Source organism: Chiloscyllium plagiosum, unplaced genomic scaffold, assembly GCF_037043375.1.
Source record: "Chiloscyllium plagiosum isolate Xiang-an unplaced genomic scaffold, Cpla_swu_hap1 HiC_scaffold_52, whole genome shotgun sequence".
NCBI lineage: Eukaryota > Metazoa > Chordata > Chondrichthyes > Orectolobiformes > Hemiscylliidae > Chiloscyllium > Chiloscyllium plagiosum.
The window spans coordinates 23,938,198-24,010,286 of NW_028270190.1; the positions used below are offsets into that span (position 1 = coordinate 23,938,198).

The 72,089-nt window shown below is 42.8% G+C and overlaps 1 protein-coding gene across 2 annotated transcripts; it reads left to right on the top strand.

Moving 5' to 3' along the window:
• The first annotated feature begins 21,058 nt into the window (after positions 1-21,058).
• On the top strand, positions 21,059-50,958 carry LOC148134885 (procathepsin L-like). 2 transcript variants are annotated; one of them, XM_087985414.1, is made up of 7 exons: positions 21,059-21,255; positions 22,146-22,268; positions 26,176-26,355; positions 31,119-31,337; positions 45,673-45,838; positions 48,015-48,117; positions 50,561-50,958. In XM_087985414.1, the coding sequence occupies exons 1-7, from the start codon at positions 21,124-21,126 to the stop codon at positions 50,658-50,660; spliced, it is 1,023 nt and encodes a 340-aa protein (XP_087841540.1). In that variant the 5' UTR covers positions 21,059-21,123; the 3' UTR covers positions 50,661-50,958. The 2 variants fall into 2 exon arrangements, 1 of the variants encoding a protein (XP_087841540.1); XR_015755665.1 differs by having other exon boundaries at positions 21,060-21,255; positions 48,015-48,228; positions 50,561-50,578.
• The last annotated feature ends 21,131 nt before the right edge of the window (positions 50,959-72,089 follow it).

Sequence of the window (72,089 nt, forward strand, 5' to 3'; positions counted from 1 at the left end):
ATCCACACCTCCCCCCTTAGCTCTGACAAAGGCCCCAAAGGATCTTTCCACATCTGGCAGAGATATTTCTGTGCATCCGAACAACTCATCTATTGTGTCCGTTGCACCCGAAGTGGTCTCTTCTACATTTGGAGACAGGACACCGTCTTGCGGATTGTTTCAGGAAACATCTCTGTCACACCAAACAAACCCGACTACCCTGTGGCTGAACACTTCAACTCCCACTCTGACAGTCCCAAGGGCATGCAAGGGCTGGGACGCCACCACTACCAAATCCAAGCCACACAATGCCTGGAGGAGGAACGCCTCATCTTCCAACTTAGGACCCTCCGACCACGCGAAATTAACATCGACTTGACCAGTTTCCTCATCTCTCCCATCCGCACTTCACCCCAGAACAAAACCTCCAACTCAGCAACGGCCACTTGACGTGTCCTAACTGTCCATCTTCCTTCCCAACAATCCGCTCTACACTCCCCTCCGACCTATCACCCTCTCCCCACCTGCATTTACCCATCACCTTCCCAGCTACCTTACCCAGCCCCACCACCAACCCCCCCTGCCCCCCCCAGTTTATCTTTCAGCTCCCTTCCCCCCGCCCCACATTCCTGATGACGGACTGTTGGCCGAAATGCTGAGTTTCCTGCTTCTCGGATGTTGCCTGACCTGCTGTGCTTTTCCAGCGCCACACTTTTCCACTCTGATTGCCAGCATCCACAGCCCTCACTTGCTCCTTCACTGTCTTTTAGCTGAGGCATTTGTGGGGGCCTTCCTTTATCTTACCCCTGTTGCAGACTGCTGCCCCTGAGCTTGCATATTGCCTCGTCTGTCTCAGCCAGAGAGCTCAGTGACTCTTAGTTTAAATGTGAATTCCCCATTTCATGTCCCAATTTCAGAGGGTTTTAGTCCAGGGTGTCTAATGGAATGTTTAATCCACCTTACACCTACCTAACCGCCCTGTATTCCACCTTACTTCTGTACTCTGATTATCTAATTTTTGACGGCTTCCCATTTTTTAGCTGTTCCTTTACCTGCGAGTATCTGCTGCCAATCAGCTATTAAATGTTCTTGGCAAGTACCATCAAAATGTGCCTTCCTCCAATTTAGTACAACTTGCAAAACAATCTCATGGCCAAACGAACCACAGCACATTCACCCATCTCTTAGGTCAACAGGGGTAAATGCAAAGTGCAAATACAATTTGATTCCATTTGCATGTTCTTTGCTTCGCACCCATTTGATGACTACATTCTCGTGGCTGGTTCCAGACGCTCCTCTTGGCGAGATATTTATTCAGCATCCAACAATTCACTGTGCGTATGTTTAATTAAATAAACTTTGCTCTTTTTTTAAATGAGGTAAACAGGGTTTTGTGTCTAATGCTACTGTCAGAAGCGAGTACTTCATCTGAAGAAATACTTTTATGTTGATCTCTCCACTGGAAGCATATCATTCCCTCATAAGATCAGCGATAATGTGCACTTTACTCAAAGACACAACCCAGCTGACATTGTTCCCAGCCCAGCACTACAGCAGCAGCTGGCCCGGGAAAATAATTCCTTTCTCCTGTGTGAAGCTGTTTCAGTGTCAACTGTTGCTGCAGATACCAAATAATCTCTCTCTGTCTATCTCTCTCTCTCTACACACACATGTACATCAATCTGTCTGTCCCTCTCTCTCCCACCCCCACCCCGGCACACGCCCCCACCACAGACAATCTCTACCAGACAGAGAGAGCTGCTCTCTCTCTCGACAGAGAGAGAAATAACATGAGAATTAATTTGACATATTCTTCTGCAGATTTATTCTCCATGAGGGGTTTACTGTCTCCACCCCAGAGTGTCAGACACATTGCAATGTCTCTCAATCCCCTCCCAGGGAGCTGCCTGTCCTGTTGAGATGTTAATGTCAGGATTTAACTTCGTTGAATCTCCGTGAACATTGTCATGTTAACTCTAGCACAAGAAAGCTTGATCATTCCTTCTTTCCTTTTAAACATTTAAACATTTTTATGCTTTCTAATGGTTAGCTGTGCAGTTTGAAAACAGTAAACAATGACACCTCCGTAGCCTCGAAGAACTGGTCAGACCGTGGGGATATTTTCTGAGGTTCCCTCTTGGGGTTTTCCTGATGTCAGTGTGACTGGCAACTATAACTCTCTCTCTCTACCCCTCTCTCTCTCTGTCTTTATCCTGTCTCGTCCATCCTGCCCACACACCACACATTACTCTGACATTATAACAAGTTTTTAAGGAGAGTTTCACATTCAGGGTTTTAATTTCCTCTTTTTGGAATTCTGTGTGTCAGATACTTAACATGCTTGTGTAAAATCCCAAGCCCCTTGTTATTTTAACCACAGGATTCAAACTTGCATTCAAATGACAGAGCCACAATCAATCTCAGTTAACCAGAGACCTTTAAAAATCGAGGGCATCCCAGAGGAAATCAAACCTCAGGCTAACAAATAGACACAACTTACACGGACCCCATGGGGTGCGGCCTGTCGAATAGGCCCCAGGCTGATGTCCGACATTCCCCTCTGGAGGAAGCTTCTATCCAAGGGAAGGATTTCTAGTCCTGTCATAGTTTCAAAATAGGAATTCCTGCAAGGGGTGGGTGGAGAGAGTGGGAGAGAAAAAGGTTATTGGAACTGGAAAGGCGGCTTGATTTTCAAACAAATTACACAGCAAGAGGTTATTCCTTCACACAAAACATTCCTCAGCAAACCCAAGCACGATCAAATTGGGAAAAAAGTTCAGAGATTTCAATTACAGACCCACCGGGCAGCATTAAAGCTATTGGTTTATTGAAACGCTCGTTGCTTCGATGGCATTGCCGCAGGCTGTCAGAGCACAGCAAGATCTCACAGGCAGAAATCTGTCAGCAGCAAGATCAGCTCGATATTTCTGATGCGGGCTGCTTAAATGTTCAATATTTGTTGCAACTACAGGCACTGACAAAACTGCTACTTCACAATCTCAAATGTCTCTCCCTCACACCCACCCTGTCTGTCTTTCTCCTGCCTCTCTCCCATTTACAAGTCTCTCTCTCACTCTCAATGTGAAGATTCACACATTATTACTCTGACATTATAACAAGTCTTTAAGAGACAGTTTGACATTTAGGATTTTACTTTCCTCTTTGGGAAGTTCTGTCAGTCAGACACTCGCTGTGGGTGGGGACGTGGGGGTTAAAAGCTTTGTGTCAAATCTGAAGACCTTGGTTACTTTAACCCCAGGCTTCAAACCTGTTTTAAAATGACAGGCCCATAATCTGACAGGACCCGGTTAACCAGAGGACTGTTAAAAAAACTAGGGTCCAACAGTTGAAACCAGTCTTTGAGAAAATAAAGGGACACAACTGAAGTGGGGCCCCACGGAGTGCGGCCTGTGGAATAGGCCTCAGGATTGTGTTCTCCTCTTGGAGGATGCTCTTTTCAAATTTCACCTTGCCCAAACTCTCTCTCTCTTTGGATTTCCCAAGCAAATAATAATTCCCTGGGATAAAAGAAACGGGATCAATTAAAAGACAGGGATTTCTTTTTTAGAGATGGCACAGCAAGATCCCAGGGATTGTCTCTCTCTCACCAACATCAAACATTAAACATGTCAGCCGGAAGTTGATTTTCAGGCCAGACGTTTTTGAAACCTTTCCAAAACGAGGAGTTGGCTGATGAGAAATCTCACTGCGTGCAAAGATGGCATGATGACAATTGATGTACAGCAAGATCCCATATTGAGCAATGTAGCAGTAGCTAAATCATGATTCCTTTCCACTCTGCAATGCTGGTCAAGTGTTGATTATTTGCTCTAATGCCAGAAACTAAAATTACTGCTGTTTCACAATCTCAAATAGCTCTCATGGAGCTGCAGCTTGCTCAGGTCTTAGATCGTAGAACGCAGAGAAGAAAAGAACTAAGAACAACGCAGCACAGCGACAGGCCCTTCGGCCCTCCAAGCCTGTGACAAGTCATTTTGTACTTACTTTCTACAACTGTCTTCACTTACAGGATTCCTGCTCCTCTCTTCCCTTCCGAGTCATGTATTCGTCCAGGTGTTGCTTGAAAGCTGCTGTCGTGTCTGATTCCACCACATCCTCTGGCAGCACATTGCAGGCACTCAGCAGCCTTTCTGTGAAAAACTTGTCACTCACATCTCTTTTAAACTTCTCCCTTCCTCCCTCTCTCGCACCTTGAACCTGTGGCCTCTGTACCCCTTCAACCCTGGGAAAAAGCGTCATATTGTCCACTCCGTCCACGCCAGTAACAATCTTATAAACCTCGATTAGCTCCCTCAACCTCCTGCATTCTATTGAGAACAGCCCCAGTCTATCCAACCTTTCTTCACAGCTAAACTTCCCAATACAAGACAACATCCGGGTAAACATTTTCTGTACCCTCTCCAAAGCATCCCCATCCTTCTGGTGACCAGAACTGCACACAGTATCACAAGTGTGGCCTTGTTAAAGTTCTATGATGCTCCAGCGTAACTCATCTATCCATATCCTCAATGCCCCTTCCAGTGAAGGCAAGCATGCCATAGGCCTTTTTCACTCCCTTAAAAGCCTGAGCTGCCACCTTCAATGATCTGTAAACCTGCACACCCACAGCGCTCTGCATGTTAATACTCCTAAGGGTTCTACCATTAACTATTAAATCTACACTTGACCTTTGAAAATGGATCAACTCCCTTTTGTTGGGCGGCACGATGGCACATGGTTAGCACTGCTGCCTCACAGCGCCAGAGACCTGGGTTCAATTCTCGCCTCAGACGACTGACTGTGTGGAGTTTGCACATTCTCCCCGTGCTAAATTGCCCGTAGTGTTAGCTAAGGGGTAAATGTAGGGGTATTGGTGGGTCGCGCTTCGGCGTGGCGGTGTGGACTTGTTGGGCCAAATGGCCTGTTTCCACACTGTAAGTAATCTCAACTCCAACTGCTGTATCCTCTGACAATCTTCCTCACTATCTGCAATTCCACCAATATTTGTATAATATGCAAACCTATTAAATAACCAACCACGTTTTCCTCCAAATCGACCATAAACAGCAGAGCTCCCAGCACTGATCCCTGCAGAACACCAATAATCACAAGTCTCCATTCCTTAAACCATTCATTCACTGCCCCCTCTGTCTTCCTACTACTCCAGTTCTGTATACATCTTGCCATCCCATCACTGATAACAAGCTTTTGTTCCAGTCTGTCATGAGGAGGACTGAAGTCAATATCGTCCACTTTTGTCTCACTAACCATCTTTGTCATGTCCTCAATAAACTAATTCATTAGCCTGGGCCAGGAGAAGGCTTTTGACAGAATATCACACACACCTCCATGTGGGACCTACTCTCCAAAATTGGCTTTGGGGAGGGAGTCTGCAATTGGATCCGACTGCACCACAACAACATCGTTCGCGCAGTCTCAATCAACAGGTGGGATCTGGAAGCTTCCCCGTCAGATCCAGAGTTAGGCAGGGCTGCCCACTTTCACCGGCCTTGTTTGTGTGTTGTATAGAGCCCTTTGCTGAGTCCATCAGGATGGATGTGACCCTGACAAGGGAGACTATTCCAGGCAGTATAGGCCTGCAGGTCAACGCCTCCCTGTACACGGATTTTGACGCCGTTTTCTGCTGGGACCCGCTGTCAGTGCACAGACTCATGAGCATCTGGGATCAGTTCCAACTGGCTTTGGGAACCAAGGGAAATTGAGGCAAGAGTGAGGCCATGTTCTGTGGGAACTAGGCTGACTGATCCTTCATTCCCTAAACTGTCAGGACAGATTACCTGAAGGTGCTGGCAAAATAGCTCAGAGGGGTTGGGGTGTGCATAAAATCTAGGCAGGAGTGCACGGCCAAAGTGAAGCAGACACTGGTCTTTTAGGAGTACCACTACCGCCCCATTTATGAGTAAAAACCTGGTTACCAGGTGTGATGCACTCTCTGTTCTTGGACATGGCGCTGATCTGGCCCATCCCCAAAACTGCACGGTTTCAGTCACCCGAGGCAACTTCCACTTCATCCGGCAGCTTAAGATAGACTGTGTCTGCAGGGAGTCCAAGTACAAAACCGTAGGTAAGGGGGGATGTACATATCTAACACCGCCCTCACCCTGATGGCCCGCCTTTGTGTGCGGCTGCATCAAGCTGTGTGCACACAAACACCAAGTGTCACTCCGTAGTGATGGTTCTTCCTGTCCCCGATTCTGGGAAGGATGGGATTGGCCTCGTAGCCTTGCAACGCTCCAGATAGAGTCACAGAGTCATGGAGTTGTTCAGTGCAGAAACAGACCCTTCCGTCCAACTCACCATTAAGACCAAGTGTCCTCAATTAATACAGTCCCATTTGCTTGCATTTCACCCATATCCCCCCTATCTCTGGGGAAGCTTCTTCGCTATCCACTGCAGCTCCAATTTTAGTGAAATCTGCAGCTAAGGTACTGTGCCTCCTATGTTCACATCCAAATAATTTATGTAGCTGAGAAAACACAGTGGACCCAGCACCGATTCTTGTGGGACACCGCTGTTTATAAGCCTCCAGAACGATCCACTAACACCCACTAAAGAGAGAGTCGGGGGGTGAGGGTCAGGGAAAGAGAAACAGAGACAGGAACAGAGAGACAGATACAATGCCACACAAAGGTGGCGGTAACAGTGTCTCAAACTCGAGAGCCCCTGGTTTCTAACTGCAGGATAAGTTTAAATTATCATTCCAACGGTAGTCTTCTTGTTGGGGGTGGGGTGGGGGTGGAGTGGTTCGAATTGGGGAAAGTGTTCAGGAGCGTGTGAGGGCGGCTGCGTGTGAATTGGTGCAGAATCAAGTTTTGGGTTTTCGGAAGTGGTCACAACGTGGCGACGGCACAATGGAAGGGGCAGGCGCCAAGCGAATGTAGTATGCGAACATACCCAACATCGCCCTCAACATGATGTCCCCCCCCCCCCCTTTGTGTGGGGTTGCATCAAGCTGTGCATAGCCCCTCGGTACACAAACACCAAGTGTCACTCCGTACTGAGACTCTACCAGTTCCCGGTGTTGTGAAGGATGGGACTGGCCTCGTTGCCATGCAACGCTCCAAGTTGAATCAAGGAGTCATGGACCTGATCAGTACCCTTCGGTCCCACTCCTCTATTAAGACCAAACATCCTCAATTAATCCAGTTTCATTTGCTCGCATTTCGTCCATTTCCTTCCAAACGCTTCCTGTTGAAATATCCATCCTGGTGCCTTTTAAATGTAAGAGTACACACATCCACCACCTCCTCTGGCAGCGCATTTCATACACACACCACCATCTGCATGAACATTCTCCCCCTTTGATCACTCCCTAATCTTTTCCCTCTCCTTAAACCTATGCCTCCAGTTCTGGAATCCCCCACACGGGGGAAAAGTCTATAGCTCTTCACCATCTCCTTGCCCCTCTTAATTTTAAAAATTTCTGTAACGTCACCCCTCAGCCTCCGATGCTCCAGGGGAAATAGCCCCAGTCGATTCAATCTTTCCCAACAGCTCAAACCCTCCAACACTGGCAACATCCTCATAAATCTTTTCAGAACCCTTTCAAATTTCACAGCATCGTTCCTTCATCAGGAAGACCAGGAGTGAACACAGCATTCTAAACGTGGCCTAACCAATGTCCTGTGCAGCCAAAACATGACCTTCCAACTCCTATACTCAATGTTCTGACCAACACAGTAAAGTATACCAAATGCCTTCTTCACTATCCTGTCTACCTGCAACTCCACTATCAAGGAACTATGAACCTGCACTCCAAAGTCCCTTTGTTCAGCAAGACTCCACAGGACCATTCCATAAAGTGTACAAGTCCTGCCCTAATTTGCCTTCCCAAAATGCAGCACTTCACATTTATCGAAATTAAAATCCATCTGCCCCTCCTCAGCCCAGAGGCCCATCTGATCAAGATTCTGTTGTACTCTGAGGTAAGCATCTTCGCTGTCGACTGTACCTCCACATTTAACCATCTTCCAGTTCGGAACTATGCCTCTTATCTTCGCATCCAAGTCATTTATATAACTGATTGAACACTGTGGACCCAGCACCGATCCTTGTGCGACACCACTGGTCATAGGCCTCCAGACAGAAAAATAACCATCCACCAACACCCTCTGTCTCCTCCCTTTGAGCCAATTCTACAGTGAAATGGCTAGTTCTCCCGATATTCCACATGATCTTACTTTGCTAAACAGTTTACCATGAGGAACCTTTTCAAGTGCTTCACTGAATTCCATGTAGATCTCGTCCACTGCTCTTCTTTCATAGATTCATGTAGATGTATAGCATGGAAACAGACCCTTCGGTCCAACCCGTCCAGGCCGACCAGATATCCCAACTCAATCTCGTCCCACCTGCCAGCACCCGGCCCATATCCCTCCAAACACTTCCTGGTCATGTACCCATCCAGATGCCTTTTAAATGCTGTAATTGTACCAGCATCCACCACTTACTCTGGCCTCTCATTCCATACACACACCACCCTCTGCGAGATAAAGCTGTCCCTTCGGTCACTTTTATATCATTCTCCTCGCATCCTCCTATCCACTCTAGTTCTGGTCTCTCCCACCCCAGGGAAAAGACCTTGTCTATTTATCCTATCCATTCTCTTCATGATTATATAAAGTTCAACAACGTCACCCCCAAGCCTCTGACACTCCAGGGAAAACCGCCCCAGCCGATTCAGCCTCTCCCTGTAGCTCAAATCCGCCAACCCTGGCAACATCCTTTTAAATCTTTTCTGAATGCTTTCAAGTTTCAGAACATCCTTCCAATAGGAGGGAGACCAGAATTGCACATAATATTCCAAAAGCGGCCTAACCAAAGTCCTGAACAGCCGCAATATGTTCTCGCAACTCCTATACTACATGCTTTGGCCAATGAAGGAAAGCACACCAAATGCCTTCTCATCAATCATCTTCAAAAAATTTTCAAAACATCAAGTCAATGTTGACACGAATTCCCATGCACAAAACCATATTGCCTATCCCGAATCATTCCTTGCTTTTCCAAATACATGGAAATGCTTTACATCAGGATTCACTCCAACAGCCGTCCCACCCCTGACGTCAGACTCACCGGTCTATAGTTCCCTGGGTTTTCCTTCCCATCTTTCCCATCCATGTTAACCAAACCCCAGTCATCCGGCACCTCACCTGTTGCTATCGATGATACGAATATCTCAGCAACTGGCCTAGAAATTACTTCCCTAGCTTCCCACGTGTGTCCGTGTCTATGTGTGCGTAGATAGGAGTGTGTGTGTGTGTATAGTGCAATGGTGGACATCTGTAGTGTGCCATGAACACAAGTTCCCGGTTGAGGCCCTCACTATGGGTACCGAACTAAGCTATCAGCCTCTGCTCGGCCACTATTCGCTGCTGCCTGTCCCGAAGTCCGGCTCGGAGGATGGTTATCCAAATGTCTGAGGTTGAATGTCCTGGACCGCTGAAGTATTCCCCATTGGGAGGGAACACTCCTGTCTGTGTAATGAAAGAAACACTACTCTTTTTTTTAATGAGGAAAATAGGGTTTTGTGTCCAATTCTACTGTCGGAATCGAGTACTTCATCTGAAGTAATACTTTTATACTGATCTCTCCACTGGAAGCATAACCTTCCCTCACAAAATCAGCGAGAATGTGCACTTTACTCAAAGACACAACCCAGCTGACATCTGTCAAGTGGACAACCTTGCCTCCCCACTGCTCCTGATAATGTGATAGTCTGTAGTTTGGTTCACTTGCATTGAAATCAAAGGTTTTAACGATTTCATCATTTGTAAAAAAATTGAGTTTCAATCATGAGCAAAAGCTCAACAGGATCTGATCATGGAATCCATGAGAAGGTAAAGATTGTTGTTAATTAAATGAAGACGAGTGTAAAGCTGATGTTGGGTGGAAGAGGTATCTTGTAGTACAGTGGTAGTGTCCCGACACATGCTCCAGAGCTGTGCATTAACATCTCAGAACAGGTTGATTTTTTCAAAAAAAGTAATTTTTTAAAAGAATCTATATATAAAGCAGACGTTAAGCCCTGCGCCTGGTGCTTTGGAACACTTTTGTATTCAGTAATTCAGGATTAACAAAATAATGCAGTAGCGAAAACAATATGAAATTAAACTGGCGTGAGACCTAAACAAGTGTTTGAAATAGGTTTCCAGAGATAAAGCAAAAGGTAATCAGAAAAGACAGTTATACACCGACAACTGGCAGAGGCAGGGAAAACCTGCAGTTGGGACGCTGTGAAAAACTGAGAAAAAAGATGATATTTTGGGTCTATCTTCTGAGAGGAACATTCACTCCACTTCTCAATAATACAACAGAAGCAATGTCCTAGTGAAAATGAGCAGATCCATGAATTGGTCATTAGTGAACAGAAGTCGTACTGAAAATTAATACAATCCCAACATCTGAAGATTAACTTTCGAAATACTCAGAATATTGGTTGCAGTGATCATGATCGTTCGCTGCCACTCTGGTACATATTTGTCTTTTCTAATCAGCTTTCGCTTTATCTGTAGAATGCTTTTTCAAACACTTTCATCTCTCTCACTGGTTTAATTTCATGTTGTTTTCTCTCTTAATTCATTTTTTTTTTAGTCCTACTGTCCTGAATTCAAAAAATTGTTCTGAATCCCCAGGCCTGGGGTTTAACATCAGCATGTTTTAAAGAAACCTGTTCATTCCCACTGAACTACATGATGCCCCTCCCACCCAACGTCAGCTTTACGCACCGCTTCCTTTAATTGACAACAATCTTTTCCTTCCCCTGGATTCAATGATGAAATCGTGTTGAGCTTTTGCTCATGATTGGAACTCAAATTTGTTACAAACAATGAAATATTTAAAATCTTTGATTTAAATGGATGCAAACTAAACTACAGAGTATACAGACTGTCGCATTATCAGGAGCAGTGGTGAGGCAATGCTTCACTGTCAGGTTGTCCACTTGCCAGATGTCAGCTTGTTTAAGTAAATTGCACATTGCCGGTGAGCTTATGAGGGAAGGGTAAGTTTCAGTGTCGAGTTCAACATAAAAGTATTTCTTCAGATGAAGTACTTGCTTCTGACAGTAAGTATTGCATGCAATACTTTTGTAGAGTGTATTTAATTAAACACACACATTGAATTGTTGGTTGCTGAATAAATGTCTCACCTTGAGGAGAGTTTGAAAACAGCCACCGGAGTATTGGCATTAAATTGGTTTGAAGCAAAGGAACATGCAAATGACATCAAATTGTTTTTACACTTTACATTCTATCCCTGTTAACCTGGATGGACGGGCTGTGGTTCGTTTGGCCAAGAGTATGTTTTGCAAGATGTAAATGTCTGAATGAAAAGAAGGAGTGGCCCAACAGGGACAGTGACATAAATTGACAGCTGAAGGGCAGACTCTTTAACTGGATCAGAGAAGAGGTGATTCAGGTTGGTGATTCTTTTTTATGCCTCTCTCTGTTTGTCTTCATTTGGTTCAATCTCTGTCTCTCTCTCTCCCTCTGTAACTCACTGTCTCCCACTTTCTCATCTCAGTGTCTCTCTCCTTCTGTCTCTTTCTCTCTCCCTGATTCTCCCTCTATCGCACTCTCTCTTTTTCTCTTCCACTGTCTGTGTCATTATTCTTTTCTTTCTCACTGTCTTGTTGTCTCCCTCAACAACTCTCTCGCTCAATGACTCTCCCTGTTCCTTTTTCTTGCTCGTTCCCCCCACTCATGTCTATCTCTCTCTCTTTCCCATCCCTTCCTTGTGTCTCTGTGTGTCTCCTCTGTTTCTGAATTCCTCTCTCCCTGACCTTTTCTCTCTCTATCCTTCACAGTGTCTTTGTATCTCGTCTCACTCTCTCAAACTGGCCCTCTCTCACTATCGATCTCTCTCTGTCCATCTTTCTCAATCTTTCCCTATGTCTCTCTTATAGTCTCTCTCTCTCTTTCGTTCTTTCTGTCTCTCTCTCTCTCTCTCTGTCACTGTCTCTCCCTCTCTCTCTTTCTGTCACAGTATCTCTCCCTCTCTCGGTCTAACTGACTCACACTCTCATTCTGTCTGTCCTTCTTTCTCCACACCCCACAGTATCTCTCTCTCCCACGATCTCTCTCTGTCTCCCACTTTCTCTCTTTCTGTACATGTCACTGTATCTGTCAACCCCCTCTGCCTTGCTTTCTCACTCACAGTATCTCTCTTTCACAGACATGTTGCCTCTCTTTCTCTCACTGACTTGTTCTGTTCCTCTTTCTTGCTCCCCATGTCTTTCTCACTATCTCTGTCTCTCCTCGTGTATCTCTCTGTTTCTATTCTGTCTCTGACTTGCTCTTTCTCTCACTCTATCTCTCTCGATCGCTGTCCTTTATGGTATCTCTCTTTCTCCCTCTCACGTGCACACACATTCTCTGTCACTCTGTCTTTCTTTCTCTGTAACTCTCCCTTTCTCTGTCAATGTCTCCTCTATTCCTGTTTCCCATTGTCTGTCTCATTCTCCCTCTATCCCAGTCTCCTTTCTTTATACATCTCCCTACCTCTCTCACTGTCTTTCCCTTTCAGTATTTCTGTCTCAGCACCTCTGTCCCTTTGAGCCTTCCTCTCCCACTGTCTCCCACTCTCTCTTTCAGTGTATCTCACTGTTTTCCTCACATCCTCGCAGTATCTCTTGTTCACACACACAGTAACCTTCTTTCTCACTGTTTCTTTTCCTCTTTTTGATCTTCCCCCCTCCATGTCTCTGTCTCCATCGATCTCTCTCTCTTTGTGTATCTCTCTGTTTCTACTGTCTCTGACTCTCCCTCATTGACTGTCTGTCCGTGTCCTTCACAGTGTCTTTCACTCGCACCATCTCTCTGTCACTTTAGATCTCTCACTGCCATTCTCTCTCTGTCCTTCTTTCTTGTTCTTCCCCATGTGTGTGTCTCTGTCTCCCTGCTGCCTCACTCTTCATCTCTTTGTCGCTCTTTCCCTCTCTGCCTCTCACTCTCTGTCGTTTTCTGTCTGTCACTGTCACCTCTGTCTGTCCTCCTTTCTCACTCTATCCCATTCTGCACGTCTGATTGTCTCTCTCTGTCTCTTACTCTCTGTGTTACTCCTTGCCTCTGTCTCTCCATCTCTCTCTCTCACACACCCACAAACTGTCTTTCTGTCTCGTTTTCTCTGCGTCTCCTTCTCTCACTGTTTCTCCATGCGTCTGTTTTTCTCTCTCACACTGTTTTTTGTCAGCTTGTCTCTCTCTGTCTGAAACATGTAGTTGAAGTCAGAACGGTATATTTACAAATACCAGATTTCACAAGGTGACTAGGTTCCCTACAGTGTGGAAACAAGCACTTCCGCCCAACAAGTCCACACCGACCCTTTGAAGAGTAACACACCCACATACATTTCCCACATTTACTCTGACTAATGTATCTAACACTATGGGCAATTTAGTTTGGCCAATTCACATTACCTGCATATCTTTGAATTGTGAGAGGAAACCGGAGCACCCGGAGGAACATGCAAACTCCACACAGACCGTCGACCGAGGCTCGAATGGAACTTGGGTCCCTGGCGCTGAGGCAGCAGTTCTAACCACTGAAACACTGTGCCGCCCCCGGTCCTGCTTAATGCGATGAATTCTAATTCTTCAGTAACAATATTATTTGGATGGATGGTAAATGATATTTTCCAGCTATACTGTGGGTAGGTTGGTACATACCTGCGTGATCCATACCAACAACACACAGATAAATGCCTGCAGGTCAAGGAACAACAGCTCAGTGCTAATTTAATGGGGCCTGAAATTTGTTCATTCTTATGTATCATTGAGGGGGTGATTATCTGATAATTGTGTTCCAGGAGGCATAAACCTAAGCTTGATTTGCAGTTTTGGAGTATCTGTGCTCAGAGACAGTACGGTGTCTGCAGGGGAGTGCAGTTTTCGAACCTCCGAGTTTGCAGTGCAAAAACCTCAGCTTTCACACGCTGGTGTATTCACTGGCGAGAGCAACCACCATTATCCATCCCTAACTATCTTTGGAATTAATATGGTGAACCGCGAATCACTGGCAGCAACTGTGGGAAGAAACCAGATTTAATGCTTTGAGTCTGTTTCCCCTTCATCACAACTGATAGCAGCAGAGAATAAGGGATATGTGGAGTGTGGTGTGGGGCAAGTTTAGAGTTGAGCGGATAGGTGGAGATGGAGCAGAGAGAAAGAGAGAGAGAGAGAGAGAGAGAGAGAGAGCTGTGTGTGATAATATGCGCCTTTAAGAGGGATTGGTTCTGTTCTATTTCTCTTCAAAGAGATGTGTTCTCAAGAAAAAGCAGAGTACGGAGCTTTTTTTTGTTATAGTCTGGGCCAGAACCCCTCAAAATGTTTTATGAAGGTAGCCGAGACTCTAACTTCTTCCTATTTTAAAGGCAGATGTAAAGTGGATATTCCCGGTGCAATGCAATTGGTCAAACCATGCGGCTTTAAGTAGAACAGAAGTTAATTAAACACTACAATTGAAACACGAACTAAAGAAAGCGAAATTTAAAATAAACTAACTATGGAACACATTAACAGATCCCATACAGTAACTACTAATAAGTAACTGTTCCAATACAACCTTTATTGTTTTCCGTGTTTTCTAAGTGTGGGGTAAGAATGAAGTGTCTTTTGCTTAAATCCGAATAGATTGACCAATCGAACCACATCTGCAATGCAACACCTAACACTCAGGTTAGGGTCTAGGCTATGTCCTTGAAAGTTTTTAGAGAGTTTGGACTGTTCCATAGTATACCAAATGGGCGGGCAGAAAAGAAACTGAATATGTGATAATAAATGCTAAGAATAGGAGAGAATGGGCGATGGGAGAAAGGGTGACCTTCCCATCAGCGCTGCTCCACCTTCCGATATGATCCTGGCTGACCCTTTATCACGAAGTCCCATACCTGTTTTTTTTTTCTCTCAGACCCACTGACACTTTTAGATTCTGGAAATCTACATGTTTCTTTCTTTAAAAAAAAACACAATGACTTTGCCTCCAGAGCCCTGTGTGGAGAACGTCTCCAGATGGTCACCATTGCCTGAGTGAAGACATTTCTCAGCATCCCAGTTGGAAATGGTGCCCCCTGTGTATCCTGAGACCCTGCCCCCTTTCTGTGGACTCCCAGGCCAGAGGAAACATCATCATTGCATCCTGCGTCCTTTAATTCTATACACATCAGCGAGGCATTTCACCTTCATGCATTATCCAGTGAATGCAGGCGGGCATACATCTACCAAGTTAGAAAACCACCCAACCCAACAGAACGATCCTTCCTGCAGCTAATCGCAGCAACACCCGCCCCATCTCTAACACTGACACAACGCCTCCCTGTGAGGCAACTGACCCCCTGAAGTCACAATCCTAAACCCTCAATAACCAGCAAATGCTGCAGTTCCCAGGTTTTCTCGTCATTTTCAGACTGACTTTCGACCCTTGACACTCTTTACTCTTAACGATCCCCATCGATCTCTCATCCATCAGCGATCCAATTCCTCAAACCCAGCTTCCACCTGACGTGCCTCTCTAGCCCCGCATAATATGCCACGAGAACACTTCACGCACACATTGTATATACCCCTGCTCTCTGTATCTCTGAAAATACGAGGAAGCAGAACAAGTGAGACAGAAAGGGGCATGACTAAGACTTCCACCACAGTCTTGTACAGTGATAATAAGCTCTGATTGAAAATATATTCTGCAGAATGATTGATTCAGAGATCTGTGCCTGAAATGAAGAGCTTCTTCAGGACATACGAATTAACGTTATTGCCATTTCAGTCAAGTTTTGGTTTAACAGATTGAACATTGGAATTAAAAGCACAACTTCTAAATTTGAGGACAGCTTCGAAGTATGCAACAGTAAATAAGGTGAACTTTTTAAACAAAATGTGGAAAATGGATAAACAATTATCAAATTAAGTTCAATACACATAATTCTGTGATTGCATGTTTTGTTGCATGGCATGGAGATCCAGCCCTTTTCAGTTCTGAAAATGTCAAACCAGACTCAAAACATTAACTCTGTTTCTCACTCCAGAGATTGTGTCAGACATTTAGAATTTTTTCAGAATTTATTTGGGGCTGTCCTACATCGCTTAGTCCAACTACATTCTACTCTCCATTTAATAACATTCTGCTTTCCTGCTTACCCAACGAAATGGAGAATCAACCACTTTGCCATATTTTATTCCACCTGCTAAATATCTGCCTCCCGCGAAATTCTCTCCGTGCCTTTGAAAGCAGTTTGTGTCCTCTTCGCAATTTATATTGCAAACAATATTGTGGGTGGCACGGTGGCACAGTGGTTAGCACTGCTGCCTGACAGCGCCGGAGACCCGGGTTCAATTGTGGGCGGCACGGTGGCACATTGGTTAGCACTGCTGCCTCACAGCGCTGGAGACCCGGGTTCAATTGTGGGCGGCACGGTGGCACAGTGGTTAGCACTGCTGCCTGACAGCGCTGGAGACCAGGGTTCAATTCCCGCCTCAGGCGACTGACTGTGTGGAGTTTGCACGTTCTCCCCGTGTCTGTGTGGGGTTTCCCCGGGTGCTCTGGTATCCTCCCACAGTCCAAAGATGTGGAGGTCAGGTGAATTGGCCATGCTAAATGTTAGGTCAGGGGTATGGGTGGGTTGCGCTTTGGCTGGTCGGTATGGACTTGTTGGGCTGAAGGGCCTGTTTCCACACTGTAATGTAATCTAATAATCAATATATCCATAGATTTGACTGAAAAAGGCTCTCTTCATTCATTATGTCACCGCTCTCGACTCCCTATTTCCTATTTTTTCGCTAGCTCCCTATTTCCGCTGATATACAACTCCATCAGTGTGAACTCTTGTGTCTTTCATCTCTCACAATTTTGAACATTTTTAGATACCTAAACACAATATTATCCTTCTTCCTACGAGTTCTAATCTGCAGTTATATCCTCAAAATCGTTTGAACAAATGCAATTTCCTTTCAGAAAACGATGTTGATCGACCTTGCTTATCGTGTAATATTTATAGGTGTTGTTATTCTTTATTTTCCATATCGCATACGGTTATCTTGAAAGTCCGATATTCTCGACCACTGCCTGTTCCTGAGGTATGGTGACCCCTATGGTTAACCATGACATACCGTCTGTGTCCACTGAGAGAGAGGAAACCCATGGTCCTCTGGCATTTTGTGACCTTACTTAATATTTGTGCTGTAATGGATTCCACCAGGGGAAGCCACAGGTGAGGATCTAACGGAGCTGAGAGTAGCCATTGTTATCCTATTGTTTAAGGAAGGTCACAGTGATATGTATAGTAATTGCAGGCCTGTGAGCCTCACACTGGTTGTAGAGAAACGATGGGAAAAGATTCTCAGAGACAATATCTGTCGGCATTTAGAAGCAAATGGACTTCTGAGGGATAGACTCAATTTATTTATGTGGGGAAGGTCACACTTCACGAACTTGATCGATATTTTTTAGGGGGTGAGAAAGATAATAGACAAGGGAATAAAAGTTGATGCTGTCGACATGGACTTCAGTAAAAGCTTTGATAAGGTCCCTCAAGGCAGATTGGTACAAAAGGTAAAGTCACACTGTCTCAGGGGTGAACTGGCAAGATAGAAACAGACCTTGCTTCGTTGTAGAAGAACGAGGGTTTTTGTGGATTATTCACAATTTATTTCAAAATGGTGGGTTCTGACAAGTGGAATTCCACAGGATTCAGTGGTTTGACATCTGTCGCTTGTGATCTACATAAGTGATTTGGAGGAAAACATGGCTGGGCAAATTCGTAAGTTTATGGACGACAAGGATTGGTGGTTTTGTGGACAGTGAGGATGACCTTCGGAGGAGATAGCAGGATATAAATGAGTCACTGCATGGGCAGAAAAATGGCAGGTGGAGTTGAGCTCGATCGGAGGAAAAATGTTTATGCTTTGGAGAGGGTTCAATCATAATTTACGTGAATGTTGCCTGATTTTTAGATTAGATTAGATTGCATTATGGATGGAAGGTATTATTAGGAAAGTTTGAGGCACTTGATTCTGTTTTGGTCAGAGAGAAGAAGGTTGAGAGGTGACTTAATTGAGGCATAAGAGATAATCAGAGAGATAGACAGGGTGGAGACTGACAGCCTTTATTCCTCAAATGGCGAGCACGACCGGACATCTTTAAATTGTGGAGCTATAGACATAGGACGAATGTGAGAGGTAGTTTTTTTTTTCCTGAGAGAGTAGAAAGGCTGTGGAACGCACTACTTGCAACAGCAACTGACCCGCCAGGGTTAAGGGCATTTAAATGGTCATTTGGAAAACGTACGGATGAATTTGTTATTGTGTAATGGAGATGTGATTTACTTTTGTTCTGGAGGTCGGCGCAACGAGGGCCGAAGGGTCCGTGCTGTGTTGCAATTTTCTATGTGTTATGTTCATTATCACGGAGACTGGGTTTGCTTTTTGGGGTGACCTGTCAGATAATAGGACATGAATGGCATGGATCGAATAGTGAGTAGGAGACCTTTTTCCCAGGGTGGAGGAGTCAGTACTAAGGGAAACATGCGTAGTGGGCGTGCATTTTAAAAGAGGCAAACATTTCACACAAAGTGATGAGTGCCGAGAGCGCTCTCTGAAAGAGTTGGTGGAAGCAGACACAATGGCAGTATTCAAGACGTACCTGGTCGAAAACAAGAATTGGATCGGAGGTTGAGGGTCATGGTTCCTCTAAGTGAAGACAATTCATTGGTGACGGGCAATATGTGTCAAGACAGGCTTGTCCGGCCGATAGGCCTGTTGTTGTGCGATAACAGTCGTTACTCTTTGTTCTATTTTAGGCATCATATTTCCTAACTTGCATAAATCTTCCAAATTTCTATTCTTCTCCTTTTTGTGAATTGCCCTATTTGCAGATTTCCATCAGCGAAAACAATTCCTGAACCGCAATGAAATTGCCACTATTGTACCCATTATCACTGCAGTAATTATATTTAAAACGTTCAGATCTAATCAGTCAGATCCGAGTGAATGTCAGACTTTAAACTCATTTGCTTTCTGAGTAATTGTTCCTTCAGTGATCAAGGTAATTCCCTCCCTTTACTTCTTGATTCTGAATCTTTTTGTTTTGTTGTTTTTAACATGAAACTGGATATTTGTTCAAACTCCCTGCTATTTTTGTCTTTTCCATTATTCATGGGCAATTCTCACCATCGAAATAATCAATATTTCAGCTAGCTTCTTCCTTTAAATAAGGATTAACTTCCTTGCTTTCACTTTCTTTTTTTATTTGTCATTAACATTCATATTCTTGTTCTCTTCTTCAATATTTGTCATTTGTCAGTTCCTATTTTTTAATCTCCTAATCGATGTTTGCACAGACGATGATTAATTTCTTTCGACGAGACGTGAATTTGATATTTAGCCATAAGTGGTACATTCTTCTCTTACAATCTACACCATTGAATAGTTCCTTGATAAGAATACCTAAATATTACCTTAACTGTATCCCACTGTTTATCCAGTCTCTTACCTCACCTTTTTTTTCCATCTCCCACTGCGGTAAACGCTGACATCACCTTCTTGTGCTTGATCTTCTTTCAGTTTCAGGCACTAGCTTGATATCCAAGATATTCTATTTTACATTGCATATGAAATTCCGGAAAGCTGTAACCACTTTTGTTGAAGGAATCATTTACTGGATTATTATTGATGATCCTGTCTCGTTTCATGCATACCAGGACGAAAATAACTTGTTCTCCAGTTGATCCTACAACGTATTCTTCGAAAAACTCTTATAATTACACCCCATGAATTCAACCACAAGGTTGTATGTGTCAATTTGATTCATCCAATCAACATGAAATTTAAAATTGTAATGACTTCTTCGATACCTTTCTTACAAAATCCCACTATTCCTTGGTTTGTGCTCTCCATCTACGCTCTTAAGAAACGCAGGAATAAGACCCAACAGAGACTTATTTTCCTTTCTCATCACCACACACAGTCATCCAGAAAACCATTTCTAACTATTTCACTGATATCCGATGGTTTTAAACATGAAACAATGCAGCAAATATACTAGCCCTTCAGACCACCATGGTTGCGCCGACCATGATGCATTTCTAATTTAATCTCATCTGATTTCACATGTTCTGTGACCCTCCATATCCTGCCTGTTCATGTGTCTGTCCCTATTTCTCTTAACTTCGACATTGCATCTACTTCGAGCACCTCAACTGGCAGCATTTTCCAGGCATGTGCCAGCCTCTGTGTAAAAAAAAACACAAATGCTTGCCTCTCGTTTCAACTTTCCCTTTTCACATTGAAGCTTATCAAACGAGCTGGCCAAATTCCCTCTGCCTTGTTCGTTTACTTCATAAACATGAAGGATTCTTGAATACTCAGTTGAATGATCCCTTCCGTGACCATTTTGGAACCACTCGTCTGAAACAACTTTCATGTCATACACATTGTTTTGTGACTTTATACATCAACATTTTAAAAATGCTGCACACATTCAATTTCGGAATTCTATCATTAATTCTATCTTTTTACTGAGGACATACGAGTTTTTTCAGTTTGATTTTTTTTCCTGTATCTTTCCATTTTGATTGCATTGGTTCAATTTCTTCCTTCCCTTTCAACTCGCGATTTACATGTCGTCTTCAGATTTTTTTTTTTGCATTGTCTAAAGTGACAGAAGATAACGATATAAAACATGTCCACCTGTTCTTTATTTCCTGCTGCTGATCCGACAGTCATACCTTCTGAGGACTCATTGCTCAATGTAAGGTTGAATGCAATGTAATCATTACGACATGAGCTGTTGACTGATTAAACCTGTGGACCGTGAGTCAAATAATTTTCATCACAAGAAGGCAATTTATGAAAAAGTATGATTTCATTTTACCGTGTTCTTTCCAATAATTGGTTTTAAATTTAAAACGTCATTAAGTTGATCAATCTAGTTCTGGAAGATTCCAATCCACTGACGATGCCTCATGAAGGTGAATTACATTAAACTTTCAGCATTGGATGAATTGTTGGAATTTTATTGTTTGTATTATTTGTACAATTTATTTTGTTCCTTCTCAGAATAAGGAAACAGCTAACTTGAAAATTACCCACTCCCTGTCTAAGGCCCACTGGTTTTGCCTATTAGGTTGTCCATCATGAACTTCTGGCTCTTTCTGGGCAGTGTGGCGGTATCTATTCTGGCTGCAGCCTCAACAGGCACATTTGATTCGAAATTGGATGAAGACTGGAAAAATTGGAAATCACAACATGGGAACCAGTACACCAAGGTAAAAGGAGAGTCTGTAATGTTAAGCTCACTCAGAATAGGAATGGTCTGCACACAATTGGCAGAGATTGAGAATATGTAGCTACAGCAAATGAGAGGTATCTGTTGAGTGAAGTGACATTAAGAAAATACTGATCTTGAAATTCAATGGGTATTCTCCAAGTTTCAAACTTCATTAGACCAAACACAAAGTGAATCAGTAGCGAATTGGTGTATCTTAATTTACTAGGATCCCGCTGCAGTCCTGTTGGATTTACTACAAAGACCAAAAACCTGCCTCGAGAAGATTAAGATCCATTCATGGTGTTGAAGAGGCAATTGTAAGTGGGCAACTTGGAGACAGAGGGATGGGGAAGCCGTCTGATCATCCCAAGCGGCCCATTCAATGAAGCGTCTCTTTGCCGACACTGCCTTTACTATGCTGGCAGCTTAAGGCAGGTCTCTCACACAACAGGTTAAGAAGGTATATACATGCACAGTAATTGCCCATGTATTGACCTCGGTGTTTTTGCAAGTACGTGGCTTATTGAATTCCCCGCCTGCCACTGGCGTAATCTTACTTCAGACAGGGACAGGTGGTAGTACAGAGAACGTATCTATTGTCAACGTCATTCATGACGGTCGATTAAACCATCCTCTTGTTCAGCTATTTTATTCTTAATTCACTTTCAGCATGAATCTCTCAGACTGGCAGCTCGACAGGCTTTGCTACGGGTGCGTTATTTTGAGTGGGGTGAGGGGAACCTGATTAATAATTTTCAGATCTGGGTGGGAGGATGGACCCTGACAGCAAAATGTTATTTCAGGTTTCACAAGCGGATTTTTAATGCTTCTGTATAATTTTATAAATGAAAGATGCTGCAGCCTGATTATATTAATCTCTTTATTCAGGATGAGGAGAGCTACAGGAGAATGATATGGGAGGACAATATAAGATACATCGAACAACACAACATCGAACACTCATTGGGAAAACGCACATCTAAAGTGGGAATGAACAAATTTGCAGCTCTGGTGTGTATAGGATGTATCGCCTGAGATCTATTTGATGCTGGTCATTGTGAAATTGTGAAGCTATATAATTGTGAAGTTATATTCAGCTACAGGAGCAGCACTTGGACATTTGGTCCTCCAAGCTGACTCACTCATTCAGTACACTCAATGAAGGATATCACTTTACTCCAAATTGTTGATTCCTTCCTTCTCATTCTAGGTTTCCATAACCCGTAACTCCTCTGGAAATCATAAACATCTCTCTCAAGTTTGTATGTATTCAATGACTCAAGTCTCCATTTCTCTCTGCGGAAGAGAACTCTAATGACTAACAATCCCCTGATTCGATAATTTCTGCTCACTTGCACGATCAGATTCTGTACAACTAAATTGCATTAAACAACACTGGCTGGCTTGAGCTCCCTCTATGGACCGCAGTCACACTATGGATACACCTCTATGTTGTTGAGTCTTCACAGACGGTGTCCATTATGACGTCTGGAAGCAGGAGTTGCATTCTGTACTGTGGAAGCTGCTCCCTTCGGCAACAATATTCGTTTTGAGTCTGCTGCATCTCTGGCTCCGCCCTATCTGTCGCTGACTGAACTTTATCCCACAGCAGTTAAACTAGCCTGCATTCCAAACAAATTGAAGTACATGATCCTGCTCTCTGTATTATTGCTCCTCAGGACAGTTGGTCATTTCCCCTATTCTTGGCATCTCAAAAAAAATGTGACTAATGACATCAGCATTACACCAGCATTCCATGAATTGAAAATAAATTAATTGAATTGAATTGGATTGAATTGAACTGAGCTGAACTGAGCTGAACTGAACTGAACTGAATTGAATTGAAGCGAATTGAAATTAATGTGACGTGTACTGAGGCACAGTGAAAAGTTTTGTCTTGCGAACAATACAGGCAGATCACAGAGTTAAGTCGCATAGATAAGTAAATAATAGCGACAATGTCTACGCCAGGCCTTGGTTCTGTACTCACCTTTCCCATCAAGAAAATCATCGTCTCACCATTAGCCCTGTCAATCCCCCTCGAGTCTTATTTGTTTCAGTATGATCAGCACTCATTCTCCTCAACTTTATTGTGGAGTGGGCCCAGTCTGTCAAAATGTTTCTCTTGTGATAACCCTCTTCTTCGTAGGAATAGTTCTGATTAACCTGCTTCATATTTCCTTCCAAATATTCCTCCGTAACGAGTGAAATCAATGCTCATCACAGTGCCTTCTGTGTTTGTCCAATCGCAACAAGACTTCCCCACTTTGATTCTGTCTTTGCTCTGCATTAAAGACAAATATTTGTTTTGCCTCTTTAATAACTTGCTGGATCTATGTGCACACAAATGTTAATAAGTGAACAAAGAGCCAAAACGTTGTTTTACCACAGGAAAGCCGATATATTGTGTGCACTTGGAATTTTAAAATACATGTCCTGCAGTGCCACATCAGCTGTTGCTAAACAAAATAACAGCTTATGGTTTACTGCGTAACATATTGGCATTGGTAGAGGATTTGTTCGCTAAAAAAGAAACAGAGAATGGGATGGTAGAAAGTGAAGACAGAAATAATCCTATTTTTCTTCTGGGATGGAGGGGAACAACTGCACCAAAGATTGTCTAGCGAGTAAAGACTAATCAGGTTGGGACTTTACTGAATGGGGTTTATAAGAATGATAGGTGATCCCTTTGAAATTTATATGTTCTCACTGGGTTTGACAGGGTGAGTGCATCGATGATGATAACGCGAATAAGAGAGGCTCGGAATTGACATCATCGAATCACAATAACAGCGTTTTGAATCGAGGTGTGGAGGAATGCCTTCTCCCTGAGGCCTGAATGTCTTTGCAGGAAGATAGGATAGTGAAGAAAGCGTTTTTTTATGGTCCCCTGTATTTGTCATGTTATTGAATACAGGTGTTGGGATGTCATGTTGCTGTTGTAGAGGACATTGGTTAGGCCACTGTTGGCATATTGCGTGCAAGTCTGGTCTCAATCCACTCGGAAAGATGTTGTGAAACTTGAAAGGGTTCAGAAAAGATTTATAAGTATTTTGGCAGTACTGAGGAATTGAGCAATAGGAAGAGGCTGAACAAGTTGAGGTTGTGTTCTCTGCAGCGTAAGAGGGTAAGGAGTGACCTTATGCAGGTTTACAAAATTATGAGGTGCATGCATAGGATAATTAGACAAAGTATTTCTTTTCCCTGGGATCGGGAATCCAGAACTAGAGGGCATAGGTTAAGGGTGAGAGGGAAATGACAAAAAAGAGACCTAAGGGGCAACGTTTTCACAAAGTGGGTGGTACATGAATGGATCAAACTTCCAGACCATATGGTGGAGGCTGGCACAATTGCAACATTTGAAGGGCATTTGCAATGTGTATATGAATAGGAAGGGTTTGGAGTGATACGGGTTGGGTGCTGGCAGGTGTGACGAGTTTGGGTTGGGATATCTGGTCAGCATGGACAGGTTGGACCGAAGGGTCTGTTTCCATACTGTACATCTCTATGACACTAGGCCTCTCTGTATGCCTAATCTGAGAGAGATTCTTAAGCGGTAGGGGAATCAAGTGTTACAATGAAAATGAAGGAACTGGAACATGGGCAATTTTCAGTCAATCATAATGGAGCAAGGTGGAGGGGGACACCAGTCTACTCATGTTGCTACTTCCTATGTTCTTATGGGTGAGGAAACAATTGCGCAAACTGAGTAAGACAGCTAAAATGCCTGTCAACGACATTGAGAGGAGTCCTTAGCTAAGGATAAACACCCCGGTGGGTGGTGACACCAATGAACATGCAGTACAGGTGGATAGCCTGGAAAATGGAATGGAATCTTTGCAGATAGCAGGGTGTGAGGAGACGTAGTTCAACGTAACTGTGGGAGACAGTAGATGGTCTAGCCCTTAAATGGAAACATTAAAATCAAGAAAGGAAAGGAAGATTTTCAGAGATTCCAGGTGAAGTTGGGACAAGGGTTGAAATTCGAAGTAAAATTGATTACTATTTCTAATTCTGGGTGAGAGTAGGAAGCAACAATCAATGGATCAGAGACAGAACTTTGACAGAGGTCAGAGTAGGACTGGAACAAGGCGTGCTCCATATCGCCTGCAAAAAGGCAGCCGCAACTCGGACTTTTGCATGGACCAAGGGCCCAGGTTATTACTCAGAGGATGGGACATATTCAATCCCCTTTCAAACCGACATGTACCCCTCCCTCCCCATCAAAAAGAGACACCAGATGATTCAATACCAGTCTGCAATCTCAGTTTGATATGCAGACAGCCACAGTTCCGGATGATAAGTTATGTGATGATGGATAGCATCAAATCTGGTCCTTTTCTAACCATTCCAATCCAGTATCTTCATGAAAATGAACAATCTGAGTTTCGCATCTAAATCTAATGGTCCAAGGGGCATGAGGCCAACTCAAGACCAACGTCTTATCCAGAAATCAGGTCAGGCCGGTGATGAAATTTGAAATCCTCCTGATTGGGAAGGTTCATCTCAAACACCAATAAATCCCACCAATCTGAAGTGACTTAACCTATCCTTCCATGATGAAATTGACCTGTCAGGTTTTAATGATCAGAGAAGACTGATTCTTGCAAAATGAAACACATTATAAAGCCCCTGCCATTTTGGTAATTGAACGATCGAGCACAGATATTTGAGCTGCTCGAGGATTTTCACACAGCTTTATATTGGATTGGGACGAAATGGATGGCCACTTATTTGCCTGCTACTCATTTATTCAGTCAAAGATTAAACACGAGTAGCGAGTGCCCTCATTGCTTTCCCCGCACTTAATGCTAAAGTCAGTGAATATGTAGAATGTAGCTCTCTTACGTTATTGACACTTCTCCTACATAATCACCACTAAAAGTCAATCATTTCACCAATGTGTTTGAATTTTCAGACCAATGAAGAGTTCAATAAGCTCATGAATGGACCTCTCCGAATCGAAGCTGTCAACATGACTGAAATTGAAACTGATAAAAGAGATGAAAGTAGTGAATCTGAAGAAAGTCACATTGAATTGAGAACTGCAACTGTTGACTGGCGGAGAGAAGGATTAGTTACTCCAGTGAAAAACCAGGTAAAAATCAGAAAAAGCTCTCAAGTTTATTAAGTGCAGACATTAACTTCTCAACAGGATTGGACGTTGTTATCAGCTTGTAGGAATTGTTAGGAAAGGCTACGTTTCGGTAGATCATTTTTAATCTAAATTGCTTCTCCTGCTTTCTTGTTGCATTTGTTTCCTGGTATTGGTATGGTCAGGCAAGGGAGCATGGTATATGTATCAATTGTAATGTTCGTGCTTTTACTCATAATATCTAGAGAATTTTTACTTCAAAATCAAATTCAATGGTTAGATTAAATTGTAAAATTGAAGTCTACAGGTACAATTCCGATGTAAGAAATATAAGCTCAGATGTAAATTGGCACAACTCAACAATGGTAATGTTGCAGGCTGCAGTGCCAAGCTTCCTTGTGATACCATGTCCAGTCTTATTCAAAGAATATTCGATCATATGCTCGATACCGCAACTTTTAAAACCACATTCACAGTTCACTTCTGTTGGGCCTTGTAGCTCTCTCAATCATTCTTTCAAACTGGGCAAGGCTGATCGACAGGAGAGCAGAGCCTGCTGGTAAGTATATGAAGTATTGTGTACAAATGGGAGTTGTAAAAGATCGTATTATACTGTAATTCACTAAATGTCAGTTGCATTGAATGTTTGGGAGGGATACCGCCACGAGGCTCAGTGAGATTTCTCACTACCGTTATCATTAGCTATGTCAATGCAGCTATAACATCCCGCATATCCGCTCCGAGTCTAATCTTCCCACACATTCTTCCCGGAACAATTCAATAGATTCCTGATTAGCGCCCGATATCCTGGGAGCTGGGCCATTCTGAAAAAGCTGCTGTGAACCCACATGAGCACGAGCATGGTAACCTTGCCCTGCTCAGATAGGAATGCTTTCGAACATGCCAGAGAATGGTACAGAAAAACAACCAACATTGCCATAAAAATGCTATGTGTCAGAATCGCTGTGACCACTCACCTTCCCCCTCCGACACACTCTATCCCAGCCCCAGCACCCCCTCCTACCCAGATTCATGCTGTCACTGACGTCTTCCTCATCTTCAAAACCAACATCACATCGGCTTTGCCACTTCACTACCTCGGAATACCTCCCGCATGTACCAACACCAACAGCCATGCAAAACTTAAATCTCTCACTCAATCCTTCCCTTTCTGGCATTCCAGGAGATGAGAGAACACTGGAGGGCAGAAAGCTCTTCGATTGGTGGAGAGGTGTCTGACACCAGATTCCTCAACCTGTGAGGAGTGATTCCTGTTTCTCACAAGAAAACATGATACACTCACATTCCACTGAGCGAGTAAATACCACTCATCACTCCTTTGTTAGCGCTCTGTCAGTCTCATTAATTCTTCAGTGTCTCTTTGCATTGGTCCCTGAAACTTCTGTCTCTCGTGTTCTGTCGGTTCCGTCAGCATCTACTCTCGCTCCGCAGGGAAAGAAGACACCTCCTCGTTCTCTGAGCATGAAAGTATTGCGGCCTCAGAGGAAATATCAGTAAGGCTGCGTCCAGCACACACCCTCAGCTCCCTGGGAATGTGAGCTGTTGAGGGTGTGGGAGCACAGTTTGGTAAGCCCCTCACTGTGTCATTTCCCACAGCACTCGGAGGGCTGCCAGCGACCCGGAACGGGCAGAAGAGACCGTGGTGTCGGCAAACATCGACATTTACCAGGGAACAGCAGATGCAGCAGACAGAGATGTACACTTGAAAGACGACAGGGATGCAGATACACTGTAGCAACCCAGATATCCCAATCAATGAATCATCTAACCTCCAAAGACAGTTTGGCAGTTGCCATGGAGAAGCAGACCCAGCACCCGTACAGTCTGCTGGCTATGGCCACAAAGCTGTACCCCATCGCCCACTGCTCCACAGGCCTGTAGTCGAGGTGCCACTTTCTAATCACAAGTAATAGGGACAGTGCCCTGCTGGAGGAGGAAGCACACACAGGTCTCTCCGAAGACCCAGACTCAAGATATCATAGAAGTGGCTGAGTCTCCACCTGCAAACTGCTGCCCAGTTCTTCTCAGCATTGCCAGAGCTCCCTCACCCCCGCCAGACAGAAATGCTGCGAGGCTGACTGAACAAACCACTGCAGGGCTAACAGGCAGCAACAAGGAGTCCGATCCTTCCTGCTCAACCCAGTAACCTGTATTCATTAAATCTGAGACAATGAAGGAAAGGGAGGTTTCGTGGCAAGCGTGACAAACCTCGTACGTTATTTGATCCTTTTCGATAAGTGGTATCAGCTTGACCTTCCACTTGGCTGTTTCTCTCTCGGTGGAGAGAAGGCTTAATATAACTGCAGCACCATGATGCCGAATGACATGGTTACATCGGATCAATGTGTGTACTGAGAGCCTGGTGTCGCATGTTGAAGGTAGAGGAACAAGGTTTGCAGAGGTAAGGATGTGCTGCTAACACCGTCACACCTCATCCAACAACTTTATGGAATCCCTTCCCATCCAAGATTCATTTTATTCACCATTGCATCTAGTGTTATCACCCATCCTCGCTCACAACTGCAATCTCCCAGACTTCTCAACGCACAGCCCTCAGAAGTGAAGAATTTCAAACTCTTCTTCCTGTGACAACAGTTCCCAATCCCCGAACTGGTAACTGGTCACTTTGGAGTTGAAACCAAGTCTCTGGATTGCATACGCAAAGACAACTCCCCCCGCACCCCCGCCCCCGCACCAGACTATGGTCGATCCCTGGACTGTGGACAAACAAATGCCAGATGCCAAAGTTCATGGGCAAGGCCCACACAACAGGAGCCTGTGCATCTTGCCCTGAGATGCTATTTGGTCTGATCGAACACCATGGTCGTTTGTAACAAATCGGAAACAGCGTTCATCCTGTCCCTCTCTGAGAGCCATGCCATGTTCCCTAGATAGCCAATGCATTTTGTGAATTTGTCAAGAGGGGAAATTGAATAATGGGACAAGTTTTGCTAGTAAGGATACTTTACATCATCAAATAATCCTCTTACATGTCAATGCTTCAAGTTGTTAGTCACTGCTGTAGAAATCAGATCAGTCCTCTTGGGAATAACCCTAAGGACGCTGCTTGGCCTAAACACTGTCCCCGCCAGGAACTCAGCTCCAGTGTGGACCAGCTAGCGGGAAATTCTCCGACATCTTCAAACTCTCTCTTCTACAAGCTGAAGTCACAACCTGCTTCAAGAAGACCACCATCATCTTCGTAAGTGAGGAAACAAAACTCATGCATTGTTCCTTAATGACGACCGACCAGTGGCCTGAGCACAATAATCATGAAGTGCTTCGAGAAGCTGGTGAGGGTCCACATCAACTCCATTCTCCCAGCCTGCCTCGGTCACTTAAAATTTGCCTTTTAAAGTAACAGGTCCACAGTGGGTGAAATATCTCTCGCCCTGCACCCCTTGAACATCTGGAAAAGGACACTTTTGTCAGACTCCTGCTCATTGACTACCCCTCTGCCTTCAACACTCTTATCCTCTCTACATTGAACTCAAAACCCTGTGACATTGGTCATGATTTTATCCTCTTCAACTGGATCCGCAGCTGTCTGACCCACAGATACCAGTCATTGAAGATAGGCATCTGCCCCTTCTCCCGAATAACCTTCACCACTTGCGTCCCCCAAATAATGAGTGCTCAACCAGTTACTGTACTCCCTTTACACCCACGAATCCCGAACGAACACCATCTATACATTCACTGACGACAGCACTGTAACAGGAGGGAAATTTGACAACGATTAATGAAAAGACAGAAGGGAGATAGAGAGATCCTTGACGTGGTGCAATGAGAATAGCATTTCTCTCTCTCAATTTTGGTAAAATGTAATAGCACATAATTGACTTCAGAAGGAAAGGAGAACAACACGCTTCCATCTCCATCAATGGGAATGAGGTTGAGAGAATGGAAAATGTCAAATTTCCTAGACTGACCATAATGGACAATCTTTCCGGGAAATACCATATGTTTGTGCCGTTGGAAAATATACAACAACGCCACTTCTTCCTCAGAGAGCTCAGGAATTTTGGCATGTGCATAAGGACCCTCACTAACTTCGACAGTTGCACCTTTGAGCGCATACTGTCTGGGTCCGGAAGGCCATGTATGGCAATTGCGAAGCTCTGGATCATAACAAACTACTAAAGGTTGTGTGCGCAGCCCAGGCCATTATGGAATCGAATACTCTATTAATGAACTCCACTTACACATCTCGCTGCCACGAAATTGCAGGCAACATCACCAAGGACCTAACTCACCCCGGTAATGTACTCCTTACATGCATTCCGTCAGGTAGAAGACACTGAAGCTTGAACACATCCACCAGCAGGTGCAGGAACAGCTTTTCCCCAGCTGTTATTGGACGGTTATGAGACTCTCTTGTTCAAATCATACTGATCTTGCTGACATTGAATTTGCCTTGTGCGCACTCTCTGCAATGTACCATTTTCCAAGTCTTTTTTGATCTCTTCATCCTCGTATACTTCATCCTCGCATCCTCGTGCCTATATTGCTCATAAACAAAGGGTTTCACTGTTGTTCGCGACACGTGACAATGCATAAATCGAATCAAATCCGAACCTAGGCACACCGATATTCACAGATTCTGTGTAATTCTGAGAAACTTGAACAAACATTTAGACTAAGAACATTAGTGTGAGACTGTGTTCCATATCAATGTAGATGCAAACTGGATATCGTTTTTAGATCAATATGATTTAATGTGGTTATGTTTCTGTCAACACTAGGGTCAATGTCATTCTGACTGGGCTTTCAGTGCAACTGGTGCCATAGAAGGACAGTGGGCAAAAAGGCATGGAAAACTGGTTTCTCTCAGTGAACAGAATCTGATTGATTGTAGTAAAGGACCTATTGGATGCATTGGTTCAACCGCATTGGACGCCTTTGTTCTGGTGATTCAACTTCAAGGCATCAACTCTGCTGAAACTTACCCTTACATAGGAAAGGTAAATCCCCAAGACTTCTAGTAAGGTTGTGGTGGAGTCGGGATTCATTCTCATTTCGTTTTATTTTATTTCTTCTCTCCTGTCTGCGTTCGCTTGTAAATTTTCTTGGGTTTTTAATTTAATTACCTCTTGGTGAAGAGCAGCGAAATCTGTGAGTGTGTCGAGCAGAATGGACTCACAACGGAGATAGCCGAGAGAGTTTTGGTTCCTGATGGCTCCTGTCCTGACGCTAATTCATGGCTGCTCAGGCGGTGATGAGTCTACGTCCCTGGTAGTGTCCATATTCAGTACAGTTTCGTGCAGGCAACAGATGAGCTCTGTTTTTGTTCATGATAATATCTGTATGTATCATAGATTCACAAAATTAGCTGTGGAGGTGAGTCCAGGATTTTGGCAGCATGAGCATCCAGCACAGATTCATGGAGGTAGGGTGCAAGTGGGTCAGTTTTCTGTCAGTGTCTGTATCCAGCAGAGGTTCATGGAGGCAAAGCGGAGGTGAGTTTTGTTTCCTATCAGTATATGTATCCAGCTCTGATTCAAGGAGGCAGATTCGTGGGCGGCACGGTGGCACAGTGGTTAGCACTGCTGCCTCACTGCTGCCAGAGACCCGGGTTCAATTCCCGCCTCAGGCGACTGACTGTGTGGAGTTTGCACGTTCTCCCCGTGTCTGCGTGGGTTTCCTCCGGATGCTCCGGTTTCCTCCCACAGTCCAAAGATGTGCAGGGTCAGGTGAATTGGCCATGCTAAATTGCCCGTAGTGTTAGGTAAGGGGTAAATGTAGGGTTATGGGTGGGTTTCGCTTCGGCGGGTCGGTGTGGACTTGTTGGGCCGAAGGGCCTGTTTCCACACTGTAATCTAATCTAATCTAATCTAATCTAATCTAATCTAATCTAATCTAAAAAAAAGGTGAGTTTGGTTTCCTGTCATTACTGCATCCATCATAGATTAATTGAGGCAGAGTGAAGATTAGTTTGGGTTCTGGCAGTATCGCTATCCAGCGCAGATTCATGGAGAGAGGGGAAAGGTTTTTTCGGGTTCCTGTCATGATCTGTATCAAGCACAGATTCATGGAGATTTGGAAAAGGTGAGTTTGGGTTCCTGTCAGTGCATGTCGCCATCACAGATTCATGGAGATAGCAATGGAGCTTCGGCCCAGTACAAGAACCGGCAGCAACTGCAGTGACTGCATCAGTAAGCGATATCTAAAGCAGCCTCGTGGGAACAACAGAATCGAGTTTGGACCAATGTCATGCCCAGCAGCATCAGTGGCATTTACTTTGCTGAGGTACATCAAGACCTCTTTGTGACCAAGGCATCAGCGGAGTCAAGATGCTACCAAAGATTGGGCGACATTCATTCCGACGGTGAGAGAGAACGGGACACATGCCTGACCAGCATGTTCATGATGGAGCACTTAGCAAGGACTATATAATCTTTCAGCACTCCCAGTCATCTCAACCTTATCTTGGAATGCTCTCCTACATCTTGACACAACACCTCGTACCCTCAGACAATCGGTCTGAGGAGTTAAGAGTACTTCCATTTCTGTGAATTAATGTTCACCATTCCCACAGTTCAAAGATGTGGTGGTTAGGGGATTGTCTATGTTAAGCTAACCATAGTGCGCAGGGAATTATAGGTTAGGTATGCAAGCCATGGGAGACGCAGGATTACTAGGAAAAGGTAGGGCCGAATGGGCACTTTCTACACTCTGAGGATTCTCTGATACTGTGAGTTAGTATGTGGATGTGACGTTCAGCTGAATGAACGTAACATTGAGCATGTTCTGTCCTTCAGACGGGTACGTGCACCATCCACTATAACAGTAACGTACTAACACTGCGAAGTACAGATCTGAAGAGTCAGGAATAAAGATAATTATTTTAGTCTGTCTGCTTCTCCCATATGCCCCATCGGGCTGGTCAGTCACTCTAATATAAGTTGCAATTTTACATGAAAAGGAACAACTTACGTTTGGAGTGTGAGCTATAAGAAGTTATAAACGTTTGATGAGAAATCTTCGAATTATGTGCTCAAGTCGTTGGTAGGTCTGTGTGTAAATATGGTCCTTTGTTAAGAGAGGTGTTTACTCTTTAGGAATGTCATTTACCGTGCAACTTGCTGGGTTGACATTTGGCACATTGTGTGTAATTAAGAAACTTGGCTTGAATCTTTACTCAGGAGACTTTTTTTTGTGTAAGTGGCTTTACGGTTGATGTTGTTCCTCCAGAAGCTGTTGTTGTCTTTCTACACGTCACAATTGCCCCGAGTATTGGATTTGATTGGGATCAGCCTCTTGCTTGCAAATCCCAGCTCTTTGTCTCAGTGCCACACAGTTTCAGCTTGTTCTTCAGTTCATTCTTCAAGTCCTTACCCCAGCTCTTCCACACTCTCATGTCTGGATTATTGTAGATGACTTGTGCGTTATTATCCAGGACAGCTGTTGCTTTTGTTTTGGGTTTGTGTCAACATTATTTACTTGTTCCTGTGGTAATCTGAGGCCACGCAGAGTTTAAGTTCATTGTCTGCCCATCCACTCTGCTCTCCAAAATCCAGCGTTTCATTGGCCAAATAGACAACTGAATGAAAGAAACACTCTCTTCATGTGACAGGCGTACGTGATCTGGTGACTGGGCATCACTCTAAACTAAACCTATTCTCTGGCTATGTTTTATGGAGGTGATGGCCTCTCACTCACTGGCTGGCGAGTCAACATGAACAGAGTCTCCTCTTTTCATGAAGCCCCAGTGTACGTATTGTCACTCGGGCACGAAGCTGGACAAGAGAAGGGCTCTGCACAAATGATAGCCCCAAGGAGTGGTCATTACCAGCCAGAGGCCAGTGGCCCTGCTCAACAGGAATGCAGTAACATTCAGTACAACAACAATCTGAGGGCTGGTATTGAGCTTGGGTAACAGACCAACAGTAAGTGATTGAGTGAGGAGGGGAGGTGACGATCACAACACAGCTTTGTGTAGGGGTGTGTTTGGCTCGGGTGGGGTGTGGTGCAGTAAGGTCACATATCAGCAGGTGTATTCTTCCTCAACTGGTACTTGATATTTCCCGACTCCTAAATCTACAAACAATGCTGAACACATTTGCATATCGTTGTCCTCTCCTCTCATGTTGAGCACCTTCCTCACCCCTGAATGAATTATATTGGCATTGGGATCAGAACTGCTCAGTATTATAAATTGCCAATTTGGCAACCTCAGTTTGGGGTCCAGCACGAATACTCGGCTTGTGATTCATTAAACCTTTAGTCCCTAATTTACAGTCCACAGTTGGGGAAACGAAATGATCTCAAGAGTTACAGTGTGAATGACACCCCTTTCCATCAAGAAAATCTGGAGTGAATGGGAATTGGAAGAAAAGGTTCCTTTAGTTGTAATTATATCGAACACACTGGAAGGTGTTTGCAGTTATTTGATATCTTTCTGCTCAGGCCATGTCGATCGGAGTTCCTCAGTGTAGCCTTCTTGGTACAGCCATCTTCAGCTGCTTCGTCACTGGCCTTCTATCCAAAAGGTACGCAGAGGGAAAATCTACACGATTGTCAGCACCATTTGAATTCATCACATTTTGATGAAATCTGTGTCCAATGCGGCAAAGTGTGGACAATATCTCCACTTGCGAAGATAAATGACAAATAACATTCTCACCAGACAAGTGCCAGACAATGACATAATCCAACATGGGAGAGAATTTAACCATTACTGAATCGCACACTATCAACATCTCTGAAGCCTTTCCATCAACTAAACAAAAACCAAGGATATGGTGAAATACTTGCACTTCCCTGGATGACTGCAGCTCCGACAACAAAGAAAGAAAGTTATTTTATTGGTTGTCTGCTATAGCCATTGGACAGATTGGGCAGTAGATCTTGGAAACGAGCGGATAGAACAGAATTGCTGATAAGGGTGATTTGAAATTCCCCAATATTAATTGGAACATCCGTGGTGCAGATTATCTGGATGGAAATGATTTTGTTAGGTGTTTCCAGGAAGTATTCCTGACGCAAGAAGTCCATATGCCGACTGGGGAGGCCATATTGGATTTGGTGTGAGGCAATTCGCAGGCCAGGTGTCAGATATCTCGGTGGCGAGCATTTTGGTGACAGAGAGCATAAATGCCTCAACTTTGCGGTCGTCATGGAGAGGAATAGGAACTGACTGGATGAGAGGGATATTTTTCTGGGGACGGGATGTTTTACTGCTCTTAGACAGGACCTGTGGAGTGTAAATTAAGAATAATTGCTTTACGGAAATGCACAACAGAAATGTGGAGCATCTTTTTGCTGTCTTGAATAACTTTGTCCCAATGAGACCGGTGTGGAATTGGAAAGAAAAGGAGCCCTGGATGGTAAGAGCAGAAGAGTGGGATCTGGCGCAAATTTTGAAGATTCCAGGGTTGAAAGGAAAGAACTCAAAAATGGATTGAGGAAAGCTGGTTGGTGCATGAAAAAGTTGAAACTTTATTGCTGGAACAGCACAGCAGGTCAGGCAGCATCCAGGGAACAGGAGATTCGACGTTTCGGGCACAGGCCCTTCTTCAGGAATGAGCAGAGAGTGTTCAGCAGGAGAAGATAAAAGGTAGGGAGGAGGGACTTGGAGGAGGGGAGTTGGAAATGTGATAGGTGGAAAGAGGTCAAGGTGAGGGTGATAGGTCGGAGTAGGGTGGAGGCGGAGAGGTCAAGAAGAAGACTGCAGGTCAGGAAGGCGGTGCCGGGCTGGAAGGATCCGGCTGAGACAAGGTGGGGGGAGGGGGGATGAAGAAACTTGTGAAGTCCAAGTTCATCCCCTGCGGTTGGAGGGTTCCCAGTCGGAAGATAAGACGCTCCTCCTCCGACCGTCGGGTTGTTGTGGTTTGGCGGTGGATGAGTCCAATGACCTGCATATCCTCGGTGGAGTGGGAGGGGGAGTTGAAATGCTGTGCCACAGGTTGGTTGGGTTGGTTCGTCCGGGTGGCCCAGAGGTGCTCCCTGAATCGCTCCGCAAGTAGGCCTACTTGCGGAGCGATTCAGGGAGCACCTCTGAGCCACCCGGACGAACCAACCCAACCAACCTGTGGCACAGCATTTCAACTCCCCCTCCCACTCCACCGAGGATATGCAGGTCATTGGACTCATCCACCGCCAAACCACAACAACCCGACGGTCGGAGGAGGAGCGTCTTATCTTCCGACTGGGAACCCTCCAACCGCAGGGGATGAACTTGGACTTCACCAGTTTCTTCATCCCCCCTCCCCCCACCTTGTCTCAGCCGGATCCTTCCAGCCCGGCACCGCCTTCCTGACCTGCAGTCTTCTTCTTGACCTCTCCGCCTCCACCCTACTCCGACCTATCACCCTCACCTTGACCTCTTTCCACCTATCACATTTCCAACTCCCCTCCTCCAAGTCCCTCCTCCCTACCTTTTATCTTCTCCTGCTGAACACTCTCTGCTCATTCCTGAAGAAGGGCCTGTGCCCGAAACGTCGAATCTCCTGTTCCCTGGATGCTGCCTGACCTGCTGTGCTGTTCCAGCAAGAAAGTTTCAACTTTGATCTCCAGCATCTGCAGACCTCACTTTCTCCTGGTGCATGAAAAAGCCTTGGCGAAAGGATTTGGAAAAATCCAAATGTTTTGCTCGCGTACATTAGGAATAAGAGAATGATCTGAGAGAGCGTAAGCTGGATCCAAGCCAGTGGATAAACTTAAGCACTGAGCGTGGCGAGATAGAGAAGGAGCAAAATGAGTTTTTTGCTATTGTATTCATGAGAGAGAGGGAGCTTGATGTTAGGGAGAATACTGGGGAAGAGCTTAATAGGCTTGAGCAGATTCATATTAAGAATGTGGATATGGTGGAAATTCTGGAAAGCATGAGTATGACTCAATCTCGAGGGCCGGATCAGATATATCCAATTTCCTACGAGAAGTGCGGAATGAGATTGCTGCAACTCTGGCAATGATCTTTGAATCCAACCTCTCCATGGTAGTTCTTCATGTTTGGAGGGAGGCATATATTGTACTTCTCTTCAGGGAAGTAAATCGGGAAAAAACCTGGAAATTATTGTCTAGGTAGGTTTAAGTCTGTGGTCAGCAAGGTACTGAAAGATGTTCGCAGATATATGATATTGGATTGTTTGGATAAATATTTTTGATTAAGGATTGTTGTTTTTTTATAATTGGGTTGGATAAAGAAGTGGAAAGTAACCAGAGACGTTTACCCAGGAAAAAGGCTGCCAGGAGAGTTCATTTGTTTATGGTCACTGGAGAAAGTAAAGGGAAGATATCAAAGGTTGGTTATTTCCGCAAAGAGTTTTTGATGCGTAGACTGCACTGCTAGCTTTGGTCGTAAAGTTAGAGACATTAAGAAGATTTAAGCGGCTGCTGGTCAAGCACATGCACGGCAGCAATTTGAGAGGTGTGTATTTAGGTTGATCTTAGATTAAGATAAATGTTTGGCACAACATTGGGTTCCGAAGGGCCTGCACTGTGCTCACTGTTCAATGTTCTATGTTTGACACTGAGTAGATTTGACACCATCCAGGACATTCACTGCATTTGTCTGGCATCAAATCCACAAATATTTATTCCCTCCAATATCATCACAAAGTGACAGCAGTATATACAATCCACGAGCGACAGCTGTGAAGTTGACCGATGGTCTGTAGACAGAACCTTCCAAACCGAAGACCACTTCTGCCAAGGACCGTAGTAGATACAGTTAACACCACTCCCTGCAACATCACCTCAAATCACTCACCATTCCTGCTCAGAAATTTATTGTCATTCCATCACCGACTTTGGGTCAAAAGCCTTGAACTCCCTCTCGCACAGAATAGTACCGATCAAAATTTCTGTAAATGTTCTGGATGGCAGCTCATCACACCTTCTCCAAGCCAAGTTTGAATGAACGCTGACACAGAATGCCACAACTACATTTTAATCCATTTTGGAATTAAATCTCGGTGTATGTGGCAATTCCTCCTGCTACAAACACCCACCCATTTCGATATCACTCCCAGTATCAATCTCACCCCAGAGTTGGCATCATGTTCTGCCCTGTGTCCTGAAACTGAAGTAACTGCAACATTGGTGAGAAGTAATTGAAAATTATTGACCAGAATCTTCACTCCATCAGAGAGTAGCAAAGTCACCACATTTATAATTTTCCAATTTTCGTTTAAACAAGGGCATCGAGACCATACTTGAGGCAATCAATATACTCCATCATTTCCAACATGCAAGAATTTCCAGAGAAGCCTAGAGCTGCAGGTGTATAATTCCTTGGAAGTAGAGCCGAGGACAGATAGGATGGTAAAGGAGGCAATTGGCACAGTTACCTTTATTGTTCAAAACATTGGTACAGGTATTGGGACGTCATATTGCAGCTGTACAGGACATTGGCGAGGCCAGTTTTGTAAAACTGCACACACGTTTGGTTGCTCTGTTAAAGGGAGGATGTTGTTAACTTTCACAGGGTGCAGAAAATATTGACAAGGATGTTGCTGGGATTGGGTTTCAATTATCGGGAGAGACTGAATAGTCTGGGGCTTTTCTCCAAGCGGAGGAACAGAGGCTGAGGGGTGACATTATCAAGGTTTATAAAATCATGAAATGCATGAATCGGGTGAAGAGCAGAATGTTTTAGCCATGGGATCAGAGTCCAAACCTAGAGAGCAGAGCTTTAAGATGAAAGGGGAAATATTTGAATAGGTACTGAGACTAATACTAATTAGTTGTAATCCAATGACTCTAATGATGTAATTATTGACGGTTTGGGAAACGTTTTTTTTAATAGATATTTTTATTAGAAAGTTAACATTTTTAGAAGTTTACAAAAATAAACAAAACTCTCAAATATAAACATTGATGTACAATTAAATCAAATATACAATAGCCAAAATTTAACAAAAGAAAATAAATACCGAAAAAGATTAAAAAAAACTCAACTATCTACTAATCTCACCTACAACTAACCAAAGTGTATATTTAAGTCTCTTACATGCTCGGAATGAGTTAACATCAGATGTAATAAAGCCCGTATACGTGCGGGATTCCTCTCCTCAGAGGCCCCGGACCAGCCAGATTTGTAATCTCAATTAAATAAAAGCCTTGTTAGGATAGCCGAGATATCTGTATTTATGGAATTCAAGAAGGGCTGCCATATTTTATAAAATAATTCGGTCTTTCGGTGTACCATATTTGTAAGGAAGTCAAGGGGAATACATTCCATAATTAATCTGTGCCAATTTGAAAGTCCGGGGGGCCCTCAGCCACCCAGTTCACCAAAATATGTTTCCTTGCACAGAAAGAAAGAATAGAAAATAGTCTCTTCCCGTACATGTCCAGGGAGGGAAAGTTCGAAAAGCTCAAAAGGAGAGAAACAGGGTCCACTTTAATTTCTGTTCCTAAAATTTCTGTCAGGGTACTTGCTACTTTAGTCCAATATCTCCGGATCTTATGACAGGTCCATACTCAATGTACAAGAGTGCCCACCTCTATTTTGCATTTGGGACACTTTGGAGATGCTCCTGCCTTAAATTTTGCCAGTCGAACCAGTGCTATATGGGCCCTATGAAGTATCTTCAGCTGGATAGCCTGGGTTCTGTTACAGATAGTAATTATTCTAGCGTTTTCCCAAATATCATTCCACGTTTCTATAGAGATTTCTAGTCCCAAATCCTGATCCCATGTTTTAAGCAGATTATCCATATCTCCCGATACTTCATCATGTAGTAAATGATAAATAGTACTGACGGAAGATACCCCCACTGGTCGTAGAACACTACATTCTATATCTGATTTATAAAGACTATCTAATAACTTAGTCTTCTTCTGTATATAATCTCGAATTTGGAAGTATCGAAAGAGGTCTCCATTAGGTAATCCGAATTTCTGACGCAGCTGTTCAAAAGTCATCGGGACCCCATCCTTAAATAGGTCCCCTAGACATGAGATACCCCTGGATCTCCAGAGTTTAAAAGTGGCATCTGTAAACCCCGGTTGGAATCCCCATGCTCCCACTATCGGTGCATAGGGGGATGTTTTATGTGAATTGCCCTCATTTTGCCGCATTATTTTCCAAGCCTTAATTGTGTTTAGTATTATAGGGTTTTCACAGCGATCTGGAATGATTTTCCTCTTGTCTGAAAATAAAATGTTAATAAGTGGGTATTTTACTTGAGAGGCCTCGATGTCCAACCAGATTGATTGTGGATCAGACAAGACCCAATCAGCTATGTAACTTAATAGGGAACTGAACTGATATTTCCTTAAGTCTGGGAAGTCCAATCCTCCCCTTGTCTGTAGAAGCTGTAGCTTCTTCAGCTTAATGAGGGGCCGTCTATGATTCCAGATAAAGGAACCCAGCCAGCCATATAATTTACGTTGAGCCGTCCTCGGCAGCATCACCGGAAGCATTCTCATAGGATATAGGAGACGGGGCAGGACATTCATTTTGAGTATTGCTGTTCTATCCAACCAGGAAATTGGAAGGTCTCCCCATCGCTGGAGGTCCTGCCTGATCCTTTCCAGTAAATGCACAAAATTAGCCTTCTACAACTGACCAAATACTGGAGTAATAAAAATGCCTAACTATAAGAAGCCCTCCAGGGACCAACGAAAGGGAAAAAGGGATCCATCCACTAAATGGGGTGTCATAGCAAGGCCACCCATTGGCATAGCCTCCGATTTTGAAAAATTAATTTTATAGCCTGAGAATGCGCTAAATGTATTAATAACTTGGATTAGGCGAGGTACGGACATCAGAGGATTACTGAGGAATAGAAGGACATCATCTGCATAAAGGGTAATTTTATGTTTACCTGTCCCAATCCTCAGGGCCGTTATATTAGGATCAGCTCGTATAACTTCTGCTAGTGGTTCAATTATTAGCGTAAATAACAATGGCGAGAGGGGACATCACTGACGGCAGCCCCTACCCACACTGAAGCTATCCGAACCTCATCCATTGGTAACCACAACTGCTTTGGGATCACGAGACAATGTTGAGACCCATTTGGTAAACACCTGTCCAACGCCAAACCTTTCCAATGTGTAAAACAAATATGACCATTCAACCCTATCAAACGCCTTTTCCACGTCGAATGAAACTACCACTCCTGGTATCTTTCCCTGATGGCAGGCTTGAATCATATTCAAAACTCTTCTAATATTATTGGATGATCTACAGCCCTTAATAAACCCCGTCTGATCCTCCTTTATAATATGTGTCACTACCCTTTCTAGTCTCAGTGCTAACGTTTTAGAAAGGATGTTAAAATCTACATGTAGCAAGGATATTGGTCTATATGATGTACAATCTTCTGGATCCTTTCTTTTTTTTAAGGATAAGAGAGATATTTGCCTCTTTCAGCGAAGGCGGGAGACAGCCCTGACTATATGCATAGTTATACATGTCCATAAGTGGACCAGCCAATATATCTGTAAATTTTCTGTAGAATTCAGCTTGAAAACCATCTGGGCCCGGTGCCTTACCGCTCTGAAGTTGCCTAATTGAATCAAGTATTTCTTGGACTGTTAGAGGAGCATTTCGGGCCGATACCTGTTCCGGAGTTAGGCCTGGAAAAGTCAAATTTTTGAAAAGTGACTGCATCCTCCTCGTCCTATCTTCACAATCCTGCGATTTATAGAACTGAGAATAAAATTCTCTAAAGATCGCATTAATCTTTATATCACCATGAGTCAGAATACCCATACTTTCCTTGATAGACGTAATAGTCTGAGGGGCCTTTTTTTTCTTTGCAAGGAATGCTAAGTATCTACCCGTTTTGTCGCCATATTCATATAACCTTTGTTTTGCAAATAATATTTCCCTCTTAGCCGTTTGAGTAAGCGTAGTGTTTAGAGCTGTCCTAAGAGCCGTAATCCTTTGCAATTTTATAAAAGAAGGTCTATCAGTGGGTGCTGTTTCAGCTGCTTTTAAGCGAGCTTCAAGCAGACGCTATTGTTCTCCATTCAATTTCTTCTGGCTCGCTGAGTTGGAGATGATCAAACCTCGCGTGTAAGCTTTGATGGTCTCCCACATCATTGATGGGTTGCTAGCTGTACCTGAATTAATTTCTAAAAAAGTTTTAAATTCTTGAGAGAAGTACTTTGCAAATTTTCTATCTTTCATTAGGAAGGGATCCATACGCCAATGCCGAGGGGTTGTCCCATTGTTCCTCGCCTTAGTTTCCATGTATACAGCAGCGTGGTCGGAAATTGCTATACTACCTATTTTACAGGTTGAGATGGAATTTAAAAAAATCGAGGGGGCAAAAAGCATATAAATTCTGGTGTGACATTTATGTGGATTGGAGTAGAAAGAAAAATCTCTGCCCTGTGGATGAAGACATCTCCATACATCTCCTAATCCTAATTCTTTGTTCAGATCCATCAATTGTCTAGATCTGGGTGATATTCCTGCCGTAGTCTTGGGAATCCTATCTATTTCCGGATCCATAATACAATTAAAGTCTCCCCCTATAGTTGCATGACGGGCACGAAAAGCCATCAATTTTGAAAAGGCTTCCGTTAACAAATTTAAAGGGGTGTGCCGGGGGGCAGTACAAATGTAAAATCCCATATTCCTCTCCATTTATGAGGGCTTTAATCAAAATATATCGTCCAGATTCGTCTTTTATCTGCTTTAGGATTTTGAAAGGGAAATTCTTCCGAACAAGAAGAACAACTCCCCTGCTTTTTGAGCTAAAAGAAGAAAAAAAGGCCTGATCAAATCCAGCCTGTTCTTTATCCGACAGGTGTGTCTCCTGTAGGAGAGCTATATCAACTCTTTCCTTCTTAAGATTTGATAATATTTTCTTCCTTTTGACTGGCGAATTGTTCCCCTTGACATTTTAGGTGCACCACTTAACCGACTGATCAACCATAATCATCTGGGCCAATCCTAGATCCCCCGGGAGGGGGAACCCTATCCAGAACATCCGGAGCGTAGAGCATATAAAATTTACAAAAATAAAGCCTCTCTAATACTTTCACAACAATACAATAAAAAACTATTTCCAAATAAAAAAAATATAAAACGTATCGAAGTGGAGATTTTCCCCATTGTTCCCAGGGGGTGTCCCTTCCTCTCCAAAGTGTATCATATCCTCTCCCAACCAATGCCCCACCCTTGACCCAGGCACTCCTCAATAAAATGAGGAGAATTCAGATATAATACAAAGCTAGAGTTATCAGTGAGCACCCGACCCCCACCCATACCAACACCTGGATACATTTGGTAATGTTAATACCATATATAAACATTCAACTATAAAATTACAACCTCAACAAATAATAATTAAATATACTAATACAAATAACAAGGGAGAAACAACCCCGCTTCTAAAGACAGAGGTAAAATTGAATAAGGAAACCATCTCCCCCACCAACATTAACCAAACACCCCAGCTTATATATATATATATATATATATATATATACACACACATATACATACATCCCACATATATACATAAAATAATAAAAGAAAACAACCCCAAGGGGGGGGGGGGGAGAAAAACAAATCCCTCTCCCCACCCCCCCAGGATAATATTAATCGGTAAAGTAAGAAAAAAAGGGGATATAAACAAAAGCGGCGGGAAAGGCAAACCAACATCCATTATGTCTCACATTTTATCTAAGAGAGTCCAAGAATTCCTTCGCCTTTTCTGGCGATCCGAAGTTATACACGGATCCTTCATGGTTAAAGCATAGCGTCGCTGTGTAGCGTAAGGAGTACTGAATATTTGAGTCCCTTAAATGCTTCTTCGCCTCGTCGAATGCCTTCCTCTTTCGGACCAGAGCTGGGAAAAAGTCTGGAATAACATGATCTTGGATCCTTTATAGATCATAGCTTGGGGGTCATTTCCAAGATTTCTAGAGGCTTCAAGGAGTATCTGCCTCTCCTTGTAGCTCTGCAGCTGGAACAGGACCGGCGCGTGGGCGCTGGTTCGAGCCGGGCCCGCGTATTGCGACCCGGTAGGCCCATTCTGCCCTTACCTGGCCTGATCCAGCTTCCAGATTTAAAAGCTGTGGCAGCCACTTCTCGAGGAACGCTGTAAGCTGGCCTTCCTCATCCCGTTCGGGAAGGCCCAGCAAACGAATATTTTTTCAACGACCTCGATTATCGAGCTCGTCAATGTGATTCTCTAAGTTCTGGACTCGCTGTTCGAGAGTCCGGACCTGATCCACGGCCGATTGGGCTGTAGTTTCGGAGGTCGCGGCCTTTAACTCCGCCGCTCCGACTCCGCGCTCGATTTACTGGATGCCTCTGTCGTGCTTCTGCCGCGCGGCCGAGAGTGATTCCCTTCGACTTCGGGATTCTTCGATGAAAGCGTCGATCTTCGCGTCCAGTTTGGAGATCATTTCTACAGCCTTGTCACTGTAGGTCAGTCCCCAGGGGCGGCTGTGGACGTCTCAGCTGCAGCTGGAGAGGGTGGGGAAGGGGTTACTGCTTGTTGAGAGCTGTGGGCTCCCTTCCCTTTAGTCATTTTTACCAAAGATTAGATTGTTTAAATTTAATATTAAACAACTAATTAAATTAAACAGCTATTATAAATGATTTGGTGAGTGTGGTGAGGGTGGGTGACCCACTTTACCCAAGTCTTGGGTGGAGCACTGTAGACTCAGACTTGCTGGGTCGCCGCCATCTTGGATCCCCCGGGAAACGTTGATCTGCATGTGCAGAATTTAATTCACTACTCTATGATCACAAGTTTCAGATGAGTCGACCGAAAACTGTGAAAAGGCTCAACTCTTTCTAATGGAGTTTCGGTATGAGCTAACTAGATGGTGAGCCTGATTGGGATATTGAGTTGTCAAGGCAAAGTACTTTTTTGATTTTCTCACATTTCAAGTCATTTGTAATACCATTGCTTCGTCTCAGTGTAGAATGTTTCGAATACATAGAGCAATAAATATGAAGTTTGACACAAGAAAACCCTAAAACTGATCTGAGTTGTAACTGTCTCGCGCCGAGGACCAAGTATGTATGGAATGACCTGCCTGAAGAAGTGGTGGAGGCTGGTACAATTACAAAATTAAAAAGGTACGGAGATGGGTTTTTGGATTGGAAGTGTTCAGGGCCAAGTGGTCGCAAATGGGACTACAATACGTCAGGATATGTGACTGGCGTGGACGAGTTTGAACAAATGGTTTGTTTTCATGCTAAGTCATGCAAAATGTGCCTTTTTCTAAACAAATAGTGAACAAATATCGCACAGATTTGGGAAAAAAAATTGGTTGCCAAAGTCGGAATGCAGAAAAGTGTTAAGCAAAGAAAAAATAGCTTTATTATGATCTTAATGAGTATTCCTTTTGAACATTTTATTTAAAATATAGCATGGACGCTACTGCAAATTTCAGCCAGATAAAATTGCTGCTAAAATCACTGACTACAAATGGGTTTCTGGAGGCGAGGCAGCATTGGAACAAGCAGTGAGAGAGATAGGACCGATGTCTGTTGTGATTAATGCAAGTCTGAAATCCTTTCAACATTATAAAGGAGGTAAGTCGCAGAGCACTGGATGATGTCTTTGAATCAGATTATCGACTGTTCAAGAAAAGGTATTAGAAATCATACATCTACAGACACATTTACTGTCACTATTTTGGTATTAATATTACTGCAAAGTTTACCATGGACCAATACCCTTATCCTTGTTCAACCTACACTCCCCCCGTGTTACATGCCGTCCAGTTCTGTCAGATATCATCGAGTTAAAGCTAGACCATGCTACAAGTTGAGCTCATGAATGGTAATGAAAAATGGACCTGCTCCCATTCGGAGTGATGCAAATAGCTCATAACGTTGTGTTATAGCCAAGAGAACTGATAGTGAGGTGTAACTGTCCTGATGTGCTGCTGAGTGCCTGCACAAGTCAGCGTTTTATTAATTGTAAACTGAACACGCTGCACTAACTGTATCTGGATTAAGAGGAAGGGCGAGACCTTCGACTTGAAATCTCTTGGCGTCCTGCTGAGAGTCCTTCACTCTCTGCTCCACCTCTTCTCTCAGCAGCTGTTTCTATTCTGTTCTTGATCTCCTCTCGTATGACTTGCAAAGACGGTGGTCTGAACAGGGAGGTGGACGCCTGCACAGCTTCCTTGTGATGATGACACAGGTCGTCTCCATGTGCAGGACCATTCCCTATTGACTTCATCATCATTTCAAATCACAAAGCACTTCTACTGTACAACCCACAATTGGAGACAAACTGGAAAGTACTGAATCCTTCATCACCCTAGGTGTAGGAGTTTGTAAGTTATCAGAATGTGTTAACAAACATGGTAGCAAACCGATGTTTCACACGTCAGATACCATGGTCAGTGTGTTCTGCAAATGTCTGGTAAATTATTTCTACTTCGAAAATAATCTCAGCAAGATACTATATCAATCATTGATATAAAAACAACAGCAAAAATGATAAAAAATGGAAGAATGTTATCAAGGTCGGACCATCAATTGGAAAGCAGATAGTCTGTAATTGGGTGGAACAAGGAAATTAAATAAAAAAAGGGATGGTGTTCCAGTGCCAGCAGGAATGGAAAGGAGACAATTAAAGAAAGTAAAGAAATGTATGCAGTACGTTTCAGGGCCTGAGGGAGTGTTATTTAAAAAACAAAGAGACCTCGGGGCCCGCATGCAAAATTCCATGATTTTGGAGTCACACGTAGACAGGGTAGTGAAAGCAGCATTCCTCAGTGCATTGAGTATATGTTTTGGGATGTCATGTTCCAGCTGCACAGGACATTGGTAAGGCCAGTTTTATAATTTTATGTTAAAGTCTGAACGTTCTGCTATAAGAAAGATTTTGTTAAATTTGAATGGATCCAGAAAATATTGACAAAGACTTAGGTTGAAGTATTTTAGGGTTGAAGTGAGGCTGAATTGAGTCCAGCTTAGAGTTTTGCTGGAGAAGCACAGCAGGTCAGGCAGCATTTGAAGAGGAGGAAAATCAAGTTTCGGGCAAAAGCCCTTCCTGATGAAGTCGATTTTCCTGCTCATCAGATGCTGCCTGACCTGCTGTGCATTTCCAGCATAAGTCTAATCTGGACTCTGGTCTCCAGCATCTGCAGTCCTCACTTTCGCCCGAGGCTGAGAAGGCTGCAGCCTTGTTCGCCAGTACGACAGAGACTGAAGGGTGAGCTTGTGGAGGTTCACAAACAATAATGGGTATGGGACGAATAAAGAGAAGGAGAGTCCAAAACTAGAGACCGTACGTTTAAGGTGAGAAGGGAAAGATTTAAAAGTTATCTGAGGAGCAATGTTTTCGCACAGAACATGGTACGTGTCTGGAATGAAATACCAGAGGAAGAGGTGGAGAGTGATACAAATACAACATTAGAAAAGGCATCTGGATGGGTATATGAACAGGGATATTGGCCAAGTGCTGGAAAATAGGACTAGATTGGTTGAGGATATGTGCTCAGCATGGACGATTTCGATCGAAAGATCGAAGCATTTCTACGCTATAAAACTCTATGACTCTGAAGGATGTGCCGAGAGGAAGTGAGAATGCTAGAGACAATGTCATTGGGAAACATTGATTAAAGTGTTTGAATTGACGATCAATTTGAAGACAGTTAGTAAAAACAGACATATCAGTGTTCATTAATCAAAGCTAAATTAACACTAATTAAATATTTCACAGATAAACCATTTAATATGTGTCTCCTTACAGGAGTTTACTATGATGAAAATTGCAATGGATACGTAACCCATGAAGTGCTGGTGGTTGGTTTTGGAATTGAGGATGGAATTAACTATTGGCTGGTTAAAAACAGGTCCGTACTCTATGAAATAACAAATACCTGATCACAGATTGAGAAGGGACAGTGACATGGCGTGAATTTCCTGTCTCTGTGCTGCAACCTGCGTATCTGTCCAACGAGCAGGTAACATTGTGTTTATCTGGAAGTGAATGCTTAATGGTTGTGCTGTCTGGGATGATATCTAAAAAAAACGTCTGAGGCAGGTATCCCATTACCAAGTAACGCTGCACTTACAAGTGTACGGTTCTTGACTGAAGTATTGCTTCGTACAGAGGCAGGCATCAGAGTGTCATTATCCCTGAATCACAATCATTTTTTAAACTTACCAGTACAAATTACAAACATACGGTTAAAATTAACAGCTATACACAACAAAAAGCAAGTTATTGGGGAAATGGGTGGCAAAGTCAGATCCCAAACCCAACTGTACAACCTGTTCACAGGGAAACAAGGACAAAGCTCGAATCACTTGTCACTAGGGCACTGATGGGATCAGATTAACAGCCCCAATTTTGGATCGTAGAACATAGAACTTTACAGCCCAGTACATGCCTTTTAACACTCGATGTTGTGCCGACCTGTGGAACCAATCTGAAGCCCATGTAACAAACACGATTCCATTCTCGTCCATATGCCTGACCAATGACCATTTAAATACTCTGAAATGTGGCAATACCTCTCATGTTGCAGGCAGAGTTCCAAGCCCTACAACAATCTGAGGAAAGAAACTACCACTGACATTTGTCCAATATCTATCACTGTTGATTTTAAAGCCCTCCTGCCAGCCATCGCCATTCAAGGAATAATGCCTCTCACTATCCAATCTATCAAATATTTTAATTAACTTATGTGTCTCAATTAATTAACCTCTCAAACTTTTTCCTAAAGAAAACAGCCTTAACTCCCTCAGCTTTTCCTTTTACTATCTCCCGCCATAACTGGCGGTTTCCCAGTAAATCTCATCTGAACCCGTTCCAAAGCATGCACATTCTTCCTGTAATATGGTGATCAGAACTGTACACATTACCCAGAATGTGGTTGCAATAGAGTTTTGTACGGCTTGAAGAATGATCGCCTGGTTCCGAAACTGAATCCCCCTATCAATCAAAGTTAACACACCATATGCCATCTCAATAACCCTATCAATCTGGGAGGCAACATTCAAACATCGATGTACCTCGATATCGAGATCTCTGTGCTCATCTACATAAGCACGAATCTGACCATTTGGCCATTACATTGGATTCCTTCCAAACTGAATCACCTCACACATTTCCGCGTTAAACTGCATTCGCCACCTTTCGTCATAGCTCTGCAGCTTATCTACTTATCTCTGCAATCCATACATCCTTAGTAACTGTCCACAACTCAAACGAACTAAATGTCATCCGCATATTAATCCACTATCCTTCTGTGCTCTCATTCAGTTAATTTATCTAAAAATTGATGAACAAAAGTGGATCCAAAACTGATCCTTGCAGTACTTCATTAGGAATGAATATTTTCCATCAACTACCACCGTCTGTCTCCTTTCAGCGATTTATTCCATGAGGCATCGCTGGCTGCCGTTATTACAATCACGGCGGTCAGGCTTGGAAGAAGCAGTCACATCTTCAGGGCGAAATTGGATACAAAATGTTTGATTAAATAAATCCTGTGGTTCGGGTGAATATACACACACACAGACACACACAGACACAGACACACACACGCACACACACAGACACAGACACAGACACACACATACACACACACACACACACAAACACACAGACACAAACACACATTTCGACATGATTTCCCAGAGGAAACATTATGTGGGTAGCTTATTAAACATACACATTGTTGTTTAATAAGGTAGATAGTATTACAGTGTAATGGGTTCTGGAATAGTTTGGTAAAGCGGGAAATGAGATTTGGGCAGGGTAACCGTGTATGGAACAAATTTTAAGGCCGAAGTATCCTTGCAGTTTAGCAGACACTAGGCAAACTGAGCCCAAACCAATTCATTCTCTGCACAGACTCTATCCTGTGGCAGGCAATCTCAGAACGATGAGGGTTAAAAAAAAACTGAGAAAATGTCATCCTCCATACGGCAAGAAGGAAATCTCCAGGAGGCCATAAAGCTCTCACTCGTCCCTATTCACTTTCCCGTTCATATCCACTCCAGTTGCAGACCTATCCCTGATAATGATCTCACCTCATGTCATTTTAAATGTTGTAGTGAGTCCATACGTACTGTGCAGATCAGCAATTTTGATGCAAAAGAAAACAATTGACTCTTTCCAGCCTGATACAAATTATGCTTACAACTCATTATCTAGCTCAGTAATTCCAGAATTCAGTCCCCAAAATAATTCCAATTATATACCAGAGTTAAAACAGCTGCTTCTCCAAACATGTCTCTTTTATTAGCGTTTTGATTCCAACACCAATCGATTTTCTTATTTTCCAGCTGGGGAACAGACTGGGGTGAAGACGGGTACATCAAAATTGCTAAGGATAGAGGGAATCACTGTGAAATTGCCAGTTTTGTGTGGTACCCTGTCGTGTAACGAGCCAACTGATAACACAGAGCTTCATCAATCCCAGCCGAATGAAAAACCGGACCATTTCTGTTAATGCTGATTCATTCAAAGACATTGCTTTAATTGTCTGCTGCAAATTTAAAAAGTGAAATAATAACGATTTTTGCACATTTCTATCGCTTCATATAAAACCAATGGCATTGTCTGATTGATACATATCGCCACTGTAAATGATAGAATGAGTACACTCTCCAGCTTGTAGAAGACAATAATCTGCATGTACTGCTGATGTCCAACAATATAATAAAGGCTGCCAGCAATCATTTTCAGAGCTTGTTTTTTTCCAAAGGAACGGATTTGTCTTTGTGCCGAATGAATTGTCTTGTCTGCTGTGAAATCTATTGTCAAACCACATTGTAGACAAATGCACAGAAAATTTGAAGAGTCTGTGTTTTTTGACACCAGCACAGTTACTGAATAAATGCAGTGGGGTTGTTGAGGACAATCAGGCTTAATTGAACGGAATCTAACCAGAAACCCTCCTGGAAAAAGGTTAAGCTGACCAGACTGTAGACTGGGAGTGTCCCGATGAGATTCAGTTCAGACAAATGCGAATATGTAATTTCATCTATTGATTGGCACTGAATAGAAAAACTGGAACACGGAGTATTTTAAGTATTGCAAAGCAATACTGGTGGAGAACCGTCAATGACAAAAAGAGCTCACACACAGATCTGTGAAATAGATGAATACTAGTTTATTTCTGACGATATCATGGGCCGGAGAAATTGCTAGGAATGGTACAGCATGGACACACTGCACAGATAATTCCAGGTTTCTCTATCCCGTGTTGTAGATACAAATAGTGTGCATAGTGTTACATCCGTGTTCCAGTCGTGCATTGTTAATTCCAAGACAATATGAATTAAATTATGTTGAATGGAAAAAAGAATGTAATTGTAACAGGGGTATCCATTCCTCGTCTAGTGCAGGTGCCCATCTCCAGTATCACCGTTTCAATGCTTATGCAGGTTGGTGTGCAATCTTCAGTCGCATCAGGTGTCACTCAGTCGAGGTAGGCTTTGTGTGGTTCAGTACTTGAGGAGACTGGGGATGTCCTTGCATCACTTCGATAGAGATGATGCTATTGTGAGCTAGGGATACTGTTGTCAGATCATCTAAGGAGTGTATTCATTGAGTCTGGAAGCTGTTTAGAAAATGGCTTATTTTGCTGTTTTGTTACTGAGCTGATTGTGGTCAAGTTGAGGCATTTTTCGTATGTTGTGTTTAGTTAATAACCGACATGGCTTCTGCAAACAAGTAGTGGGCAGGCAGAGTAGTTTTTTTTTCTCCGACAATTCCTCCTTTTTTGTTTTTGTCTGAGAACTGGGTTTGAGGTGAAGGGGGTGTGTCGCAAGAACTAGGGGGGTTGTCTGACGCGGTCGGGCCAGCATCTGTTGGGTTGTATTTGGAGTCCGAGTCCAAAGCTGCCTATTCCGTGTCGGTTGCAAAGTTATTGTTCGAGTGGGCCTTCATTGATGCATGGTAAGGGGACGGGGGTAGCACCTTGAAGCACAAACGCTGGCGAGTTAAACACATTTTAAGAGCCATGCAAGAAGTGAGATATCGACGCTGATAGTAATGACGAATATGAATCCCTGTAGCAAGGCTGTGCCTCAGGAAAACTGCCACAGTTCTTGCCCAGTTCCATAGGTCCCATTTTGGTTTTTGGTTGAGCAGTACTGCGGTAGCGCATTGGATATGCCAGGCTGGGTTACTGATGTCCTCACTGGGGTTGGGTATGTAAGTGCAGCAATCGGAAACGATGAGGGTGCATGAGCCCACTTTCTCGAACAGCAGATAATCCTGGATCATCCAGTTTTGCAGGGTCACATTGGGGATGCCAACAGTTTTGGCATTCAGCTGGTCGTTGGTTACCTCCTCCAAGGTGGAGGCCAGCAGATGAGTTTTTATTTAGAACGAGTGGTTGCATATTTGGGTGAAAGGATAGAGAAAACCAGGTCAAGATTGGTGAGGCTTCTCTTCTTGTGATATGGTGACGTCGTAAAGGGACAGACTGGAAATGATATGCAAATGGGACTGCACCGCATATACAACATAACAGCTCCTGGGTCAGGAAATGATGGGTAGGCTTTGTGGCCAAAAATAGTGTAGATACCATTATGGATTCTCAAGTGGTCGGTCTGGAAGTCTCTCTAGGTTTTGGTGCAGGTGGTGTTTTGGCTAGTAATGTTGAGGACGTGAAGGATCAATAAACTGTCTTCTGCTGTGGACCAACTTGCTGCGGGGGTGAGGAGCAATGAGTTCGTGTACTGGCGCCAGCCGGCATTCCATCTGATTGGATGGCTGTTTTGGAGGCTGATAGATTACAGGGGTGTGCGCTGTCAGAAGGGGTGAAATTCTGTAAAGTGCGCGGGAGAACTTCTGAGAACTGAGCATTTCTAGTCCTACAAAGAACGGGGCAGTACTCTATCTGATCCTACAAACTGAGACAGGCCAAGTGCGGAGCATCAGAGTGGAGAAGCAGTTAGGCAATAGCGATAACAACTTAATCATTTTCGAAATTTAGTTCAAAGTATATAAACATCACTCAATGATTAATATTGCATCTGGAAAATGAACGATGTCATGGGTCTAAAATCTAAATTGGAGCACGTTGATAAGAAACAATGCATGAAAAATGGGATAATATATTTGAAATATAGTTGAATAGTGTGCATGCTTACTACATGCCCATCAGAAATAAATTTGAGGCATCCAAAATGGTAGGAATCTGGATGACTAAGGATACTGATGAGAAAATAAGGAAGGAAATGAATGACATGTGATGCATGCCACGATAATAATAGCAGTCAGCATCAGGAAGAGAATCTTAAACGCAACAGAGAGGATAATACTCGAATATGGATTCGCAAATGATAAGGTGGTTTGTGGAATAGTGAGTAATGAGGATGACACTGATCATCTTCGAATGAATATTCGTATGTTGGCAGAATCTGCAGACGCCTGGCAGATAAATTGCAATATATAGGTACAGGTGACGATGTTTTTGACAGACAGAACAGAGAGGCAATGCAGACTGAATGATTCAACTTCGCTGGACATATAGTAGCAGAGAGACTTCAGGGTTAATGTGTTTGCATTTCAGACGGTTGCCAGGGAAGTTGAAACATCATAGAATATCATGAAATCGCTACAGTTTGGAAACAGGGTTTTCAGCCCCACTAGTCCGCACTGACCTTCGGAACACAAATCCCCCCATACCCATTCCCATTACTCCATTATCTTATATTTACTCCTGAGTAATGCACCTGATCTAAACATCCCTGAACACTTTAGCATGTCTAATTCACCTAATCTTTAGATTGTGAGAGGAAACCGGGGCACATGGAGGAAACCCACGATGAAAGGAGGGGAATGTGCCAACTCCACACAGGCAGTCGCCCAAGGTTGGAATCGAACCTGGGTACCTGGTGCTGTGAGGCACTGTGAAACAGTTATTGAAAAAGGAATAGAATACTACGGTTTTTACATAGAGGCGTGGAAGATAAAAGCAGTGAAGCGAAACAGACCTAGAAAAACCATCTGGAAGACGCATTTGAAGTTTTATATTCAGCTGTGGGCAGCTTCAGTATGGAACATCTTAATGCCCAGGAGAGAGTGAAAGGGAGTTTGAGAAGAAATGTGGAGGAATTCTGGATCCAATGAAAAGATAGAGTGAATAGTCATTTTCTCCTTGAGGCAGAGAACATTAAAAAGTGACCTATTTGGAATGCTTAAACCTAAGATCAATTTTGACAGTGTAAAGAGTGATATCCTTTTCCAATTATAATTAGTAACTTGCTGATAACAATATGAAGTCTGTCAGCAAGAGCCAGTTTATGAGAAACATAGAACATAGAACATTGAAGAATACAGCGCAGTACAGGCCCTTTGGCCCTCGATGTTGCGCCGATCCAAGCCCACCTAGCCTACACTAGCCCACTATCCTCCATATGCCGATCCAATGCCCGCTTTAATGCCCATAAAGAGGGAGAGTCCATCACTGCTACTGGCAGGGCATTCCATGAACTCACGACTCGCTGAGTAAAGAACCTACCCCTAACATCTATCCTATGCCTACCACCCCTTAATTTAAAGCTATGCCCCCTCATAATAGCAAAACGTTTTTACACAATGATCTATCAGAATTTGGAATGCACTACCTGGGAAAGTGGTGGAGATAAATTGCACCAGGGAGCGTCAGGTGAACTTGAATGACGGTAGATGTTACAAAATGTATAGGGTTATATGGTGGTCAGAAATGCACTGTCCGGCAGGGTAGTTGAGAATGCAAATCACTAAACCTTTGAAAAAGTATTTCAGATGAAGACTTGAAATGTCACAAAGTTCACAATTATCGGCCTAGTGCATGAAAGTGGGGCAAGTGTCGACTTACACATTTTGTTTTGAGAATGAAGTTTTGTGTAGCCCAAGGGCTACATTTGTAGTCAGTATTTCTTGACAGTTTAGTAGATTTGAGTCGAAGGACCTCGTCTGACCTACTTACTTCTGTAATACCATGACAGTGATTGTGAGGGTGATTGAGCCAGAAACCCTTTAAACATTTAAGAAGCATTTAGATGTGACTTGAGATACCAAGGTAAACAATATCCACTTGGAAAAATGGTAAGTTAATACCAGATAATAGAGATGGCTGTGTTAAGAGCAGGTCGTGTCTGACAACTTAATTGAGTTTTCAGCTGAAGTAATGGTGGCAATGGACAGGGATAAAATTGGTGGAATATGGGATGAGAATACTTCAGTATTTGCTCTCGACTGGTGCAACTTCATTGTTTCAAGAGGCTTTTCCTCTGCCATTACCTTATATGGCTCGATGGAAAATAGACAGAAAAAAATCATTCAGTATATTGGATGGTGTGGTATAAAGGAGAATTCGTTTCACTGGCCGCAGTCCACATGCCTTACCAATATGATTCTTTTGCTTATCAGTGCGTCTTTCTCTTTAATGTCACCTCTTCAGGATAATCTAACTTCCTTGCAGGAGGCACAGGCTGGCCGGCATACAACGTGCAATGACTCTGATCCCGCTGGTTACTGGAGGACTGAAGAGTTCTGCCAACATCGTGCACACCCACAAGATGTCAACCAACCTGGAAACAATCAGAGAACCGCTTTAAAAAACCTATTTCTGTCAAAGCTAATTTTCTTAATCGTCCATAGTGCTGGTACAGCTGCAAACAACCGTCCACTTGGAGACCCTGAAGACTTCAGGATTCAAAATCGAGTTCAATAATATCAAAGTGCTAATGCTCCATTCCTTGGTAGAACAACACTACGCACCCTAGCATGAAATGGGTTACATTCATTGGTATCAACTCATTGTTACCAACTCAGAGAGCTTATTGTAACCAGTACAGTTTGTCTTCTTGCCTGGTTTACCATCAAAATTGTCTTGGCCGACCTGTCGTTTGATTTCGCTCTCTCTCTCTCTCTCTCTCTCTCTCTCTCTCTCTTGGCTCCCTCACTAATTATCTGATCGCTCCTTTTCCCACCCACCAGACCCGCATCCAACGACGCATCAACAGCAGAAATTCCTCATTTTCCAAGCTGCGTCTAGTTCTGAAGAAGCATCACTGCACTCAAAAAGTTAACGCTGTTGTCTCTCTAGAGGTGTTGACATACCTAAAGTGTTTCTTCAGCATTTTGCGCTAACTCCATATGCCAAAGGCAAGTGTCTTTGGCTGAGACCCCTTTAAACTTTGAGCAACATTTGAATCCTTCTCTCAGATTTAATATTAACAACTTATCCAACATTCTATAGTCCATAGTGCTGGTACATCTGCAAAGCCTTCCTCTTGGAGACTCACGTCTTCAGGATTCAAAATCAAGTTCAGTAATCTCCAACGCCATGGATTTCAATGTAGATATGAAATTCAATGCAGATAAATGACTCACTTTGGGAATTCACTTTGGGAAGAATAACAGGAAGGCAGAATACTGGGTCAATGGAAATATTCGTGGTAGTGTGGCTATGCAGAAGGATCTTGGTGTCCAAATACATAGATCTCTGAAAATTACCACCCAGGTTGGTAGCGCTGTTAAGAGGCATACGGTGTGTTAGTTTGTGAGAGGGATTGAGTTCCAGAGCCATGATGTCATGCTGCAACTGTACAAAATGCTATTGCGGCCTCACTTGGAACATTGTGTACAGTTCTGGTCACCCCATTCCAGAAAGGACGTGGAGGCATTGAAAAAGGTGCAGAGGAGACTTGCAAGGATGTTGCTTGGGCTGGAGGGAAGGCTGAGGAACTTGGTTCTGTTCTCTTTGGAGAGAAGAAGGCTAAGAGTGGATTTAAAAGAGACATACAAGATGCTCAGAGGATGAGATAGGATGGACAGTGACAGTCTTTTTCTTTGGATGATGGTGTCAGCTTGTTCGAGGGGCCATAGCTGCAAATTGAAGGGGGATATATTGAAGACAGACGCAGAGGCAGGTATTGACTCAGAATGTGATAAGGGCATGGAATTCCAGGCCTGCCAATGCAGCAAACTCAGTGACATTAGGTTCATTTAAACAGTCCTTGGATAAGCATGTGGATGATGATGGTATAGTGTAGGGGAATTGGCTTAGATTTGCTCACAGGTTGACGCAACATCGAGGGCCAAAATCCCTGTTCTAAACTGTATTTTTCTATGTTCTATATTCTATTCCCTTCCATTTGTGGAATTGAGTTGCGAACACCTACCACCTTTTGTTTGTAAATGCATTTTCTAATGTCTCCCCAGAATTGTCTGGTGCGAAATCTCAGACCATGCTCCCTAGTTCGAGAATCATGTGGAGATGTTCTATCTCTAAATTCCCAGTCTTTTCCGTATTATATCTTGAAACTTTACAGCACATCTATCACAACATAACTTTTCAAATTCGCAGGGAAAGGATAAAATTTCGATATGCTTTCCAGAAATAGCTTGATCCATGAAGTTTAAGAAACATCGTCATAAGTCTATGCTATACTCCTTCTAAGATGTCTGAACAACACAACATTGAGGAAGTATTCAGATGTGCACTTAAATGCCAAGACTGTGGACCAATGGATGAGCACACGGGATTTGAATAGTTACATGGCTAGTTTTGACTCATACGTGTATATTGTACTCCATGCAAGTTCCATATGTCCTTCCCAAGATGTGCTGACCACATCTATTCACAGTATTCCAAGCCGCAACTACCCAGGGCTTTGTTTATGCAGCACAGAAGGAGACATTTGTGCTGACGAGACGAATAGAGACAGCTAGGTGCGACCTCGTTGGGATTTTGAAAAATGGTGACAGGATGATCAGGACTGGTAGTAAAATATCCAAGAATATTCAACATTCTGAAAGGATAGACAAGAAGAAACAAGGGGGAGTTGCTTTATTGATGAAGGATATGATCAAGGTTGTATTGAGATTTGATATTGACATGAGGGACAAAAATGGTTGATCTGTCTGTATGGAAATAAAAAAAGCAAGGTACTCCTACACCTTGATAGGAATAATTTACAGAATCCTGAAGAGTACGTATGAAGTAAGGCATGACATAAAACAGGAAAATAAAGGATGGCTTGTGAGAAAGGCGCAATGGCCGTTATGAGCGACTTAAACATAGGTATTGACAGGATTAATTAACGTGGTTAGGGGAGCCTCGAAGGCCTGTTCAGAGTGTAAGGTGCTATTTCTTAAAGCAACATGTCTCGGAGCCAACTAGAGAATTGGCACTTTTTGATTTGATATTATGAAACGATGAAACATTGGTAAATGAACTTGTCGTTTACAATCCACTTGGAGGGAGTGACCACGTCATACTCGAGTGAAGACAGAGTCCTATATGAGAGTTTTAGCCGATTTGATTGGGGTATTTAAAATACTAAAGGGTATTTATAAGGTGGATATGTTGATCAGATTTTCCCCCTTGTGATAGAGTTTTAGTGTTGGGAAAAAGCAGTTTTGCAGGGCTAAGGCAGGAGTTGGTTGGAGGAGCTTGGGGAAAAAATGAAGCTCTGGAAGAGCTGAAGAACAGTGGCAAATGCTGAGGGAGTTGCTAAATATATCTCAATTGAAGTATATGAATTGTAAAATAGTTCAAAATCATCCAGGAAGTCAATGAGAGCATAGACACTAAACATTTCATGCTGTGAAGGTTAGTGAAGCTCTGGAGCAGTGGGAGTATTGTAAACGTCAGCAAGGATTCACTCAGAGCAGAATCAATCGAGCTAAGAGAAGCTAAGTTAGCAGAAACCGTAAGCACTGATACCAAAAGCCTCTATAAGCGTATAAACAGGAAGTGAATAGTGGAAGCAAATATTGGACCTTCAGATATCATTAATAATGATCAACTCAGAAATGAGTTTCCTCGCTTGAGGAAGGATGTGGTGGTATTGGATGCCGTTCAGAGGAGGTTCATCCGGTTATTTCCCAGGGATGGAAGGGTTGTGAAACGATGAGGGTTTAAATAGCTCGGGCTTGTACTCCATCCAGTTCAGAATAAATTGAGCCGATTTGATTGGGGTATTTAAAATACTAAAGGGCATTTATAAGCTGGATATGTTGATCAGATTTTCCCCCTTGTGATAGAGTCTCGAAAATGAGGACATAGAGATAGATTTAGAGGAGGCACCTTCAACACTGAGATGTGGAGAAACTACTTTTTCAGGGGTTTGTTAATATGGAACTTACTGCCCCAGAGTTCAGTGGAGACAGAATCAATCAACAGATTCAAGAAAGAAATAGATGTGTTTCTGATTAAATGTGTCATAAAGGGCTATAGGCATTTGGTAGGATAGTGGAGGTGAGGTCAGGATAAGATCAGCCTTGAAAAAATTAAATGGCAGCGCGAGCAGAGGAATGGCAGAGGAATGAATTCCCTACTCCCACTTATAACTACAATGTTCCTTTGTTCGTATTGCAAAAAGCCAACTGCCAATCATTCACTGTATGTACCCAGCTTCGTTTCCAATTTATGAGCTGGACATGAAACTAAAGTATTTAGTTTCAGAGAATAACTCATAACCAGCAGGGGGTTACTTTCCTGCTAAGCAGTTACACATGCATCAGGGCAAACCTATTGATATAGGTTTGCCCTGGTTCTCTCCTTTCCCTCTATGCCTTGAGGCATTCACTGATAAGTAATTATATTTTGCACTGTTTTCTGCACCGAAAAACTCTTCTGATAGTGAAGGATATAATCTATGTGCTTCACCTGTTAACCTACTTTGCATCAGGTTATATTGTCATTCATTGGGTTTGAAATGACGTAGACATAGCATTTGTTTTCCTCAAATTTCAATGATTTCCCACAAGGCCCTCACTATTCTGGGAATCAACATACAAATTAAATATTTTGTCAATTTGTGCGAAAGTCCCTTCAACTAATAAGCCCAGAAGTGAAGGATTGTGGGTAGAGATTTGAACACTCTGCTGACAGGACACCTGGCCCGAACAGCCACGATAGTCCACAATCCTTAGTAAAGTACTGTATCGTTACCCCTCAGAGAGAGAAACGTTGAAAATGAAAGTCCCGTTATTCCAGAAAATTGTCATTGAATTGCACATTGACTGCACGAATTGTCTCAATTCACTGATCAATTGGACTTCGTTCGACACAGAGAGCAGACCAGATGCCTGAACCGCAAAGAATTAATTAAAGACCTGTAGCTGCACCTAAGTCTTCATGAACCGTTAAAATATAAGTATTAAAATGAAAACACGAACTCCTGGATAAAGACCAGCGTATGTATGCGAGGCAGGAATTGCTCATGTGCGTCAGTGACTGTGGGAGAGAGTGAGCGAGTCTTTCTGCATGTCTGATAGTGCACGCAAGAGACGACATTTGTGTGTGAGAGTGAGACAGAACGAGAGAGATTGCATGTGTGACTTTGAGTTGGTGTATTTGATACAATGAGAATGCTTGCAAAAGTTTGTGTGAGAGTATGTGTGAAAACATGTGTGCATGTGCATACATGTGTGTGAGAGACAGTGGTTCTGAGAAAGAAGGCTTGCATTCTTTTGTGTCTGAAATGAGATTATCTTCTTCAAATGCAAAATAAATAACTACTCAATATTACGTATAAAGTCTTGGCAGTCAATTAAACAAGTATTGCCAAGTTTCTCTGAGGATTTCGTATAGTCCTTCTATTTTTGCTAATTAGAACCTGGACCAGTACAAACATGGATTAGCACATGAATCAATCCAACTTGTCTTCTGCAATTACTGTACAAATAAATATAAGGCTATCTGGTCCAGCATAAGTTTACAGTTCACCATGTATACCAAAACATGATGATGAACCAGCAACCCAATTGCAAGCAAAGATAGACCAAATCAGAACACAGGAAACAATTCAAGAAAATAACGGAAGTTTTAGATATTGGCGTGGTGGGGAAATTGTAGAGAGTAGTGTTTCAACGTGAGACAGCCCTTATGCTACCAGATTGTCAACGTCGTTGCTTTGAATGGTGCTGCACAAGAAGTCTGTGATCAGAACAGGTGGGTGACCTCGTTAAGAAGGCATATGGTATACTTGCCTTTGTTAATAAGAGCGCGAAAGTGATGCTGCAGCTGTATTCAACGGTAGCTATGTCACAGAAGATGTAATGTATTCAGGAGTGAAATCCACGCTTTTATGAAGTGGAGGTTGTCCCCCTAACTACGAACTAAAAGTTTAGTAATGTTTGGAACAATTTTCCTGTAGAATCCGCTCAGTTGTAAAACTCGTAATACTTACTTCTTTGAGGATGGTTTTGGGAATTCCTCGATGGCCTTCACCTTCATGTTCCTCAGTGTTATCACCCACTTCCGTTGCTGTGCCCAAAGAATGCCACTTCCACCTTCACAATTCCTCGTTTTGCAAGTTTATGATCAACGTCCCCTGCCATAGTCTTTCAAAGAACTCTACCAAATTTTCCATGTAATATTTCCACGAATTGCTAAATATCACTAAGTCAGCACAATTGGTCAACTCTACAACAGGTCTGTTCACAAGACTTTGAAAAGTAGCTGTTGCAGGTTTAATTTCAAAGGGCATTACTTTAAATTAAAATAGCCCGTTTGGGATCACAAAAGCAGAAACATCTTTTTTTCTCTCTGACTTTGACCCGAATCACAAAAGAAGTCTAACTTTGTGATGTCATGTCCAGATTTCTCCACACAAATCTTCAGTTTGGGAATTTATTGTGAGTCAGATTTAGTCATAGCGTTGATCTACCGACAGTCAATCCAGAATAGGTCAGTAACTTCAAATTTCGTATACAGGTTTGGCAAACTACATTTGCTTTAATTCATCTCAATGAACTTCCACTTCCTTCTGAAGCTGCGTTTATTTCAAAAGATTGAACCTGTATGGATGTTGTTTTATCCATTTGTCAGCCTCATCGACTATGGCCATAGTCCTCCCTCTTCCATTTATGCATAGGTGCCCATAGCACGGTAACAAAAATCATTCAATATAGTTCTCTTCTCCTGGGACAGATAGAGCTCTACCCTATCCAATTCCCTAAGGACTTCTTCATCCTTCAACCTTTTTCTGTGGCACATCAAAATCCAAATCATCACGACTTGATTACTCATATTGAGTGCAGGAAATAATACCTGCTTCCTTGATTCCTTTTCCCTACCATAGTACAATTCCACCATACTCAAACAATATCCTTTACAGTCTTTTCTCCTATTTGGTATCTTTACCAGATAATTCATCTGAGCTACATTTTTCTCAATCTGATAGGGATAATTAAATCTTGCTCTGAAAGAATCTCCTACCACTGCTAACAGCACAAATTATTTATCTTCATCGTCAAACATACGGATTTTAGATTTGTTACCTGCTTCGTGCTTCATTCGGTGCTGTGCCACCGTCCAATGTTGTCTCGCTAATTCATCTACTCTTTTGCATCTTTCTCTCACCTCAGAAATGTAATCCAACCTCAAGCTATCTGACTTCGGACCTGCCAACTTTTCCATATTTAATTTTAAATGCCCTCTTGATTCTGTCTGAATGCCAATTCGAGTGGTGTAAACAGAATCCCTTCATGTGAAGCATCCCTAATGGAAATAATATGAATAGGATCATTTGGGTAATCCTGGCAATAAGTGCTCAAGTGAGCCTTGGCGCCAGCTGCAATCTTTATAATACTCCCTGAGATTCAGGATGGTGCACACTTGACGTAAAGTGACTGATGCCTGAACTGTCCATAAACTCCTTGAATAGTTCGGCAGTAAAATTGAGCCTTTAGTCTGACTGAATCTTCCTATGTAAAGCAAGCAGCTCCGCCACAACCTTTATGCCCTGACATTCCATCGTGGAATTGTCTCTGGAAGCCTGGTAGACACACCCATTATAATTAGAAAAAATTGGTTCCCACTTTTGTTTTTAGTTCGGGGACGTACACAATATATTATAACCCGTCTAAATGTTATTGAAATGTGGGAATTGACATCAAAGGCTATGATTTTATTTCTACCTATGGCTTTCTTGGTACATAATGAAGGTACAGAAAAATTCAACGGCGTCTTTGCACAATCCAAAACAATAAAATGCTTCTATTTCTTGGCCTAAATCATCCTTAATCCTAGATGACTGACGACATTTAATTCGCAATAATTCCTCTCTTCATTCTATCGGCAACACAATCTGAACATACTCAGTGGGTACTGTCAGGTACCTTCATCTTAAAGAGAAACGGCAATTTGGCATTTGTGGCATATAACGGACTATACCAATCTAAAGACATACCATCTGGCATGAAAATTGATTCCACCACAATTTAAAGACTTGCCAAGGAAGTTGTTTCTGGATTACTCGGTTGTCTGGTGTGTATGGACGACCTGATGATCATTAATCACACAAGCAAAGAACATTTTCAACATCTATCAGAATTGCTTGATTGACCTGGCGAGGCAGGTTTGTAAATTTGCAAATCACATTCCTGGGCCATATCAATTTGTTGAACATTCCTTCTCTTTCTTTGGATTATATTCCCTTACTCCTTACTCCCTCCCTCAGACTATCTTCTGCATCTAAGCTGACCTAGGAGTCAACAGTTCTGAGGAAGCGTCAGTCGACACGAAATGTAAAACCTGATTTCTCTCCACAAATGCTGCCGGATCTGCTGAGCCTTTCCAGCAATATCTGTGCTTCTTGTTTCTGATTCACAGCATCCACAGTTTGTAAAATCGATTTTTATTCCGTAATACCATTGTCATCAATATTACTGAAGCCTGCTTCATATCCCAGATTTATAAAGTACATTTCAGCCTCCTCTTTGATATGAATATATTTACAATTTGTGTGGACGGGTGGAATTATTTCGCAATTTCACAAACCTATATTGAAACACTGTCTCCAGGCCTGTCAAGTTCTGTTCATTCCAGCAATTTGTCCTCTGAGGCAGCAATTTTCACAACTGTGCAAGACAATTGCAACCACACAAAACAAACACTCTCCATATGCACACACAGAAACAGACACGAAATGAAAATCTGAATCGACTTCTATGACTTCAACTCATTCAGTATCTCTACCTCGTGCAGCATGGAGCCTCAGTGGTGAGCACTGCTGCCTCACAGCTCAAGGGACCAGACTCCCTGTGTTTGTACAGATATCCCCTATGTGCTCCAATCCCCTACCACAACACAAAGATGTGCAGATCAGATTAATTTCCCATAATGTTCAGGATGTGTAGGTGAGGTGCTTTAGAGGAAATGTACATAAATGGGGTTGGGAAATGGGTTTGAGTGGAATACCCTCCAGACGGTCGTTCTGGATGTGTTGGGCCAAATGACCCGTTTCCACAGTGTAGGAATTCGACGGAGGTTCGAGGCAATAAAACATTTCAAATGAACTTCAGTTCCAAGAAGCACATGTTGCAAACAATACAGCCTATTCGACTTTTGAAATAAGTACAATTAACACAAATGACCCCAATAGATCATATTGTAAGTTGAATGCCCATTCCCCCAATCTAATATATATTGTGTAATATCATCCAAAAAACAGTCATTCTCCAACCAGTGCATGATGTTCAACTCCAGAGTATCCCCCAATCTGTAATGATTCACCAAACAATAGAGGTTCTTCAATGATACAAACTATTCAGCAAAGAAACTGAAATTGAACCACCTTCACATCCACCTGACATGAATCTGTGATGTAAAAATTCCAACAATGGGATAATGTTCAACAGACATATGGCCGTCAACAAACCCAGTCCTCCGAACAGCTTGTGCAAATCCAGACGTTATAAATAGTGCAGGCATGTCATCCAATGCAGAGATCAATCTTCCAATTGCGTTAGACCTGACAGCAGAAACTTGAATCAATCCCATTGTCTAAAGTATTGTTCAGGGTGACTTGCATACTGCCCAAGTCTGCACCAGTGCATTGTTGGGGAAAGATGACAATTACTTGACAAAGAACGTGACAAGATCAGTTTGTCCAATTGTTTCCAGTTAGTAACATTGACAGGAGGTCTCAGCAAAACTGATTTGACGTACCATCCTCTCAACTATGCTCAATTTCTGCAGAACTTGTTGAAAGGAACAAATTCTGTTCCATTTGACTCATATGGATGAGCGAGATCAGGAAATGCACATACTATGGCTAACTACCCATGACCTGGAGTAAGTTATTGAATAATCACAACATCGAAGAATCCAAATGCATCTGAAATCAATTGCAGCCAGCGGGAAGTCTCAGGACTGTCAAAGCAGGAATCATACAAGATTGTTATGTTTGATAGGGATTACAATTATCACACCTTGCCAATTCAGGTGTTCCTCAGCCCAATGTGCTCAGTCCAAACATACCAAGTGATGCATTACATCTTAATAAATGTGGAATTACCACATTTGTCCATCTCGACCAATGATGTTCAAAGGTTGTACGATATTAGTGACATCACAGAACCCTAATCAACCATGTCCGCGTGCAGAATGAGCTGCACAACTTCCAGATTAGAAGTGATAATTTTCAAATGAATTTCACACGATAAAAGTGTCAGAAAATAATTCATTCCGACGAAGCCAATGATGCTCGAAATACTATTGAAAATAAGTTGGGGCTACGATGGTTAATCATACCACTATGTTGATTCTGACAATTAACTGTGACCGAGAAATACATTGATTTTTCTGTGTATATGCGTAGGTGATATGTATACATTACCACACAAGAGAAATGAATAATGTAATTCTCAATGAGTAATTCAAAACCTATTTTACTTCGCGATTTTATCTACATGCGTGATTGGCTTCCGAATCTGCTTCAAAGAACATTTCAGAATCAACCGGATTGTTTATATCTTTTAATAACATGTAGACTACGCCCGGTAAGACAGGCAAATTTCCTTCTAGAAGCATGTTCGTAAACTAGATATTATTTTCAGCTGTTTAAATAGTTACACGATATCCATAAAACTAATTTAATTTTAATTAAATCTAAACTTAATTGTGGATTTTACAGAATTCAATTTGACGCTTTCCAAACTTACTTCAGATTTCTTTTTCATTTTCGATGAAGTATTAAATGGGATAAATACCATTTGCACCCGAAAGTGACAACAAAAGTGCATAAGGTGGTAAAGAAGGAAAATGCTATGTTTTTTGACATCGGTATGATCCTTCACTGCGATAGTTGGCCAGTCATATTGTAAGCATATTAAATTTGAGTCACATTGGAGTATTGCGTGCAGTTCTGTTTGCAAATATAGGAAAGGATATTACGTCTTTGTAAAGCGTGCAAAAGAGGTTTACCTGGATATTTCATGGATCGGAATCCATTAGGTATCAGCAGAAGAGGGATGTACTTGGATCAATGACCTCAAGAGGGTTCAGAGGCCAAGGGAAAACCTGATAGAATTGCAAAGTGGTGGGATGAATTAACAGATTCGATAGTCAGAGCCTTTATCCCGGGGTGGAAATGTCACATAACAGGCTGCATAGCTTGATGTTAGTTGGGGCCAGGGGTGGGGGGGGGGGGGTAAAGAGTTTAAGGGGGATTTGCAACAAAAATTCTTTTTAAACAGCACGTGAACAAGGCCTGGAGTATGCTGCCAGGTTAAATGGATACGATAGAGACACCAAAGAAGCATTCAGAAAGATGCATGAAAAGCCATCGAATTGACAAATGGACCATGTGCAGACAAATGGTGTATGTTTATTACGACGACATGGACAACACGCACACAGTGGGCTGAAGGGCCTTCATGTATTTTTGTACATTAGTGTGGAAATAGGCCATTTATCCCAACAACCCACACCAATCCTCCAAAGAGAAACCCACCCAGACCCATTTCCCTTCATTTAATCCTGACTAATGCACCTCACACCATAGGTAATTTAGCATGGACAATTCATCTGGTCTGCCCATCTTTTGGATTTCGGGAGGAAACCCTTGCAGGCTCAGGAAGAATGTGTTCACTCTACACAAATAGTCTCCCGAGACGGGAATTGAACCCAGCTGCCTGGCACTGTGACGTAGCAATGCTAACCCCTGACCCATAATGCCAGCTCAAGTTCTAAGCTTTATATTCTCCTGTGGAATAGGCCATGAATCTGTTGTTTTGTTTCAGAACTTAGAAATTTTTTGGGGAAAGAAATGACGAAAACTTTGATGAAACGGAGGAATTATTGCCAAGTGACTACATGGTATTTGTAAAAAACCAAAGGTTATGAAAAATGTGTTTTTGAAACTGGATTTTTGGATTGTCAAGTCTCATAAGGCACACTGTATGCATACTTCAATTCTGATGTGCATCAATGATACAGATGTAATGATGGATACAATGCCATTTTCTCGATAAGACAAATGTTATGAGACAAGTTCCCCTGTGACACAGATGATCACTAGACATAACAAATTTCACTTCACCCTTTAGTAGTTCCAGGAAAGAATCCTGCAAATTTGATCTATTCCAGAAAATATTACTTTGTCCAGATATTTTTGTTGTGTTTTCATCCCTCACCACACATAATCACCAGCAACATTCTTCCTACCAGAGCCTTGTTCCCTTTTCTTGCCTTTGTTCTACTAGTTTCTTCGTGCGTCCATTTCCACATTTAAAAAAGGGACATCTCAATCATTTTCCAGTTCTAATGGGGATTCATCAAGCTGAAATGTAACTTGATATGTTTTATTCACAACATCACTGAAACGTAGTGTGCTGTTCCAAGATGCTGGCCAGTGTGCTGGACACCTTTGCAAGATGTTGTAATGTAAACTGTGTGATATGTATTACATGTTGAATAAATTATGTGCTATATTAAATATGAAGTATGATACATAACATCCGTGTGAGCTTGGGTTTCTGTGATGTCAGCGAGTAATATTGTGATTTTCCACATTTCTGAAAATATAGTGGACTTGTAACGATTTTTATCCTTTTGCAATCGTTGATGACGTAAGGGGTGCTGTAACTTTAAGACAGTTGAAAGCTAGCAAAAAATTGAGAGGCACAGAGCCCAGAACAACATTACAATGTAACGCTTGGTCAGAACAGCTAGTACTGGCTGAGCTGCTGTGAGACAAAAGCAAATGCAAATTCAACCAGTCAGTTTACATTGTGCCCCAAGACACCACATTCTAATCAAATTTGAATTTGGTATTTTGACAATATCAAAACCATGAAGCGATCAATGTTTTGTGGTATAAAAGCAGGAGAGAAAAAAATAACTTGATCAGTTGAGAGAGAATTGCCAAATACTAATAAATGTAGGCTGCTCATCAGAACTCTCTGAGAGTTACCTGTCTGGAGAAGGAGGTTGCACAGTAAAAGAAGATCGACACCGACCTGGAGAGCAAACCTACAGAGGAAGATGCCAAGAGAAGATTCAACAGTGGCTGTTTTTTGAAATTTGAATTTTTCAGCAAACCTTAATCAGGTGTTTTATCATCCAGTATTGTCGAGGGGAAGGTAATCGATAGGGTTAGATAAATGAGTTGTAATTAGTTGTTAGTTAATATTCCCTGATAGACTTTTAAAAATATGCTAATTTTTACTTTAAATAGTGACTTTTGGGATAGTTGTTTGCATCTCAAATTTTCATATTACCCCATGGGGTAAATCTTATCTGTCTTGCTCGTTTACATTAGCGGTGCGGAGGGGTGGGGGAGGGTTACCTCGTGTCATACTGCACATAATTATCGAATCACCCACTAAATAATAAGGCCTTTGGACCATCGAGGCTACTCTGCCAAAACTACAGTCTATCAACTCTTCCCACTTTTGAGCATGTGATCCATAGACTTGAATGTTATGGTTTTTCTGATGCTCATTCAAGAATCATCTTTATAAGGATTCTCCAGTTGGTTTATTCTCTCCGAGGATGAATATTCCCCCGACCATTCTCATTAAACCCCCTCTTATCTCTCAAGTACTTTGCATTTCTGAGTACCACTCATGGATTTTATTTATATTTCTCTTAAATTGTTTTGCAAACCTCGATAAGAATAAACCATACTTTTGTTTTTAGTCTGCATGAAATTTATCTTGATGAATTTGCTTTCTGGGATATTGTGACAATTGTTAGTCAGGTAGTAACAAAGCCATACTGGTTGTACCTTAAGCAGAATGAGAACTGAATCCCTCCGGTAATGATTGCTCATTCTGTTAGGGCAGGATTAAACTAAGATTGAAGGGGGGGAGATATCCCGAGGGATGAGTCATAAGGGGGAGATACAGAGTAAGATCGAGAAAAGACAGTCCGGAAATACATTAGGAGGTTCTAATAAGTAGAAAGCCAGAAACGGTGAAGCGGAATTGAAATTGTTAAGATTGACTGATGCATATTTTCAAGCAAGGGGTTTGAAGAACAAGGACGAAGGATTTGATATCACAAGTTAAGAGACAGGGATTGAAGTCATTAATGTCACTGAAGGCAAGCAGATGGATGGGTAGGTCAATTTTCCAGAATGTACAGGCTGCAAGCGATACAGAGAAGCAGTAAAAATCGGAGAGCAAGTCATAATATCGATCAGTGATAAATTTCCACGTGTACAGAATGATAAAACATGAGGAATTTCCTCAAGTGAAATTATCCAATTAAAAGTAAATAAAAACAAACTAAAAAGGAGCAATTACATCACTATGGAATGTACTAAATGTCCTCTATTACTCCGGGAAAAACAATTGAGTATATATAAACATAGAAACATAGAACAATACAGCGCAGTACAAGCCCTTTGGCCCTCGATGTTACGCCGATCCAAGGTCATCTAACCTACACTAGCACACGATCCTCCATCTGTCTATCCAATGCCCGTTTAAATGCCCATAAAGAGGAAGAGTCCACCACTGCTACTGGCAGGGCATTACATGAACTCACGACTCGCTGAGTAAAGAATCTTCACCTAACATCTGTCCTCTACCTACCACCCCTTCATTTAAAGCTATGCCCCCTCGGAATAGCTGAGTCCATGCGTGGAAAAAGGTTCTCATGGTCAACCCTATCTAAACCCCTAATCATCTTGTACATCTCTATCAAGTCACCCCTAAGCCTACTTTTCTCCAATGAAAACAGCTCCAAGTGCCTCAGCCTTCCCTCATACGATCTTCCTACCATCCCAGGCAACATCCTGGTAAACCTCCTCTGCACCCGTTCCAGTGCCTCCACATCCTTGCTATAGTATCGCGACCAAAACTGCACACAATACTCCAGATGCGGCCGCACCAGAATCTTATACAACTGCAACTTAACCTCAGAACTCCGGAACTCAATTCCTCTACCAAAAAAAGCCAGAAGGCCATATGCCTTCTTCACTGCACTATTTCCCTGGGTGGCAACTTTCAGAGATCTGTGTTCATGGACACCAAGATCCCTCTGCTCATCCACACTACCAAGTATCCGCCCATTAGCCCAGTACCCTATCTTTGTGATACTCTTACCAAAGTGAATCACCTCACACTTACCTACATTGAACAACAATTGCCACCTTTCTGCCCAGTTCAGCAGCTTATCTATATCCCGCTGTAACCTGACACATCCTTCCTAACTGTCAACAACTCCACCGACTTTCGTATCATCCACAAACTTGCTCACCCAACTTTCTCGTCCCTCCTCCAGGTCATTTATAAAAATGACAAACAGCAATGGTCCCAAAACAGATCCTTGCGGAATACCGCTAGTAACTTCACTCCAAGATGAACCTTGACCATCAACTACTACCCTCTGTCTTCTATCAGCCAGCCAATTCCTAATCCAAACCTCCAACTCACACTCAATGCCATGCCTCCGTATGTTTGCAGTAGCCTACCATGGGGAACGTTATCAAACGCGTTACTAAAATCCATATACACCGCATCTACTGATTTACCCTCGTCCGCCTCTTTCGTCACCTTCTCAAAGAATTCATTAAGATTTGTGAGGCACGACCTGCCCTTCACAAAACCATGCTGACTATCCTTGATCACATTATTCCTATCCAGATGTTCATAAATCCTATCCCTTACAATTCTCTCTAAGACTTTGCCCACAACAGAAGTGAGACTCACCGGCCTATAGTTACTAGGGTTATCCCTACTTCCCTTCTTGAACAAGGGAACCACATTTGCTATCCTCCAGTCTTCTGGCACTATTCCTGTAGACAACGAGGACATAAAAATCAAGGCCAATGGCTCTGCAATCTCCTCCCTTGCTTCCCAGAGAATCCTAGGATAATTGCCATCAGGCCCAGGGGACTTATCTATTTTCACCCTTTCCAGAATTTCCAACACCTCTTCCCTCCATACCTCAAAGCCGTCCATTCTAATTAATTGTGACTCAGTATTCACATCGGCAACAATGTCCTGTTCCTGAGTGAATACTGACGAAAAGTATTCATTCAGTGTCTCCCCAATCTCTTCAGCCTCCACACGCAACTTCCCACTACTATCCTTGACTGGACCGATTCCTACCCTAGTCATTCTTTTATTCCTGACATACCAATAGAAAGCCTTTGAGTTTTCCCTAATCCTACCGACTAAGGACTTTTCATGTCCACTCCTTGCTTCTCTTAGCTCTCTCTTCAGATCCTTCCTGGCTACCTTATAACTCTCCATCGCCCGAATTGAACCTTCGTGCCTCATCTTTACTTAGACTGTCCTGTTCCCTTTAACAAGGGATTCCAATTCCTTATTAAACCACGGCTACATCACACCACCCTTTCCTCCCTGCCTGACAGGTACATACTTATCAAGGAGACTCAATAGTTGCTCCTTTAACAAGCTCCACATATCAATTGCGCCCTTCCATTGAAGCTTACTTTTCCAAGCCACGCATCCTAGGTCGTGCCTCACCGCATCATAATTTCCCTGCCCCCAGATATAACTCTTGCCCTGTAGTCCACACTTATCCCTCTCCATCACTGGAGTAAAAGTCACCGAGGTATGGTCACTGTCCCCAAAGTGCTCACCTCCCTTCAATTC

Bases quoted from the DNA above. Each gene is read 5' to 3' on its own strand.
- LOC148134885 (XM_087985414.1), top strand. From the start codon at position 21,124: ATGAACTTCTGGCTCTTTCTGGGCAGTGTGGCGGTATCTATTCTGGCT. The intron at 22,269-26,175 runs GTGTGTATAGGA...TTGAATTTTCAG, and splicing joins TGAACAAATTTGCAGCTCTG to ACCAATGAAGAGTTCAATAA. The intron at 45,839-48,014 runs GTAAGTCGCAGA...GTCTCCTTACAG, and splicing joins CTTTCAACATTATAAAGGAG to GAGTTTACTATGATGAAAAT.